At 45.3% G+C, this 69,481-nt stretch overlaps 2 protein-coding genes and 1 long non-coding RNA gene across 8 annotated transcripts in view; 1 reads left to right on the top strand and 2 right to left on the bottom strand.

The window, feature by feature from the left end:
* The window catches only part of CPN1 (carboxypeptidase N subunit 1), a 12,363-nt gene extending 2,292 nt beyond the window's left edge, over positions 1-10,071 (bottom strand). Inside the window, exons 1-8 of the mRNA XM_013955020.2 lie at positions 9,495-10,071; positions 6,195-6,391; positions 5,355-5,510; positions 4,847-5,029; positions 3,145-3,256; positions 2,229-2,368; positions 1,827-1,926; positions 52-170 (exon numbers count right to left, since the gene is read on the bottom strand). Coding sequence (XP_013810474.1) covers positions 52-170; positions 1,827-1,926; positions 2,229-2,368; positions 3,145-3,256; positions 4,847-5,029; positions 5,355-5,510; positions 6,195-6,391; positions 9,495-9,717 — 1,230 coding nt within the window. The 5' untranslated portion in view covers positions 9,718-10,071. The remainder of the gene's footprint in view (positions 1-51; positions 171-1,826; positions 1,927-2,228; positions 2,369-3,144; positions 3,257-4,846; positions 5,030-5,354; positions 5,511-6,194; positions 6,392-9,494) is intronic.
* Positions 10,072-16,594: 6,523 nt separating this feature from the next.
* Positions 16,595-49,245, bottom strand: ENTPD1 (ectonucleoside triphosphate diphosphohydrolase 1). Of its 6 annotated transcripts, XM_067300091.1 has the most exons (11): positions 38,239-38,264; positions 34,972-35,076; positions 24,948-25,081; positions 24,453-24,570; positions 23,369-23,519; positions 22,168-22,327; positions 21,252-21,488; positions 20,443-20,703; positions 19,604-19,723; positions 19,251-19,388; positions 16,595-19,095 (listed from the first exon to the last, which is right to left on the bottom strand). In XM_067300091.1, the coding sequence occupies exons 3-11, from the start codon at positions 25,059-25,061 to the stop codon at positions 18,889-18,891; spliced, it is 1,506 nt and encodes a 501-aa protein (XP_067156192.1). In that variant the 5' UTR covers positions 25,062-25,081; positions 34,972-35,076; positions 38,239-38,264; the 3' UTR covers positions 16,595-18,888. The 6 variants fall into 6 exon arrangements, with proteins under 6 accessions (XP_067156192.1, XP_013810467.2, XP_013810468.2 ...); XM_013955013.2 differs by lacking the exons at positions 34,972-35,076; positions 38,239-38,264 and adding an exon at positions 49,180-49,245; XM_013955014.2 differs by lacking the exon at positions 34,972-35,076 and having other exon boundaries at positions 38,239-38,585.
* Positions 43,552-50,967, top strand: LOC136992464 (uncharacterized). Its single transcript, XR_010884737.1, has 3 exons — positions 43,552-43,720; positions 47,209-47,300; positions 49,389-50,967. It is a non-coding gene; the product is annotated as an uncharacterized lncRNA (long non-coding RNA).
* The last annotated feature ends 18,514 nt before the right edge of the window (positions 50,968-69,481 follow it).

The following is a 69,481-nucleotide window of genomic DNA, read 5'->3' as shown; positions in this document are numbered from 1 at the left end:
CCAGGATGAAGACCTTTTGAGACACCCTCATGACTGCTCAGCTTGACTCACCAATGAAGGTGCAGCTGGACCCACTGTTGTTGTCACTGTTTGGGGCTGATAACCCTCTGCAGAGGCCGTGACAGTGTAAGTGCCGGGCAGCAGCAGCCGGAAATAGTCCCCCATATCACCTAAAACATAAGATGGGAAGAGAAAGCAGTCAGGATGCACAGGGAGCAGTGTAAAAGATATCTCACTGGCTCTTGCTGAGGATATTTCCTCTAGGATGCTTAGTCTCCAAAATCCAGGCAATTTTGGGCTTCTCTTTCAAATTTGCTGACTACTGTTAGGCTGGATGCACATTGGTGGCCTGGAAGTGAGAGCTCATTAGTGCTACCCAGTAGAAGTCTGCAAGTAAATGCCAAATGAAGTGGGATGGTACAGCAATGTTAGCTGTGCCTGTCCTTAGGAACACTGAAGTTGCAAATCTGAGCACCTGCCAGTCAGGAAATAGCAGACCTAAGCATTCACAGCTCCATGACTCCTTATGCATAATACAATCTTTAATTCCTGTTCTTAGAATTTTGCCATCTTTGGATATTCAGCAGGGTTTTAGTCTCTCATCAGCTAGATGATACCTGCTGGAACTGTCAAAAAATAGCTCAGCTGCTCTCCTGCCCAATTCTTCCATTCTAGATCTGCAAGACTCGGCTGGAGAGAGTGATGTCTGATCAGGTCTAGTGCTAGGGATAATCCCACTACAAGTGGAGGTCAGACAGGAGACCCTGGAGGGCCCTTCCAGCCAGCAAGTCTGTGATTCTGTGATCTCTTGCACAGTCCCCTCATGCCTATGCAGGTTGGCATAGTAACTGCCAAATATCAGAGTGCCACGGAGTCACAGACCAACAGCCAGAAGGAATTTTGATGATTTGATTGTCTGACCTCTGGAGAGCTGGAATACTGGCTATTTTGTGCAGTCAGTCCATACTGTTTGGTCAAATAGGAGAAGCGTGTTTATGAAAAGGAAGTTAAGAATCTGCCAGCAAAGGAGAAACCACCACAATTTGGCTAAACTGAAGTGGCCATTCATTGCTAAACTAAATTTGTCTGGCTTGGACTTTCAGCCTTTCTTCTTGTTCTGCTGTTGCATCCTTTGCTATCACATATTTGAGCTCTGTGTAGATACTTCTGTGCTTGAGTAAGTTGTTCCTTCAACCTTCTCTTTGGTATTATACAAGTGTATTTTCCTCTCTCAGATAAAATAGGAGCTTCTGAAGTCCCTCAGAATGAGGTTTGCTTTCCAAATCTCACCTCTTTCTTTCCTAAGCCCTCTCCATTTTTCTATTTTGTCCACATAGCACCCAGCACGGGTGCATGCTGCACCTCCCCCCCCCACACCTTTGTCTTGGCTCCTATGGACTATATCATTTCTTATACATTAGAGAATTGTCCCTACACTCTTAGCTACAGCTTTACCCTCTCTGTTCAAACAGGTATCTGACATGATCTGGGGCCACACAGTATGCCTGCACTTGAAAATAGACCATTTAGAGAAAAGGATGAAACCAGGAAAACAATTTCAGTTTTTCACCCTTCCCAAATGACAGTTGCATCCCCTGAGACCCAGTCCGGATGCGATGAACCCACCTTCTCCCTGGTCCAACACACAAGCAGCAGCATTAGTAAGATACTCTGTGCACTGCTAATTTCTCACAGCCAGTGCTTTTAAGATGCAAAACATGCTGGCCACACATATTATGGCCTCACCTGCTGACCCCTTCACATATAGCCCAGATAGCCTCAGAGAGGCTGTATCCAAATGGGATATAAGGGGATCAACAACACACCAGAGGTGACATCATGGCTGATCCCCTGGACAGAAATCACTGCTCCTGCAATGCCGTTGTTGTTCTCGTCTGACACCATCCCTTTGATGCCCTGGTGAATCTGCAGGGAGAGAGACAGATTCTTGCATTACGGCCCTTCTTTTGCTCAAGAGGCTATCGCTGGGCACTGGAGGAGAGCAGAGCTCTGGGGACATCTTTGCCCTTCTCCGCACCCTTGGCTCCTCGGCAGAGCCAGTCCAGGGCACAACAGCCTCTCCAAAGCCTGCCAACACCCCTTCCAGTGCACCCAGCAATCCCTGTGACTCTCCTCCCTCCCACCCAGCATCTGCTGGTCTCCTACCATTGGGACCAGGGCCTACCGATCTACAGGGAAGGGTGAGGGTCCCAGGATTGCCTCCGTACCTCTTCAATGAAAGCAACAAGAGCCTCCCGATTGGCCATCCACTGCCGCTCCAGGTCTTCCTCGGGGGGGAATTTATTGCAGCTCAGCTCCAGGGTGATTTCAAAGCAGTTGGTGTAGAGGTAATTGAAGTCCTGCATGCCTGAAAGGAGAGAAGAAGAGCCTATGGCCAGGCCCGCAGGGAACACAAGACCCCTTTCCCTCCCCATTTCCGTGTCCCAGGTTATTGGCCCGTATCTATCTTCTACCAGAACAGCTCCGCTCTCCTTCCTTCCTCTGCAGGTGCAGCCTTCCTCCTTCCAAGCAGTGGGACTAGCTCTTGCTCCCCCCCCTGTGCAGTCCCATCCTGTTATGGCTGTCTCACTCTTTCCTTCAGGCAGATCATTCATTTCTCTGCCTTTAGAAGCTCAGGGAGGTTTCACACCTCAGGGGCTATGCTTCCCTTTCCAGTTACTCTCCAATCTTTTTTTTTCCTAATTGCTGATTTTCAATTTCCTCATTTACAGGATTTTTCATGAGCCGGCAGCTATAAGAAATGTCTTTCTCGTATCCACAGTTTTGGGCCTTAATGGAGTTACCTCACAGCATTCTCGAATGCGCCGACAGATTAATGCTGCCTTATTCTGTCAGCACGTGGCAGGTCTCTTCAGACCTCAGATATTTTGTTTTGCTCTCTCTCAAGCCACTTCCAGTTTCCCTTGTCCCTTCTGAGGTGTAGACACCAAAAGGGTGTCTAGCAATGGTCACAGTACTGCCACAGCCCTTCCCTGCCCTCTCCCCAGCACTGTCCCTGAGCTCTTGTGTTGGGGTCCCCCCCAGCTCTCTACCCCTTCGGAGACTCCCCCCCACCCCGTCCCCAGCTTTCTCCTCTCCCCTCACTGCCTTTCTGCAGGCGCTGCTCTCCTATCCAGCCCTTACCTTTGCTGAGCGAGTACCAGGAAGCCCCATTTGTGATGCCGTCGGCAAAGTAGTCCCCGCAGTTCCAGCCTCGGTGCATCCAGCCGTGGGCGTACGAGTAGGTTTTGGCCAGCTGCAGAGAGAGCACCCGGCAGCCGGTCGTGGCTCCAGCAGCAGGCAGCTGGCAGCCGTGCTGGCTGACTGCTACCCAGCCGCCACGCCAGGTCTGGGGGCAACATCCCCGCTCACAGACAGTCTTAACTGGGACGTGTGCGAGGGAAGTCAGACAGCAGGCCAGCTCCTACTTTTTACTGCCATGAAATCCAACCCAAGGTGACCAGGACTTCTAAGAAATGTAGGCAGATGAAGGAGGAGGAGGAGGAGCAGAAATCGGGCAAGCTGGAGGCTTGCTGATACTGCAGAAGGCTTCTGCCTTGCTCCCACTGAGATGGGGGGAATGGAGGGTGCTAGGCCAGCGCAGAGGTGCTCAGCCCCAACCATGCAGGCCCCCAGGCAGCAAACCGCACTAGTGGGGGGAGCCAGTACCCAGACTGCTCTGTGCAAGGAAGACTAACCAGTGTCAATCCTGAGGCAAATATCATCTGTATCAGAGGAATTTGTACTAGGAAAGGGTTTGGGTAATGTCTGTTTCTGGCACCTGCTGTTTATTGCCCTTATCAAAGATTACTGATTATTCTTGGACATGAAGGCAGGTTCAAAACTGGGACAGTGGATCCAAAGCCTGTCCTCTGCATAAGACCAAGTTTAAGAGAGACCAGTGTCTGCATTTTCTAATGCAAACTCTACACCCTTGTATCGTAGTTCAGATGCTGGTGTAATCTCATCCTGTCAGCAGGAAAACAGTTACTTCACTACATTTCTGACTTCTGAGGCTATATGGGTATCATTAGCCGACACCCCTGACTGCAGCCTCTCTACATCTGGGTGTGAGTGCAGCCCTCATCACAGCATGTCCTGGCAAGCCCCTCCATCGCCTGTGCTTCCAGAAATGGTTGAACTCCAGCTCAAACTTATTTTTCTCATTAACTGTTCTAATACAAACTTGCTTATTCTTGTGCAGGATTCCTGTATTTCCTAATGGCAGCAGTGACCGAACACGCTGTTTTCTGGGACATTTTAACAATGGAGAAAAACCACAGGCCTCAGCTAGTACTAGCAGGATCAGCACCATGTACTGAGACTTTCCATGATTTCTGTGTATGTTCTTGGTGCTCTTTTCATTCTGTACCTTATTCCTCCCCATCCACAACTCCCTGTAGGACACTGACCTCCCTTATCCTGCTCTCACTGAACTTCCAGCCAAGTCCTGCTACCTCTCTAGGAAAAGCCTGCACACAGAGGTACATACTACGAAGCTTTAGTAAAGCAGGGAGCAAGCTCCAGCTCTGGCTAGTGGGGCTGATGGCGAGATTGAAGACACTGCTGGCATCAGAATTATGGGGAAATCAAGCATGGCATAGAAGAGGAAGGGACTCCTGAGGGTTGAGATTTGCCTACCTGGGTTGCGGGACCTGCCTGTGGCAGGACTGGCCTGTCTTGGCCCATAAGTCTGTGGCCATCAGAAATGCCATGTGTGCTAACAGCTATTGCCTACATGTTTCTTGGCTCAGCTCCTGCAACGAGTCAATGACCTAGAAAAATTCACATCTCCACCTTGCCGGGGCTGTGGAAACAGCCCTTGCCCATGAGGGCCCTTGCTCACCTTCTGGAACAGCTTGTCATCAGGGGTAGGTGTGTTAACTGTGCGCCGGTGGCTCCTGAACCGCTGGTCCTGAGACTTATCATAGGGGTAATTTGCCACCACAGCTCCACCATGCAGATTGGCTGAGAGCACAAAATTGTAGTTGCTGATCCACTGAATCACAGCCAGTGTCTCCGGCTCCACCTGCAAGGAGAAGAGGGCTCATGAGAGCAGAACTGCAGAGATGAAGCTGAGGACAGGGAGACAGGCTCAGCTGCCCCTGGGCTGAGCTGCTGCCCCACGACAGGCTGTGGCATGATCAGTCATGTCAGACCCCCCGGCAATTTGTCTGCTTCAGCCCTTGCACCTGATAGAGGTGCGAGCTGTGATACAGGGCAGGAGCAGGTTGTTTCTCTGCATGCAGGAGGCATGCCCAAGTTGTGTGCAAGGTAAAGGAGAGTGTATAACTTTTGGGTGCTGGGCCCCTATAGGAGGATGTTGTAGCACTCCCAGCATCCCAGACTGGTACCTGACTTTTCCAGTTGTCTGGCAGAGGGATGTGGTGGTTTGGCCCGCTGATTTCCCCATTGTAGTACATGAAGGTGTTGAGGTCGGGGAAGTTGCGGTTCAAGTCCACTCCATTGGCGTTGTTCCTCCCAGTCAAGTACCCGATGCTGTCCGGGCCCTGCAGGGCAAAGTTGTATCAGCCAGGTGAGTACAGTGCAGGCAGGCAGGCTGGGTGTCAGAGCTGCAGAGACCGGCCGTTGTAACGGCTCTCCGGTGGCTTTGAGTCACAACACGCGTGTTATTGCTGGCAGGAGAATAAAGAATATTGGTACTGACAGAGGACAGTCAATAACAATATCTCCATTTTCCAGGGTCACAAAGCAAGGCACATGCCAAATAAACAATATGCCTCAGATGAAAGAGCTTGAACAAGCTGTCCCCCCCAGGGCTGCTGACACGAAGGAATGGGCTGGGTTTGGAGGGGTGGGGGCTGGAGGCTTTCTGCCCCACGCAGCCCTCTTGCCCAATCTGCTCATGACAGTGGCATTCAGCTGTCTCCTCCCTACCACCTCCCCAGCCTGGGGCAGGGTCTTGTCCACTGCCAGGGTGCTTCGACCAGGTGCTGAGGACCTGGCATCCTGGGCCTGCATGTGGGAAGCTGAACTATAGCTTGCCAGGTCCACCCGGGGTAGGACATGGAAAGTGAGAAGCAGAGAGATGTCAGCTGAGGAGGCCAAATTCAGCAGGGAGAGGAGGAATGCGCCCTCCCCTGGCAGTGGATGAAAGGGAACCCACAAGAGCCCATGTTTTGAAGGGCTTTCCACCCCTACCCAGCTGGATGAGGCGATCGCTTGCCTGGTACCTGCTTGGCAGCCACTTCGTAGCCATCAGGGTTCATGGAGGGCATGATGTGGATGCGCGTGTCGTGGATGAGGTGTGTGACCCGCTCGTTGCCCCGGCGGTACTCCTCGCACAGGAACTCGGAGAGCTGCAGCAGCAGCTCGCGGCCCAGCACCTCGTTCCCGTGCATGTTCCCAACATATTTGAACTCCGGCTCCACTGGAGAAAGCAAGAGAGCAGCAGTACCGTCAGCAGGGGCCAGAACGAGGGAAGAGCCAGTTCCTGCCATAGAGAGCCCAAGGAACCCTCCAGCAAATGGTGTGAAATGTCCCTTTCCCTTGGAAAATGCAAATGCTAGTGAGCGAAAACAGCACAGTCCTCTTATGGGCTACGCTCCCTTTCATCACAGGATGCAGGAGCAGCCCAGGCTTGGCACTGAGTTGCTGCTTGCCTTTGGAATAAGCAGGAGGATGTATAATTTCTGGTGTTTCTGGTGTCCCTGGGCTGGGGAGAGGTAACTACTGTGCTGGGGAGCATTGGCCAGCCAGGTGTGCTGCTGCTCCAAGTCCAGCGCTGAGGAGGCCTCCGGGGTACGTGGTGGGCAGGAGAGGAGAGGACAGGCCATTTACTCCTGTCTCTGTGCTTGGCTCTTTGCACCTCTCACCAGCATGCTGCATTCCTGGCTCCACAAGCTTTAAGGAGCTTTAGGTTACTCTGCAGGATACGATCAATCCCTGGCTTTGGGCTAGTCCAGTCTTTCACTGCAAAACCACATTCTCCTCTGGCTGCTGCTTTTCAGCCCTCTGACTCTTGTGCCTGGTGCTGGAGGGGGGCAGCAGTAGTTTCTCTCCTTCAGGACACGCGCAAGAGCCTGAATAAGCCCTGAGCAGCTGAGGTGGTAAATACAGATCAGACTATCCCCTAGGAAGCTGCAGTACAATGAAAAAAAGTCTCTTGCCACTGACTTTTCTAAAATTAGGCCTTGAAATACAGATTTAGAGACCACAGGCAAACTACGAATGCACAGAGCAGCATTCACTGCTTTGCCGAAGGAGAGGCAGCATGTGAGGGCTGGGCTAAGCTTCCCCTGCCCCAGGCAGGCCAAGCTTTTGAGGCAGTCACTTGGGAGAGAAGAAAGGTCCCATTGCAAACTGGAATCAGCATTGGTAAGATGAGAGATACCAGGGGCATTCAGTTAAAAGGGAGCCCAAGTCTCAAATGAAAGGGTAAAGACAAAATAGGGCGTCAGTACAAATGCTGGGTTGATGCAGCTCAAGACTCACATTGCACCATCAGTTTTTCAGCCACCAGTAGCAATAAGGACGCCTGTGGTGGCAGCATCCAGCCCTGCTGCAATGTGTGGTGCCTGCATGGTCTGAGAATGGGTGACCTGTGAGGGTCCCCAGGGCAAAAGTCACCACAGCTCCACTAGCCAGATGCCTGCTGGATCCAGATCTCCTCATGACTTCACTGTGCAGGGAGCAGGCAATGTTTCCAGACATGTTAAAGCCAGATTCTAAAAAAATTCTAATTCAGCCAAAAGACTTTGCTTTTCCATGTCTTTTGCTTGTGACCTTCTGAGTGCTGTGGCTCAGCAAAGAACACTGCAGGCAGGCAACATGTGTTGACTTGGTTAGATTTCAGGAGAAATGAGAACTGATTTAATTAAGTAATCCAGTTATTAAATCTATAAAAATGCCCTGGCGATATGTGCAGCCTTTATTAAAAAAAAAAAAAAAATCTCTACAGGGACTCCTTCTTCTCTGCTTTGTTGGCAGGACTTGCCAGCCTTTTTCAGCTTGCAGACCCATAAACATTACCCACACGGACACACAAACCCTAATTATTGCATGCAAGTCCACTGACTCTAGGCTTGCTTTTCTTAGTTTCTTTCCATGGCCTTCAAAAGGCATCCACAGATTCCCATAGCCCTCATACTACAGGCTGAAAATGTCATGCTTTGAGGATGGCCCAAGATACAAGAAGCTGGGCAAGAAGTCCAGGCTTGGCCCACCATATCATGCCCCTGCTGCTACCCGGCTGCAGGGCTGCTGGCACGGAGCAGGTCAAGCTGAGCCTGCCTAGGGCTAGGGAAGAGCTAGGTCACCTCCTAAGCCCTTTCCATCTGATTTTCTGTGGTTCTGTAAGTATAAAATCCAAGGGAGTGCCTAGCGCCCCTTTTTCGCTCCTTGCCCCCAAAGAGCAGGGAAACACCCTCAGCACCTGCAGCTTTTGCTGCACTGCATGAGCGTCCGCGCTGGCGCGCTCGGTGGGGGCAGCATCCTGTCCCACCTGCCGGAGCCCCTGCGGGCGATGCCTGTGGCCGCCGGAGGGGAGCCACCAGCCCCATGCCCGGCTGCTCTCCCTTGCCTATCCCGGCCCCAGGGCAGCTGCTGCAGCGTGCAGGGGCAGCCGGCGCTGGCTGCGCGGCTCCGCTGGCGCGGGCACCGCAGGTGCGGGTCCCGCTTGCTCCTGCAGCGCTGCCAGCATTTTTCCGCATGACTCCTCAGCAGGTTGCGCTCTGCACTGCCCGGGCTTGTCAGACCCTGCTCGTAACTGTGCCAGCAAGCGAGCCAGACTTTGAAAGGGCAAAAAGCTCCTGTAAAAAGGAGGCAGAGCCAAGTCTGCATCTCTTCCAGCAGGCACAAGGAGGGATGCAAGAGAGCCCCGTGCAGTGCCCTGCCAGCTGGTACCCTCGATCCCGGGGCCGATCACTGATGTCTGAGCTGGGCACTGCAGCTGCTCCCCGTGCTGCGCGGCAGCAGCTCAAGGGGCCGGTGCTGCCAAGGGCTCGGCGGGGCCACGTGGCATCACTGACACCGGCCGCCTCAGGTGCCGCGTGGCCCGGCCATGCTGGCGGGGTGGCACGAGCCCAGTGCTGGCTCACGGCACGCTGTGCAGGTTGTCACCTTGCTGTGGGCTGGAGAGGGAGGGCCGCACTCTTCCCTTGCACCGCTATGCATCCTCCCGCCTGTGCCTCTCTCCCTCCCTGCGTGACCCTGTGTTTTGGGAGGGAGCGGGTGGTATGGGAGGTGCCAAGCGAGTGACGTGGCGATGCCGGGATGAACTCGCCTGGGTTTTCATGTGAGCCTGCTGCAACGCATGGCACCCGCATGGTCCGAGCCTGGGTCACCTGTCAGGATCCCCAGGGCAAAAGTTGCTGCAGCACCGAGTTTAAAAATCTGAGCTCTGTGCGAAATACCTGCCTGGGCCAAGCTGCAGCTCATGCACGTGCAGTCTGTGCATGCAGGTTTGTGTGCGTGTCCCCAAGCTGGCTGCAGGGTCCCTGCCCGAGCCACCGGCCCCGGCCCCCCGTACTCACAGGGCTCGTGGATCCCCGGGTAGTCGCTGAACTCCAGCACGTAGAGATGCCGCCCCTCGACGCTGCGGCCGACGCTGTAAATCCGGGTGATGTAGGGACACTCGTTCTGCACGCTGAACAGGGCCTGCACCATCTCCTCGTAGCGGTGGTGGAGAAAGTTCACGGCAGCCGCCACCTCCAGCAGCAGCAGGACTCTCACCAGGGGCCAGAGCAACCGAGCCATCCTCCTGCCGCGCTCTGCGCCGGGATCGAGGCGGATCGCAGGGCTCCCTTTCTGCCAGGAGCTAAAGTGCAAACTCGAACCAGCTCTTTCCAGTTTCCCAGCCAAGTGCCAGCCCACTGCACCTGCGGGGCGGGGGGCCCGCGGGTGGGAGCGCGGCGAGCGAGGGCTCTGCCGCGGGGCCCGGCGGCCCCGGCGCCGCGCAGGAATGCTCCGCGGCGGGAGCAGCCCTCGCCCACCCTCGCGCTGCGATCGCCTCCGAAACCCGTCTCCGTGTTTGGAAAGTTTCACTGATTCCAGTTCACTTATTAACCGGATAGTAAACAGGACCCCGAAGATACTGACTGTCACTGCAGAAGAAGCACAGGGCTGGAAAACTGGCTGCCGTGGACTTCGGGGCTGCCAAATACACAGGAACGAGAGAGCGGCGCAGCCTGGGAGCTGCCCTCCCGCCAGCGCTGCCGCAAAAAGGGAATAGACAGGGAGACCTCAGGCAGGAGGGGAAGGAGCCTGGCAGGAGTCGGGGCTCGGGGAAAAGCAGGGAGGGGAGCGCTTTGGGGGCGACTCCGCCACGCCAGGACGTGGCAATCGGTCTCATCTTGGCCCCCGGGGAACCGCACGGCATCACCAAGCCTGTTTCTTGGGGCAAGAGAGGGGCAAGGTGGGGATGGCGCTGAGCCTGGGGCTGGCACGCAGCCCTTGGTGCCGCTGTGCACCGGGGAAGGGATCGCTCCCGCCGAGCGGGTCCGGGGAGCATCTGTCTGTGCCCTGCTGCCAGGCTCTCCGCAGCCGTGCCTGGCCCCAGCCTTGCCCAGCTGCTGGCAGGGTTGGCAGCTCCCCCTTTCCCCCGCAAGCCCAGCCAGGCTGCTGCGTCAGCTCTGATCCGGAGGCTCTGATCCTCGCCTGCTCTCCTGCCCCATCTCCTGGGGAAGGGAAGGGAGACTTTGCTCCAGGAGGCAGCTGTCTTCCAGCCCGTCTCTCCCTTCCCGAGCCCTTGCTCCCTGAGGAGCAGTGCTAGGAGAAGCATGGGGCAACATGGGGTTTGATTTTGGAGTTAACTGCTGAGCAGGTCCCAGCAGGGAGAGCAGGGCTCGGAGGGGTAAAGTCACCCCTGCTGTGTGCAGGGAGCGGGTACGATAATTATCCTGGACAGGTATGGGGTGCCTGGCAGCAGAAGAGAGTTCAACAGCCTAAAGGCAGCTGAAAATGCCCTGCCGTCTATTGATAGATACAGCTGCAGGATGCTTCTAAACTTGGGGAACCTGGTTCCCCTCCACCTCTCTGCCACTTGCTCCCTTGCCCCAGAGGGCAGCGATTGCCCAAGAGCCCCTGGTGCTCTGCCCGCAGGTGGGCAAGCTCTGCGCGGCAGGCTGGCTTTGCAGCCTTGCCCAGCGGAGCTAGAAATCGAGCAACTCAGCCGCTCTGGCAGCAATCTTCATCATGCTCGCCCAAGAGTCCCATTGCTGCTGCAGCGAGCAGCAGACAGCCAAGATTTACCATTGCACCGGGACACGCCGGGAGGAAGGCTCCCTTGGCTAACACGGGTGCCGCAGGTGCTTTGGCCGGGCCGTGCTGGCTAGTGAGCACCTGGCAAGGAGCTCCTCCTGCCACCGTCCCCCACCGTGAGCAACAGGCTCCTTGGGGTGCTCAGGGCCATGCTCAACAGCTGCCTCCCTGCTGGCCTTCACGTAGCTCCACGCTGCCTCCTCCTCACCCTCGACAAGGGTTTCTTTAGCTGCCTCTTCCCCCACACAGCATCCCCTACCTACACCCGGGTAGGGGTGTAGGTGCCTCCCTACCTGCCCTCCACACCCGCCTGGGTCACAGTCTGCCATCCTGCCCCTGTTTCCTGGGAGGAGCAGAGGTAAAACCAGGGGGTCCCTGTTTGTAGCCTCTAAAGCAAACAGTGCAAGCTGGGGGTCAGAGCAGGGCAGAGGGCCTCCTGCCCCGGCATGGCAAGCGCCTGCGCTGGGGTGCCAGCTCCCATCCTCCTCTCGTTTACGTCCTCTTTCAACAAAAAAAAAAAAAGGATCTTAAAAGTCCTATTTTTGAAGAACTATTTTCTGCAGAGACAACCAGAAAAAAAAGAATATTACATGTGTATAAAGATAGTAATAGCCACATATTCTGTGTATAAAGATAGCAATACCCATGTTAACGCCTTCTCCCAGTTAAACTCCATCCCACGGCATCCCTGCTTGTCAGTCAGTCTTGGAGTAACAAGCTTTCAGAGGTAGGAACTGCATTGCACCCATCTTAGATCAGCTAACGAGAAATGGCACTGGAGGTGCCTGCTTCTCCAAGCACTTGTAGGAAAGCAAGGAAAAATAGTTAAGGCTGTGGAAGAGCATTGCAAGCAGGAGTATGGCAGAGCAGCTGCCTCCGGAAACTGAAGGGAGTAAAAAGAAGAAGTCAGTGTAGAGACAGGTTGCAGAGACAGCACATTTTGGGATGAAGGGACCCAAGGTGGGGAAGTCCGGTGTTTCGCTGGAGGAGATGGTGTTGCAGCTATTTAACAAGAGCTCGTTCACTCAGCGGTGGGCAGCTGGGCCGCTGGTGCAGCAGGAAGGCCACACACCTACATGAGAGACAGTGGTCCACCAGGGACGGCTCTTGGACGAGCTGAAGGCCAGGCCAGGTGGCCTTTTGCCTGCTGGAGCAGGGGCAACAGCATAAAGGAGAGATTAAAGCGAGCGAAGCACTGCACTGGGTTTGCCTTCAAAGCATCCGCGTCCAGCAGTGGCGGATACCCTGGCAGCTCGCTCAGTGATCCGGGGGTGAGCGTGGTAACGTTATCTGTAAGAAAAGCCGCGCCTGGCGGTATTTTGGAGCGGTGACATCCCACGCGGTGGTGGGAAACCCTTGCCTCGCTCACGTCACTGCACCGGGGTTGCTAAGTTCCCATGGAGCCGCTCTCCACGCAGCTCTCAGCAACCAAGGCGACGCAAAAGTGGTGGGCAGATTTCCAGTGCTAGCTGGTGTTACTTGGCAGCTGGAGAGCGCTAGATAGGACTATAGTAAAACAGCACAAGCCCCGCGCTTGGTCTCTCCCCTCCCCTATCTCCTCCCACGCTCTACTTTTAGTGGCCTGTGACAGCCACTGACAGAATTGGAGCTACAGTGCTGCCAAGGGACACGAGAAAACACACTTTCCCTATGGAAACAGGGCTACACTGATGTGAGAAAGGAACAAGAAAAAGAAATGGAGGAATGTTGTATCCTAATAAGGAGCCATGAACAACATTTGGGCTGGGTAGAGAGAGCATCTAAAGCATTACTAGGTTTGGAGAATTAGCCAGCATTACCTGTAAAATAAGGATGGAGGCATCTCGTTATCAGGTAGCAGGTTTAAAGCAAACAAAAGGAAATAGGTCTGCAAACAATGCACAATGAAATTACCTGTAAAGGCTGAAAGTTAAGGGGATAGGATGAATTCATAGAGAACTGGGCCATCTACAGCTGTTAATTATGCAGGTCCAGATGCAAACACTTGATCACGAATTTCCTAAGCTACTGATTGCTGTAAGAGAAGGATCATGCTCTTTCCCAGAGTACCCACCTAAATAATCACCTGCAGCCAGAGACAACTGCCAAAGCATGGGATATCTGATCTGACCTTGCATGGCTCTTACTACATTCTAGGAAAACAACATGCTAATGAAGTTTTAAGCCAATAGCAAATTAAGAAACATTAAAAAACACAGATGATGACAGAAACAAACAATATGAGACTTTAGCTCTTAGAAACAGTGCAGGAAGTAAACAAAGACTTAATTTGGAAAATGCAGCTAATACATCTGGGACAAATCATCCATCTCCCCCAAGATGTTCAAAGATGGAAAGACCTTGAGGCAGAAAGAGAAATGAGAGCAAGAGCGGGAATGCACAGTGCCACAGCAGTGGGAGCAAGAGGAATGTGAATGCAAGCCTGGGGCTCCCCCCCATCACGCTTGCTCGCTAAGGCAGCAGGTCACAGGCAGGAAGGAGATGATCCCTTCAGAGCCAACACTGGAAAGACTCCACCTGGTGCATTAGTTTTAATTCTGACCATATTGTTACAAGAGGAAGATTGGAAAATTTGAGGAACGTTCAAGTTAAGAGCCATAAAAATGAGCATATTAGGGAGTGTGCTTTAAAAACACACACACACACGAAATGTGTTTGCCTTGGCTAAGCTACAGCTGTGCACACACACAGAGCCACGTGGACATATGTCCCTGGGCCCAAGGGATAGAGGCCCCACATCCTTCTCCTGTTTTTGGTGGGGCTGCAGCCCTGGTGTCAAGCCAACGGTGCTGGCTGTGTGAGTAAGAGGGGGACAGAGTACCTCAGTCTCTCAGTGCATGGTGGTGGAGAACAGGGGTTCACAAGATGCCTCAGGAGACATTCCCAAGGAAGTCAGGATAAAACTCAATGAAGAACATGCGATTTGGACATTAGCAGCCTTCCTAGGAGTGAGACTGCCCCCAGGAGGTGCCCAGACCAAGGGGCACACAGTGCCTTTCCTTGCCAGGAGGGGATGCTGCCCATCCACCAGGAATTTAAAATCTGATGGAGAGGACAGCAGAAAAACGGCGAGAGAGGAAATCCTGCCTTGAAACTTTTCCATCCTTTATGCCAAAAGTTCCACTCCACTATTGGCAACTTCCCATCCTAAGGAAAATAGTGAGAAAACTTTGTTGGCACCAGTTCAGAAGTCTTTATTGTGATAAAGATACAGAGATTTGTGTGTACATCAAAACAAACAAAGATCTGTTCCATCAGGGCTGAGCCGCCGAGAGAAAGCACGCAGCCCAAGCGACAGGAGGCACGGACGGCTGTCCTCAGCGTGCTTTCCTTTGGCCCATGGCGCTGGCACCGCCGGCAGCCCCAGCATCCCAGAACGAGTTGTTCAGCCCTGGTACACGGCGAGCAGCCCTCAGAGTCAGTGTGTCCCCCTGCGCAGAGTGCTGGGGCGGATAAGAAGGAGCCCAGGACCAGCAAAAGGCTGGAGAGCCCTGGCCAGCACCCACGTCACCCAAAAAAGCATCTCACTGCAGTGATGATGGCCCCACGTCCACGCACTCTGCTCCCAACAGCAGACTCCAGCGATCCAGGTGGTTTTACTGTTCTTTGCAACAGGGCCAGAGAAATCAGAGAGGCTGGCTGGGTGGGGAGGAGGGTGCATAGATCCTCTTGTGGGCACTGGCCACTTTCTACAAAAGGTGCAGGAGAGCTTGGAGGCACCCAGGCTTTCTCTTCTTCCCCCCAAAAATCTCAGCCCCACTTATAGTTTTGCCTCAGCCCTCACCCCTGGGTGAAAGGGAGAAGGGAGCAAGCTTGTGGAAGTCACCAGGCCCAGCCTCAGGCTGCTCCTGCAAAGCTGTCAAGTCCCACCCGGGGAACATTCCCGAAAAGACATCTGAGCCAGAAGCCAGAGACATCAGGGCCTCACCCCTGCCAGGAAACTCCCAAGTCTCTGCAGGCTCTCGCAGGGCCTCCTGCTGTGAGACACACAGATGAGAGAGACCAGGGAAGTCCAAATGGTCTAGATTCTAGACAACCCAGAGGACTTGGTTGACATATAAATATTTGCAAGATGAGAACACATGGTGTTAAAGGACTTCTTAACCTAGAAGAACAGAACTGTACCAGAGCCAGTGGCTGGAAATTAAAGCCAGAAGCTATTAAATCAGAAATAAGGCACAAATAGTTATCAGTGAGGCAGATCAACTGCATTAACAAGAGAAGTGATGCAATCTTACTGTTTTCTGACATATCTGGAAAAATCCATTCCCTATCTTTTAGGGTCTTCATGTACAGAGCAAGTGGCTCTGAGTCAACATCTGAGTCAAATGCAGCACAGCAGCAGAGAAGTGACTTTATTAAACTGGACACTTGGACTTTTTGACCCAAGATCTGGGGTAACCTCCCTAGATACAGCACGTCCTGCAATTGCAGAGAAAATTGCAGGGAAGAAAAATCTTACCCTTTGCTGGGAGGGTTCAAGTACAACCAGTGATACAAAGAGGTCTCACTATAGCAGGATGCCTTCAGTCAGCCAGTCCCGGAGCCTTAACCATTTCAAATGAGTTTTAAAAAACACCTCTGGTATCTCCTTCAGAAAGATTGTTTCAAATTTGGCCTGAAAGGATAAGGTTTAAGAAAAATAGGAATTTATATTCTTTGCATTTATCTCAGTTTGAGGCCTTTGGGCTGTATTTAAGTCACATTTACAAGGTGCAGGTTCTGGGATTTTTTTTTTTTGTTTTGAAACTGGACAGAGAGAGAAGGTGGGAGGGAAAAAGTGAAGGTAACAGCTGATCACCTGACTCTGGAGTCTAGGGATAACAATGCCAGTAAAAATACAAAACGCTGGCAAAGCTGTTCTCTCAGATTCTCTATTTGACCTTTTTTCCTTTGGCATAAGCCCTTCCTGGGGACCAGGAGAGCAGACAGGCATAGGCTTTCTCTCCACAACAATTTCCCCATGGAGTTCCTGCATCAGTTTCAGAAATTTCCCGAGGGATCTGCCAGTTCCAGCACCACAGACAAAACTAACTAGCACTGGCAGCTGCCGGCTCCGAGGTGAGGTCTCAGGAGAAGAATTACTACTCTGCAGTTTTCTCATATTGTTCAGGCAGCGAGAAGGACCTGTCCGCTGGCAAGACAAATTTTTCCAGAGTACCTGCTCTGCTTATGGAGGCTTCTTAAACAAGGAAGGTGGCACAGGACATATAATGGGTTGCAAGGAGGGCTGGAGCTCAGTGTCTCAGAAGGGCAAAGCAGCTCTGATCACACTCGCTTCCTACATTCCTTCCAGCCATAGCCAAAAAATACCATTAATCTCTCATCTATATATCTTTGCTGAAAACAACAGAAGGAAGACTCCAGTTCTAGATGAATCCCAAGGTCTCAGTATATTTGCAGATAAAACAAAAACTGGTAAATGGATAAACAGTATGGAGAAAGATCAGTTGCAGGTTGATCTAGATCACTTGCTTAGGGCAATATTCCTTGAATAGCATGCATTTCAGTACAGCCATGTGGAAGGCAAAATATCTCAGGTTAAAAGATAATAATGCTTACTGCGAGACAGTGATTGTTCTGGAATGCTATGGCAGGGGAAAAAGGCCTGGTTACAATAGTTAAATTGAACAAAATAGCCCCATATGAAACATTCTCTTAAGAGAACAGATCTGACCCTGAGCTATATGAAGAGGGGACAGACCCTTAACAAATGGTATTATCTTTATATACACTATTAGAGAGTCTACTGCCACTCGCTGCAAACTTTGGTATCCAAACTTCAAAAAGATATCAAAAATTTCAAAAAAGTTGAATCAAGAGCTACAATTGAGGTCAGGACAAAGCACTTTGCAGACTGAAGGTCAATCTATTTAATATGATTTGATGATGACTTGCAAGCATCAACAAGAAAAAAAAGGGGGGGGATTTTGATAGCAAAGAGTTACTTAATCTTTTTGAAACAGACAGAACAAGATCCAACAGCAGCTGAAGCCAACCAACTCAGAGCAGAAATAAGACACAGATTTTTGGAAGAACAGTGAACTGCCCATACATCTTACATAAGACAGGGTAGATTTTTCCCTTGCTTTCAAGTCCTTCAATAAGTTAAAGCTTCTGCTTCTAGGCATGAAGCTGAAGTGGCTGGGGGACTTGCTCTGGCCTGCACTGCACAGAGGAACAACCTGGGTGAGCATGAAAGCCTTGAGCTCTGACGGGGCTTGCTGAAAGGAGAAAGGTTTATCTTGACTGCATGTTCTCCCCCGACCCTTCTGCAGCTTTGCTTGGGGAAACAGGTGAAGGTCTTTCTTTGCCATCTTTTTTCCCCACAACACCTGCTTTCTTTGGGGCTCTAGCACATACAGATTATTAGGAGGAGAGAAGATTTCTTGGCAGGTAAACAGGCACCAGTGGTTTCTGAGCATTATAAAAACAGATTTCCAACTTACCTCTTCTCTTTTTGTTGGACCAGAGAATGGAAAAATGGAAGTGGTGCATAAACCCAATCAGTGGCATCCCCCTACTTGAGTGCTAGAAGATGGGCTGCAGTATGTGGACTTATAGGCCCTAGGTCTTATGAGATGTTAAATCTACACTAAGAAGTAAGGAAAGGGGAATTTTCACTCATTTTGCTGATGCAAAGAGTTAATCTGTGAGTTTTTGTGCTGGTTAACTGCTGCCAGATGTCTTTTTTTTAAAGGAACATGACCTTATAAATATATTCCCTGGATCAGAGGCTGATGTATGATCAGCACAGTAAGACAGGATTGCTTTTGCGGGTAGGTACCTGTAGGCATGCGGATGGGACCGGAGTCCCTGTAGCATGTGCTAGCTACTGGTCCAGGATCCTTGGCCAGTATGAACGGTTCCTACAAAAATCAGAAATGCCTGGCTGGGAACCCATGTCTTGATGTATACAATTGTCCTAGGGACATGGGAATGGCTCAGTATAACAGCGAGCCTGCTTTGGTCCAGCAACAGCATCAGGAAGACGTGGGAAAGAGGCTTTTTGCCATCTGCGAAAGGAGCAGACACCTGCCCGAGCCCAGCTGAGGACTGGTGACCACCAGCACACTCTGTTTCTCCATCCTTCTTGTGCCAGAGCAGCACTGAGGAGCACGGCCAGCCTCTGGGGCGGTCAGCTGGGTATTGTACCCAGCTGGTGGAGCTGCAACGGATAAGGGCACAGGGAGGCGAGTTGGAGGCGTGCTGGCGCTGTTTCTGACCTGGAAGGGCTCTAGGGAACTGCCTCAGTGGAGGAGGAGCTGGATCACCTGACGTGTGATCACTTCCAAGAGCTCAGTGGCACGTGTGACCCTGAGATTACACTTGCAGGAGCACTGGCTCCCAAAGATTGCTGCCACTCTTATCTTTAACTGCAGTGAGCAAGGCAAAAAACAACAAGCAGCAAAGTTTCAGTGAATGAAAGTACAACCCATTCAAGAAGGGGATGCCAGCTTGTTTGCCCTTGGTAGAGCATGGTGGCGAGCCTGGTGTCCCAACCTCTGTCAGTGCAAGTGCGAGTCAGAAGTCGTCAATGCCCTTGTACGCAGTCAGTAGCTTCAGTGAGAGGCAAGAGGGGCTCTGCAGTAGAAGGCCAGCTCTGCAGGGGAGCTTCTAGCCCTGCCCAGCCAGACTGCCACAGCCCCTCTCCCCCCACGGCGCTTCCTACACAATCCCCTTCTGCAGGCACTTGGGCTTGTGGAAGAGCAGCCAGGCAAGTAGGACCACGGACACCAGCACTAGGGAACAGAGCACCATCAGGCCCACGTAGCTGCCGTGGGAAAGAGGGGGCATGGCGGGCTCCTCTGCAGGGATCATGTTGGTCAGGTTCAGCATATAGCCCAGGGTCCAGCCCGCATCACTGCTGCCAATCTGAAACGAGAGAGGAGCAGGATCAGCACCAGAGGAGCAAGGGCCGCCCACGGCATTGCCAGGGCAGCAGCACCCCCTGCAGAAGAAGGGTCAGGATGTACAGCAGAGGCTGCAAAGAGTTACCTGGGCAGAGCCCCCCCCCCCCAGAAACACACCTTCTCAAGGAAGTGGATTCTTTGCCAGTTCTCTTCAGTGAATTCATAGCCATTTTGCAGGAGAGAAAGGATGTAGGTCCCAGAGAAGCAATATTCACTCAGATACTTTTCTTTTATTTGACGATATGCTGGCTTCACCTAGGGAGAGAGAAGTCAGTTAAGCTCTGTTTTTCCACAGCTCTGGCTTGCATCTGAGTATTCACTGGAGGTGCTGCGGGGATCTTCCTACTCATGCCTAGGAAATTACCGCCAACCCTTTAGTCCTACAGGAAGATATCAGCAGCACTTGCCACATGGGTGCTCTACCCTGTCACAGAGAGGCAGCCCAAGCCACTGCTGCAAGAGTTACTCACCTCCTGCCAAGGCCGGGCACAGAAGCTCTGAACAGCGCTGGCCACTTTGTCCAGAGCAACAGGGCTTTTTTCACTTGTCAGGTTCAAAAAGTTCATCACAAAGTAGAAAGCAGAAAAAGCCTGAAGGAGAAAGAACATTTTCACCCGACTGGGCCGCAGCACCAGCAGGACAATGGAAAGTCCACAGCAGAAAGCAGCTTTTTTTGAAGAGATGCAGAAATACAAGAAATACACACAGACACAAAAGAAGGTATATTTTCAAGAGCAATGTCATTTCCAGATACACTGCTCAGAGCTGATGACAGTTAAGGACCCCCAAAAGGTGGGGTGCAGGGAGGAACTTCACTAACCACAGCATCCTGAAGCACTTCAGTAAATCCCCTCTCCTCCATGCATTGGTGCCATGTGGCATCCAGTGAATGCTACTTGCCATCGCAACTGCAATCCCATTTTGACAGCTGCTGAGATCAGTGTGCAGCCAATATCGCTACAAACAGGAGAGGTGACATTCTGAAAGGACTGTCTCCCTTGGTGCTGGCCATTAGGAAGGACGCTTTGAAAAACAAATCAGTGAATGGAGCATGCCAAGGAGATGCCTAGAGAAGATTGCTTAAAATGAGAATGCTGCAGTACTGCTAGGCTGATATTGCTACTCGGGTAGCCCTTATAAGCTCTGTCCTCACAGTAAGTGCAGTGCTACTTTTGTAGTTACATGTCCAAAAAGACATCTTGTAAATGACTTCCTGCCCCAGACATGGAGAATACACTCTAGCATTACTCTGAGTTTCTGCTCTTCCGATATTCTGGGTTACAGAGAGTTGAAGAATGCACAGACTCACCCCAAAATCCCCCTGTAATGGAGGTAGGTATATACCATTGAAGGAGCAACTGGAGTAAGGACAGTCGGTTTTGTTAAAGAGATTCTGGATGCTTCTTCGGCACTTTTGATAATCTCCCTCTCCCTGTATGTACAGCTGGCTGAAAGGAAGTTGCTTTTTCTCAGCTGATGTACAAGGGTTTCTGAAGAGGTCACTTATATTTATAGTCCTCTGATACCCCCGGTGAAAGCATGGATCGAGGAGGCTGCCGTTCTCAGAGGTCTGAAATTAAGATAAACCCAAGCAATTACCTTCCACCCTAGAGTAACACCCTGGGAAACAGCCCTTGGATGGGTCGCCACAAGGTCCTTGTCACCATGCATCACACCAAGATACACGTCAGGTCAAAGTGGTGAGGATGATTTTAAGGCATTAACTGCAATTTGGGAAATGTGGGTACTGTTTCTTATTTTAGCGCAGCCTCCCTATAGGACCTTGGGCAAATTACTTTCAACCATACTTTCTGAAGTTGCTGTGCATTTGGGATTCTCAGAGATGGTGAAAAACTATCTCTCCTGCATACTTCAGTTAAGCACAGTTTTCCTGTTATCCCATGCCCAAGAATCACAGCACCTCAAATCAGTAGTACTTTTGAAAATCTTGGCTATTATCTCCTGAGCTTTTTCTCCAGTCTTTACGGAGGTTGATGACTTTTCCTAAATGCAGTCTAGAGGATGAGACATTTAGCTGGGATACAGCAACTTGTGCAACAGCAGTATGTCAAAGCTGGGGGATCCAGGATCTCCACCTGCAACCACAGAGGTACTTGCCTGTAGGTCCCTGGCCAGTTTCCGCTTCAGAGCTTGGTCTTTCCCATAGCAGAGAAAGCTGTGTGTGTACACTTTGTAGTCCTTGCCATAGAGACGGAAATGCAGCCAGCTCTCTGGGGACTCGTAAGGAATTTCATCTGGTACAAAGGTAATTTGAGTTGAAGCTCCTCCAAGGTCCAGTGCTCCTGATGTCTCACTTACAGATTTCAGGGTATGCAGAAATTTTGTCCACCCAGACTTAAAAAAAGAAAACAACAAATAAGATAGATACATCAGGCCTGGAGAGGATATATTTTAGAGAAAGAAAGAGAATCAGGGATAAGGCAAAAGATCTAGGAGGAGAGAAGCAGCAGCACAGAACACAGGAAAGAAAGGCCACAGCAGGGGGGTAGGATGTGAGGTGGAGCAAGACAGAAGAACAAGTTGCAGGCTCAGAAAAACAGATGAATTATGTCTGAGTGTTCACAGGAGGATTAAGAACATGTTATCTAATACAACTGTTATGTGAAAAAACAGTCAGCTTACTATTTTAGCTCCCCCAAAATTTATAAGCTCTATAGTAGAGAGTCATTGTCAAATACCAAGTAGTTTTTAGTGGAACTTTGCAGATATTTACCCAGGCACAGAAATATTTTAGAACAGGAAGTGAGGAGGATGCTGTATCCATGGGAAAGATGTTGGTGTTTTATTTCAGTGCTTTAAGCCTGACTACACTTGTACATCCTGACACCAGTTAGTAAGGCTGAGTGGATGGATTGTATTTCACGATAACCACTGAGGCAAGATGTGCAAACTCCTGATCTCTGCTAAATGGCTTAAAAAGGAAGCTAATGCTTACAACACTGTCTTGCAAGGCATAGTGTACAAATTGTTGTAAGCCAATGATTCAAATACGGACTTGCCATTGATACAGTACCTGCTTGAAACTGCCCAGCAGGTAGTTAATGGTGATCCATCCATAGGCTCCTTCTTCCTGACCGCTGATGATTCTGGCACCCTGGAAGTTGAAGGGAGCTGAGCGTAGTGTCTTCTCTACTGAGGACAAGACTTTGTCAGCTGCACTTTTGTCCTCCAAGCTGGATGAACGGAAGAAAGGACTGAGTGACTCTGGCTGACAGCTCTCTGCAACCCAGGGGCTTTACTCTGAGCAGGCTGACTGCAAATCCCCACCAAAAGTTAATTATAATAGAACAGTAGTTCATAGGGATACATCCAGCTATAATTGATTTCATTCCTCTCTGGGTCACACCCCGACAGCACAGCCATCACCAGCCCTGGTGCTTACAGACCCTGAAGCTGAGAGCAGGAACTGGAGCAGAGACCAGAGCTCCCCAGCTCTCCCAGAGCACACGCTGAAGAGGGGATCACACCACAGATGTTCCTCCTGATATTCACCATCACCCTTACAGAGGAAAACCATGCCACTTGGTACCTCAGGGGAGTTTCCGCTGGCAATACACACATTAGATTAGCTCTCTGCCCCAGTCAGGAAATAGGTCTGGGGCACTTCATGAAAATCACATATCTTAATTAAAGAAGGACATGCATACGGTTATAAAGTTAACTTAGCTCTGACGTGAGCCAAGGTATGTGGGGAGTTGCAAGATCTCTTACTGGACCAACTGCTACAGTTGCAGAAAGCAGATACGTTCTTGGGCACAAAAATCCTGGATCAGGCCTAATACTAGACTGTGGGCGATGTCTGAGCATCCCCTCAATACGCCAGCTTGGAGATGACTACCCTCCTGGCATCTCTGCATAGCATGTGGGTGCTGGCGAAAGGGGAAGGCGGGAGCAGACAGAAAGGGATCTGCTGGGCAAGCAGGGGAAGGCACAGGAAGACTCTAGCAAGACAGGACAGGCTGGGCCTGGAGAGGGCAGGGGGAGCAGAGGGTATTTGGGCAAAACGCAAACTTGCAGCATTTCAAAGGTCTTCAGCCAGCTACAAGGCTCTGTTTCACAAGGGCTCAGACAGGGCTGTGCCTTTTTTGAGGACTGAACGGGTCCCTGCCAGGGCCAGGGCGGCCCCAGCAGTCTGCCAAAAGGCACCTGCAGAGCATCCGTGGGGCCCCCACGCTCGGCACTGCGGAGGGTCGTGGCCACAAGCCCTGCAGTACCTGAGAAGCCGCATGCCAGCGGTTGCACCGAGGTAGACGGGTGTCTCTGGGTGCTGGTTTGGGGGAATCACCTCCTCAGCTCTCCGTAAGCACTGCATCAGAGAGGGGCCTGCCTTCTCTGTGGCCTGGGAGTAACCTGAGATCCCAGAGCCTGGAAGGGGGGGAGGGGGGAGGAGAAAAAAGGAAAAAAAAAAAAATCAGGACACTTCATTTCACAGTCTCCAAGCATAACCTCAGAGTCCTGGCGCAAGCCCTGTACGTTAAACCTCATCACTATCAGAGGCAGCAACATCAGGTTCAACCATCACATTTTTCTAGCCTTAGCCAAAGATTTACCCCATAAACCTCTCACACAATAAATTCACTAAACAGGAAAATCCTGTCCACGTCATTTCTTTCCCCTCCTAAGGTCTTTTACAAATGCTACAGCATCAACCCTTTCTCTAACCAGACGCGTGACTGGCAGCAGTTCCCATTCTGCTGTGCCAGCCAGGGCCTCGCTGCCTGGGTGCCTGCAATGGCAGGCAAGAGCTGCAAGGAAGCCCCACACACGTGGGGATGGCTGCAGCACTTGGGATCTGTACCCAGTCTGTGCAGAGCAGGCAAGAAATTAGTGATGAGGGCTTCAATGAGACACGTTTTATACCTTCTTTTATGCCTTCCTAAACAATACAATATCCACGTAGCAATTAAGTATAATAAAAAAACAATAAACCATTTCCTATGCAAAAGCAAGTTGAGCAACCATGGCCATCAAGCACAATGCCTGGCTTGCACAGAGGCCTTAACAGAGGGCAAACCTGGCCTAGAGGAGGGAAAGTGCATTCTTTAGAGTAGTTCTTTCCAAAAACCACTTACTTCCTTGCATCCCAAAAGAAGGGAAAAATGGAACCAACTTTCCTCTCAGGAAGGGCAGGCACATATAGCTCCCAGTGGGAAGCAATGGGAGATACATTAGCTCACAGATGTAACACTGTTTTCACTATTGGCCTCTTCCTCCAAGTTTCTACTCCCCCAGCCTTTTAGGCTGCCGTATCTGTTCTTCCTCCCATGCCCCTTCCACAGTTCCCTCTTCTCCTCTTACCTTCGACTTTACACACCTCCACCTGCTGCACCACCCCAGTGTTGTTCTCCTTCTCTGCTGGCCAGTCATACACATACAGGTTAGTGTGAGATGACCCCGCATCCAGCACAATCCCATACTGTGGACAAAACAGATCCACCATCATATCTGAGCCATTGAACTGGACACATGCACATGGTGGTCTCACACACAGGGGTGGGAACAGAAATAAACTGCATATCTGGTGGCTGTAGGAACATGCTGTCTCAGTTTTTCTCAGTAGCACTTCAGTTCAAAGTTTCCATCAAAAGGATGCGAGAGCACACAAGTAGCAACACTGGGACTGAGAACTTAAAAGATGATCCCCTGGGAAGCTGCATCTGTTTTTGCTAGGTGCATGGAGTCAGAAAGAGAGATTAGCCAGACCCAGCAAGGACAGCGAGGTGCCTTGGAGCACATGGGCCCCTATCTCTTCCACTTCACTTGTTTTCCTATAAGCACCCCACCCCATAATACCTTAATATTCTTCCGAAGTGGCTTGTTTTGGGTCACTGCTACAGCAATTAAAGCAATTGCAGCCAAAGTAGAGAGAAATCCCAGGATGAGCAGAATCTTTCTTGTCCAGGACATCTTTGGTTTGGTACCTGTGACTACAACAACAACAAAAAAAAGGAGACTGTTAGTATCCCAGTACCCATCTTACTTCACCCCAAAGGACTTCAGGCATGCTCCCACAGTCCCTTTCTGTTCTGCAGCACCTGTGCCCATGCTGAGTGCTACTGCTCTGCATCCGTGCTGAGTCTGAATAGTGGTAGCAGCACTGACTTGCAAGCTGGGTCCCCATCCACCTTTGCCAGCCCCTGCACTGGTCTCCTGCTCCATTCTGTCATGTGGGATTTCATGGAGGCAGAGCTCAGCCCTGCTGTCCCATGGATCTACTCTCTTGGGCCGCGCTGCATCTCCACGGGTTGCCCTGTGCTCAGTGGTGATGAAGGAGAACTTGAAGATGGAGCTTGTGGTTAACCGGTCCTTGAAATAACTGCATGCGACTGAGCAATGGTAGAGCAAAAGCATCGGTATGGGGCAAGCACCAGCTTCTGCTACGGCTCTGCCCTTGGTTCATTAATCACTAAGATGCTAAAAGAACATTACATACTGCTGACACATAAACAGCATAGTCGTTTGGAGCCAAAAGCTTTAACTCCTGTGACAATTCATCATAGCATACTTTGTGCTTCAGGATTTTACAGCGTTTGTAAGAACTTACATCATCCTCATCACTGATAACATGCTTAGGAGATCTAACATTTCAGTCACAGTTTAAGCAATGCTGGTTTGCAGTTTGGCAATGATGTATTGAAAATATGATTTGCACTCCATAGCCTTTTTAAGAAACCTACAGAGATTTTTGATACCACATCTCACAAGACCAGATTATGTATTAACCTGTATTAATCTTAATTAAATTCATTAATTGTTAATTTGTATTTTAAGCATTACATGCTTTAAAATCACTCTAATTGCAAAATATTTAAACTCATAACAATCTCATCCCTTAACTGTTACTAATTCATTTGGTATGACCTATGTAGCAAATCCACTTTTTATGTCTGAGAACACATGCTTAGCAGTAGAATTCTCTAACAAAGCCATTTATGGCTGGTGGAAATAATTCAGAACCAACATGGCATTTGAGCTTTCAGAACCAGCATATATATTATCGATATATATATCCACATTTGTTAGCAGCTGGCATAATACTCTCTTTTATATTTTTGCACCTTTGTGTCACTCATATATCCCATGAAGGAATTCTCACTTCATAGCTCAGGCTCAGCCCATCGGGTATATTTAATAAAATACCATCTACAACACACAGCTCCAGAGAGGGTATCAGCAAAAGTATTTTCCACATTTATAATCCAGCTGTAAATTCACCAACTACAACTGAACAAATAGCTTCAGCAATCTAGGGGACATGCCCGCTCCCGCTATGGCTTGAAATTCATTTTTTCCAGCACTGGTGTTCCATATTCAAAAGCACTGATAGTCCAACTGCTCACACAGGTGCTAGTTCCTCTTTTTACACACAAACACTCAGGTTTAGGAGACATTTAGAGCATGCTATGGGTCACCATACCTCTGTGAAAGTAAACACCTTAACTTGGGCAACTTATTCCATGTTCAAGCTCCAGGTGAGGTAACTGAACTTGATTTGCGTCCACATGCCAAAACTTGAGTTCCAGAGCTCATTCTCCAGCCCTCAGGCCATATTGCGTCAATGCTCCAAATCCAACCTGGCACTCCACAGCATGCCATATAAATATGAAAAGCTGTCAAGTCCCGAACAGGAATGGCGTCTGGGTTCACATGAGAGTTAGTTCCAGACACCAGAACTATAGACAAAATGTTACCCAACCTTAGAAATGATCCAAAATCTGAGGGTTACTTTCAGAAGTTGGCCTGCATGAAAAAAGCAACGGAGCTCTGGAAATCTCTAACTTTACATTCACAGACAGGTATTTTCTTCCCACCTACCTAAAAAGAATGGGACCTAAAAGTGCCGGCTGAACTTGTTTTGAAATCCTCCCCCCCACCCACCACCACCACCAGGCAGGTCCATAAGAAACCTAACACTGACCTGGAGCTTTGGGCTCTTTCTCATCATGCTCATGTGTAAATCCGCCGAGGCTAACTGTGAAATTTGGAAGCGGTGTTACTTTCGGGAGTGCCTGCTAGAGGCACAGCATGCTTGCCAATAGCTCCAAAAATGCAGCTTAAAAAAATAGCCTAGTGCACATCCCAGACAGGAGGGAAGAAAGCATTTTATACAGCTTTATTCAAAAAAGCCTCAGAACTCGTGGCTTGAAGTGGTTAGAGATGCCGGAGTAAAACTGCTGGGAGATTTTTCTTCTTGATGAAGATAGAGGCTGGCTCAGCTTATGATAGCACTGAATACGTCCATTGAAGACACAATTATTTTAACACCAGGAAATTGAATACAAACAGATGATTTAGTGCATAGTAAGCTGCACGATACGGATGTGAAGCCAGCACGCCTGAAAACTGAACTACCACTGACAGTTGCATAGCCAATCCACGTAAACATTGCCACCCATACTCTGAGATCTTGCCGCGAGGCAGCCACTAATGTTGGGTGTTTAGTGCTGTAGGATTGAAGGATGGGTGCCTTTGCATCAGCTCCGAGACTTTCAAGCTCACTTGTTGTGATTGGGATTGTTTTTCTGCTGTTCTTTTTCAGCAACAACACTTTGAAAGTAGCAGCATTAGCACCAAATCAGAAATGATTTTCCTACTAAAATGGACTATTCGAATAAAGATGCGTAGAAATCCCTTGTCTGTAGGCAGAGACATAATGGTAATTATGTTTCCTACCTTCAACCTGAGATTAGTCTTTTTTTTTCCAAGGCACATTATTGCCTTAACCCTGAACATGAATTCTGCCTGCTGAATTTTAATTCAATATCATAAACCCTTGCCAGGACTCTTGGGGTTGTAATTACATGAGTTCATTGTTGTATCCCTTACCAGAGCATTGATCTGCATGAACTCTAATGCTACCAAACAGTACTTTGTTGAAACATTTCACACACAAAAAGGTGTCATGCAAGTGATACACATAGCCCAAAAGGTAACTTAGCAAAATAACCTCCAAAAAAAAAGGGGTTTTTTAAGTATACAGACATGATTTTTTTTTGAGAAACACTGCAAATCCAGATACAGAATTTAATGCAATTAAAAAAAAAAAAAAAACTCACCTGCCATTTGCTCAGAAAGCAGAGGTATTGGAACAAGTTCCCCTTCCTATAGGCTTGGTTAGCTCCCTCATGTCTAGGCATAACAGCAGGAGCTGCAATGACTAGGGAATTAACTTATTTCCCGTAATCCTCCAGCTCCCTATGTTAACATTGCTGAATACACTGCTCAATCTCCACCGAGTTGGGCAGTACCACCACTACCAACCTCTGCGACTCGCCAGCCCTAGGACTTTCCAGCAGCAGTTTTCCTCAGCTAAAGATTAAGAAGGCACAAACTTCCACCTCTGGAAGCCCAAACCCAAAGAGACAAATCTCCGCGCTTTCTCCCATAGTGACCACTGTAAACGAAGATAAGAAAAATCATGTAAGGCTGTGAGTAGGCATAGCAAGTTACCCTGCTTTTCTTCTTCTCCACCCCAGAGCTTAGAGCTGCCTGGTGCTGGAGTCCTGCCCAGCTGCAGAGGCATCGAGCACTCTCCAGATGTTGGAGCACAGCCCAGCTGCTCAGGCATCTCTGCCTGTTTCTAATTTTGGTCTCTTTGTTTTTTTCGCAGGGTTACCACTAGCTCCATCCAGTGACTGGTGCAGGGCCCAGAACATAAACAGATCTAATAACTTTTCTGGCTCTGAGTTAGCCATCGACTGAGAGTGACATTGGCAACCACTTCAGCTGACAGCAGTTTTGCTGCAGAAACCCTTTTGCTCTCAGTGAATAACCCAGGAAAGACGGCACAAGCGTGGGAGGCAGCTCTGTGTGAAGGCAAGCAAGCAGGATTGTCCCTGTTGTCCTGTAGAGCTTCAAGACAAATAGGAAACTGTTCCTCCAGCTGAAATCACTTTAAGTCATTGGCATGTCTGTGAGCCAGGAGATGTCACCCGCAGCCAAGGCTGCCCACCTCCTGACTCCCTTCTTACCCAACAAGAATTAACAACAAATCTTAAAAGAAATCAGGCAACTATTTGCTTCCAGAGCTGCAATAACAGAGGCTGACATAAGGACTGAAGTTAGGACTGTCAAACAGAAAAGGAGAGATGCTGTGTACAGTGCAAGGCCATGGGCCAAAGGTCTGCGTGCTCAGTTCAGATAGCCTCACTGCGACCCATCACCTCTAATGAACACAAATACAGCTCTAAGCTCTGGCTTAGTATAACAGGTAAAGATAATGATTCCTCTTTTCTTCAGAAATTCACAGCCAGCCTGTTACAGAAGGGATCACAGGAGGTCCCCCTGCAAGAGCATCCTCTTTCTATAAACTGCTCAGCTGCCACATCAAGAGACAATTCCTCACTGTCACCTTCATGCTCGTTTGATTACATTTAATCAAATTGGCCAGACTGCAAGCTATGAGGAAGAGAGGGTCCAAGAGACATGGGCTGTTGCCCATGAGTTTTGGGGTGACAATAGAGAATAAGACAGTGTTTTATTAATCCTGCCCATCAGCTGGCAATTAGCTCTGCTGCTGATCACCCATGGAGCTGCTGCAGTCTGTTGGGAGCCTCTCCAATGACTGGTTTCCTAAGCACACTTCCCTTCTTTGGGAGAGAACTGCTGGCTGCTCATGCAATCACACAGCCCAGCAAATGCAAATATATTCTGTGGAGTTCCTCAACCTGAGAGCCCACTGAAACAGGTGTACTTGAAGACTGGAAAATTGGGAACAGTACAGAAATGAATCAGTTGCCACTGTGTTTTTAAAGCAAGGAGCAACAATTTGCCTGCCTGACTGCCAGCTGCAGCCAGAAGCATCCGAATGAGCACAGGCGCCCATGGCCGAAGGGTGCCCGAATCCCTCAGCAAGGCTGCAGGGCAGGTGCTTGCAAATGAACCTCACCCAGGTCAGCAGAGAGCCCTGTAGAGAGCAACTTCACAACATGGTCTGTGCATATTTAGTAACTGCAAGAGCTCGTGTCTGAAGTTCTGCCTGCAGTGATGGCAGTGAAAGAGGATGCAAATGGCTAGTGCTGCCGTTCTACCAAGGGTGTATATGGGGTACCCGCATTATCTTCCCACTGAGGGAAAGTGAGCTTTTCTAATTATGAAATTTGTCTGGGAAACTGTATGCTCAGCGAGGATGCTGAACTTGCATCAGCTTCTGAGGCACCGGCCTGAAAGGCATTCCTTTCTTCAGACTCACTGGGATCAAAATTTGTGTTCATAAGCACTTGGAAAAGCCAAGCTACTTCATTTATCAATATTCTCCTGAAATTTTCTCCACACAAGTTTTAATTCTGTAACCTATTGCTCAGTTCTGTCCCCATCTGACTTCCTGTCTTCATCTGCCTCTTTTTTCATCCACACATGCTCCTCAAACATTTCCATGGACCTGGTCACATTACATGGGAAGATTTTGCTGCAAAATAACATAAACCACCTGTTTCAGGCCAAAACATATTGCAAAAGTGGAGCACTTCAGATTCCTCAAAACTCTTTTCTTAGGCTGCTAGAGGCTTGTGAAAACATTATCATGTTTTTTGCTCAGAAATCATCTCTCAGAGACACTTGACTGACATCACACAGCCCTGCCTACAAGTCTCAAAAGACTGCAGACTCGTGCATCTAGGCTAGACAGACAGAGTGCTTTAACTAGTCCTTGCCATGTACCCACATGCTTTTGTAAACAAGCTGGGGGATGGAATAAAGAACGTGCCCTTACATTTGTGATAATACCAAGCTGGGAGCAAAAGCATGCTTAGGATTAGAATTCCAAATAAATTTGACAAATGGAGGAGAGAGCCTGGGGAAAACATCCAACTCTGTTTAGTACAGACAAGAGCAAATATAACACTCAGAAATTATCAATTGCACAAAGAAAGTGGTAAACAACTAGTTAAGCAGCAGTTCCAGAGAAAACATTCTTGTAGCTATAGTAGCTTATGAAGTAATCCTTCCTCCATTTAACACTGGTAAAGCCTTATACGAACTTCTATGCCCAATTTTGGACACTGCATTTCAAGAAAGATGTAGACCACTTGGAGAAACTCCAGAAGAGGACAAGAGCAGCAGAGGCCTAAAAACTTGACCTATGAGGAAAGATCAAAGGAACTGGATTGTTTAGTTTAGAAAGAGAAGAGCAAGGGAGACACGTGAACAGCCTTCAGACAAATGAAAAGCAGCGGGGAAAAAAAAAGGAACATATGCTACTCTTCATGTCTACTGGAGGTAAAATCTAAAGTGTTGGGCCTGAACTTCAGTGAAGTTCAAGCTAGACTTCAGGAAAATAATTCTGGCAGTAAGGATGGGTAAGCCATAAGAAAAATGGCTGGGGGTTGCTGGGTCCCCTCTCTCGGCACCATTCCAGCTGATCCTGCCTTGGGCTGGGGGGTGACTCCTTTTCTTTTCTCCCAGCTCTATTTCCTAGGGTTCAGAAAGCAGGGAAGTAGCAAAAGGAGGGTGATGCACTCATAAGTATTCCAAGAGCAAGGAGCAATGCAAAGGGTATGCACTCCTCTCACGGGATAGAGCTGCAGTTGCTTGAACAAGTCTGTTCTCCCCCGCTCCCAGGAAAGCTCCAGGCTGCACCCAAACCTAACGCTGTCCTCCTTCCTCTCATACTTCTGCTGCCCCTGCAACCACCCTGCTGTCCATACCTACAGCATTGCTCGGGGTGGGAGCACCCCATCCTTTTGGTCCTTTTACAGTTGTGCCTGGGATAGGGCCCTGGGAAACTGTGCAGGACCTCTTGGACGAGCCCTCACTACTTTCCTGGCAAAGAGCGCAGGGCGATCCTTGCGAGCTGGAGGGTGCTAGAGGCAGCAAAAGCTGAGCAGCAGCAAGATCCTGAAACAAAGGAGCCGGCAGCACACAGGCCCCTTCTCTGCCTTCCCGCAGCCGACCGCCTGGCCGGAAGGCGACACAGAGGGGCTTTGTGCTCAGCGCCGAGCCCCACGTCCCTCGCTCCCACTGGCGCTGCGGCACGGGTTTGCTGCCGCAGGAGCGATGGCAGGGGGGCTGCGGGCAGGAGCCGCCGCGACCCGGGCAGCGCCGCCGCCAAGCCCCCGGGCAGCGCGGCGCGCAAAGCGCATTCCTGCCGCCGGGAGTCGTTCCCACGGCGCCCCGGCAGCCTCGGAGGCGCTTCTCCGCCTCCCCGAGCCGTTCACCAGGCAGAGAGAGGAGCCGAGATCGCGGCCCCCCCCCCCCCCCAGCCTCCCATCCCCGCGCGATGTCTTCCTCCCTGTTATTACACGGCTGGCATTCGCCTTCCCCACCAAAACCTTCCTGACGCCGATGCTGTTCGTTATATAGTCTCGCAGTAGGAAGATATTCTTCTCTTTTACATCCCGGCCGTCAGACTGAGACACTCAAATACAACCAACAAGTAGCAGGATATTTCTGACACAGTGGCCACTAAATAGTTAATTATCACGTTTAAACGATGTTTACTAAGCTAAGTCCATACCCTATTTAGGATTCACAGATAAAAGAGGTTTTCAGATCAGAAGGAACAACTGTTATCATTTACCTCAATCTTCCGTTACTGATTTTCTGCTCCTAGCCTACCAAAACTATGTTTTAACTGAAGTAGATTTATTACTATTATCCACAAAACCTGAAATTTCATCACAAAATATCTAGAAAATTCAATACATTCCCCCCACTCGCAAAGTTTATCACCCAAGTTATTTCTTTAATATATTTGGTTATCAGATGATGCAAACACATCTGTCTTTTGCAAAAAAAAGAAGCATCAAGAATGGCCACCTTTTCAGCTTTATTATTATTGATAGCTCTAATATGTCAGCTTCCAACAGACCTATACTGCTGCCAGGTTTCCTTTTGTGCTCAATATGCTCTAAATTCTTCTTTATCATTCATAACTCCACTGGCTGCAAATTTATCCTAATACTTCCTTTGACCATATTCTACACTTCCTAACTTTAAATTTACATTAATTGCAATCAGCTTCCCTTGTTTTCTTAAATTTGCCTCTTTTTTTTTTTTACAGATATTTTTATTTTTTAAATTAGCATAACTTTCAACTGTTGGATTAAGGCTTTTGGGGAATAGAGGAAGAAGTTAATAGACAGCTTCTGATTAGCATTCGTATTCAGCTATTTTAAATTCTCACTCCGCTGACTCAGCTCAAATATTTTTAAATTTGGGAGATCACTTCTTTAAAGAGCTACTAGACATTATTTGTTAATATACAAACAATGTGCATTACTTAATGCTTGCCTATAAGTAATAATTCTTAGTTTATTAAGATCTCTTTCTCTACCAAGATCAGTGCCTATATAAAATTCCCTTGTTCTGAAAGTGAAATTACAAGTTATGAGATTGTCATCCTTGATTTTGAGGAATTACACTGTCATTCACTGAAATCTACCATCATATCATAGTTTTTCTCCTAATTGTATTAACAGTCTTGCTATTCACTAACTCTGGCTTCACGACTGGTAACAGGCACTAACTACTGCCTTCACCTGCTGTGGCTTTGGTTGTTCGTTCCCAGGCTCATCCCTGCACACATATCACGTTCAACTATTTAATTGTAGCTCCCGCTGTTTAAGATAAGGCCATTGCTTTAAGAAGGTCAGGCAGTGTGAGAATCATTCCTGTGCACCCCTTCACCCTGTCACCCTCCCAGAGCAGTCCCCATTCCCTGTGCCCCCTCAGCCTCCTGCACCAGGAGGAAGCCAAAGTTGCCATGACAAAAGAAGGGAAATAGCCTCGAGGACAACTGTTTAATTTTTTATCCTTCACTACCCACAATGGGTCAGAAAGTTCAGAAACTTCCTGGAAAACACAAAATCTTGAGCACTGTAAATATTGCTGACCCCCAACAGGAGGTTCTGGCAGGGGGACCGACCGCAGAGAGAAAACACCCAAACCCATTGTCACCCACAGTGCCTTTAGCACCCACAGCACTTCCCAGTGTCAAAGTACACCCTCCCAGCAGCCACCAGTTTCCCTGCACTTCCTCCCCACGAACAGCTGCCCTTTCCTGCGGCAAAGCCATGAGATGTTTGCACATCTCAAGGACGCCTTCCTGAGAACTGCCGATTCCTGGATTCGCCCTCTGCTCTTCGCAACACTACCGCTTTTCAGGGGCTTACTTCCCCAGCAGTATTTTGCCTCCAAAAAACAACGCGCCTATCCAAAGTGCCACATGCAACGAAACAGAGACCAGCCTGCCCGTGCTGCTGCAGCGCGCCGAGACCAAGAGCTTCCTAAGCGTTTCTGCAGAGCACAGCAACCACTTTACCTCCCAAAGTTTCACTTCCCACTTGGGACTGGAAAGTGCTGGAGACCAAACTGCACAACCAGAGTGTTTCAGGCTGGTCCAGCACAAGCAGAGCAGAGTCATCGGCAAATCCACTTTACAGCAAGGCCACAATAGCTGGACCCCACACAGAGGGGCAGGCAAAACGCGCTCCTTGGCCAGCCCAGCGCATGAGTGCATACGCTGGGGACTGTTGTGACACTCATCTGAGGATGGGAATCTGCCTACACCTGGATTTGCCACACTTGCTGCAAGTGCAATTTCCAGGACAGCTTGTTCTTTTCGAGGAGCATGTCTCTTGCCTACTAGATGCCCAGGGAGTTTACTAGTCACCTGGGGGGGGGGGGCAAGGGGGGATGGAAGTAGGGACCTCCAATTTGCAATTAGTTCTAGCAGATGAAGTGAAGAGCCACTTGCTATCAAGGTAGGGCAGCAACCTTGCTCTCTCTCCCTTCCACAAGCCAAGGCAAAGGTTAAGAGTGTGTGCATAAGATAGATTGCTCTCTAGTTAATTAAACATTTCCAGATTTGCCCACTTACCTCCAGCTGTCAGCACTGGTATCTACTTTCCTTACAGCAGGATGTGATACAGGGAACAGCTGGGGATAGTTTGTCTCCTGCTGAGGAGTGCTTCTACTGTCTAGGCTTTATGGAAAAATAGAATGATTTCTCAGAGGTCAGCTTTAATAACTGGGATTCCCACAAACCATGGGGAGAATTCAGCTCATGATATTTGGCATGAATATCATGCTCTGTTCCTCAAGCTGCTACTATTTCCATTTCAAATAGCAGGAAACAAATTATCCCGTGGTATTTTTAGGGACAACCAGTGGGAAGAACAGGGGACCAAAGTCTGTTGCAGGGCAAGGGCCTCAAAATAGTGTCTGAATGTGAGAGAAGAAGTATTTCTTAGAGGTTGCAAAGGCAATAAAAAGCAGATTGGGAAAATAGTAAAAGTTAAATATGAACCTAAATGCTTATGGTTAGAAGAGAATGTTGCAAAGGCTGGAGTCTCATCCAGACTTGGAACAAAACAGCAAAGGAGTTTTGCTGGATGAATTGTCTGGCACAGGATCTCATTAATCTAGAAAGTTCAGATTACTTATTGGAAGAAGAGACACAGTGAATCCCAGGGAGAATTAGGCTCAGGAAAGGAAATCCATTTATAAATCACACCATAGTTTCGCCTTCAATTTCTATTTCTTCATTCTTTATTTTTACAAGGTCCTTGACTCAAACAGTTCAAAATATAAGTGACGTGTTTTAGATAAGACAGCATGGGCACACAGCGGTAACAAGGACAAGGGACTGTCATAACAACCCATCCTTCCAACAAGCCCCTGAGCTGCCCTGCCTGCATGCATTATAGAAGGGGCTGCTCCGGAGGCGTTAGACCCTGCCCAACACCGGGTGACTGAGCAGCCTCCCGGGGAAGCCTCCCAAACATCTGCAGAGACCAAGCCCAGGACTGGAACCAGCAAACAGACATTACAGCTTCTCGCCAAGCACGAGCTGCTCTCCATTCCCTGCAAGAAACTGTAAGCAGAAAAGTCCCTGACCTACCCCTATGCTCTTCCACAGCATTTGCTTCCAGGTTTCTGCTCTGGGCCATGTGTCTACAGAAGACGCATAGCAGGGTAGAGAAATTGGAGTTCTCTCCTGTCAAAAGCCAATAAAATGGAGGTTACTTCAGCTGAAAAGCTGGCAAGCTTGTAACACAATCACTCCAGCGAAAGGAGAGATTTCCAATAGGGAAAAGAGCTACCAACTCTTATTGAGATGGTCACAGCCTTTCAGCAACAGGAATGGCCAAACTTGGGCCCCCAAGAAAGGCAGCTACAAGGTCCGCTTCTTCCCTGCTGCTGCGCTGCACTTCTTGGCCTCTTTGAGCCCATCTAGCCTAGCAGTTCTTCTGGCTCCAGGAGGTCCCAAGCTCAAAGCACAGAGCCCTCCCTTCAGTCCCAGGACCCCCAGGCTAGCAGCAGCACTTACAGCAAGTTAGCATAACAAAAGTCTGAGCACAGACTTTTCCTCACGTCTCTTGCAGGACAAGGGGGATTTAAAAGGCTATTTATTAACAGCTCTGGGACAAAGGAGAAAGAGAAAAAACAAATTCATTTATAAATCAGCAAACTTGTGACTTTAATGGTCTCCTTTGTAATTCCTTAAATGTGGCCTGGAGCTGCCTTGGCATCACTTCTTGCGATTCTAAATCAGCAGGACAGCCCTACTTGGGAAGTAAACTCCCAGATAAGAACAGAATAGCCCTGAAGAAGGAAGCTCTAACTTATGCTGTAACCAGGCTTTTCTTGGCTGCTGCTAGGATTTGAGAAGACTGATAGTGGTCAACTTTCTCACCACTAAACATCAAGCAGTGACTCATCTTTGCGTTTACCTCTACAATCCAGGACATTTGCTTTCCTCTGGGGCAAGGTAGAAACAGGATGAAGAGAGGAAACTCATGAGAGAGCCATCTCAATATTATTCAGTATTGGTTAAGCTTTCAGATAGGAATCAAACTGATCCTGAATACTTTGCCAGATTTTTTTCTTCCATAAAATTTCTCCTACCACAAGCAGGGAAGAACAAAGAGAACTAAAACACTGTTCTGTATCAAGTTACCCATAGCAGAGAAGAGCTGAGCTGAAGTTTCCAGCAATTATTGGTACAAAATTCTAACACAGATATGCAATGTCACCATTTTTTAAGTCAGAAACTGGCTGGAACAGAAGTTTTATCGTGTGGATTGAGAGCCATATAAAAGCACAAGGCAACATATCAAGATGACAGGACATTAGAAAAGCAGCATCAAAGCAATCAGTTTATCACTGATATGGATGAAGGACCAAAGACCTCAAATGAAAATGGTAAATTGCACTGTAACTCATTGGGAGGAACTGCACATCCAGAGAGGATAGATAAATAACCCAAGGTATCTATGGAAACCACCATCCTACACAGGAAACGATATGAGATACAACTTGGAAAAATAAGACAAACATGAAAAATTAACTCAAACTTCAGTTATTCATATGGACAATAACACATGTGGAAAACAGGATTTGGTCCCCAAAAGAGATGCACTTGCTCAAGGAGATGTGAAATGTGGAACTAAGGAGTAACAAGCTGAAGGAGAAATAGAAGTTGTAAGGTAATTGTATCCTACAAAGAGAAATCTGTGTGGCTGTCTCCTCAGAGCAGGTGTGGGAGCCCTAGTTTTGAAAACATTTATAAACTGGCTGGCTAGGATCCCACGCCACTTGTATTCAGATGGTTCTCAGCAGTAGGTCTCCTCCTGGGCCATGACCTGCTCACCCTTTGTACAGATACACTGGAAATCACCACACTTCTTGTGGGAACTGGCCTTTGCAAAGGCAAAAGCCTGCTGAGTAGTTGCGGCTTTGCACTTTCCATCACTGAACATGTCTGATACCTTTCCTTGCACTTTTTTGTCCGATATTTTTGCCCCCAAATTTTCAATATTCAGAGAGTCTCTCACAGCCCTGTTTGGGCACAATAACATTTTTGTATCACTGATCATTTTGAAATAGAAAGTTCTTAAGCTCTGTTTAATTTGTCTGAAGCAGCACTATAAACCAGTTATTAGCAAATAAAGGTTCCATATCTCTTCCTCATTTAAGAATAGAGTACAGTTTTTAAACTGTAGTTTTAAAGGAGATTAATGTAACAAATCTCAGGGCAGGACCTTATGGAATAGGAAGGTGATATATATTTTGAAAAATTATTTCAGTCACACTCATTCCTCAGATTTCTCTCATTCGCACTCGCTCACATCCTCATACTCACAAGCTCCAAGCTGCATGCGTCCAGGCAGTCTGGCCACGATCACTTGTGTGCAACATGGGACAAAGGGTGCCAGGTACCAAGTCCTCACTGCATCTCTTGGATTCCTCTTCAGTGGCGACTATAAGATTTTGAATAGGTCTGTTGTCATCTTTAGGAGCTAGGAGTTATTACTGTGAGATTCTTTTGCATCAGTATCTTGCTTACTTCATCCCCAGAGAACCCTGGGCAAAGTCACTGTCCAGTGCCTTTGTTCCCTCATTTCAGCTACTTCTGTGTCTCTGGTCTGTCCTCCTGCTAGCATAGGAGGAGGAAAGGCACTTGGGATGTGCAGCAACCTTGCTGTCATCCTGCTTTTATCAGAGCACGGGCATTCTGCTGATGAGCCATCTGCACAGGGGCCTTATCAGAGCGCAGGCGGTGTGGGCTTGTTGCAAACACCATATTTGCCTGTGTTTACCCAGTTTTACTGCTGTCGGTCACATCCTTGGTTATCATTGTAGACCATTCTTTTAACGCTCACTGTCTTGTTTCTTCCAGTTCATGCACACACATTTCCATTCATGTTTCATCCAGACCAATCTTGATATTTCTGCTACAAATCTACAATGATGGCACTTAGCTATTACTAGTGAAGCACTCTGTTTTGCCTCAAGTCCTTACATACCCCTCTCCCTCATTGTGGCTTGTTAAAAGCCCTGCAAGTCTGCAGCAGAGCAGAAAAGCTTTGCTCAACACCCACACTGTAGGTTAGCACCATGTAACCTCAAGCCAGATGTGAGAAAGGCTGCTTTATGGGTGCTCAGCTTACAACTACTTGAGAAGTCTGCAGAGAGATTTTACCAATGGCACTATACATATGGGGAGGGGGAACTGGGCAGGGGGGATGGCAACTTCTACTTGCAGTTACAACTGGTCAGCTCCATTTTTTTTGCAGGCTGGCTGCACAGGAACCTTTCCCTCACCCAGAAGAGGGCTGCAATGACCATTGAAATGTCATCAGCTTCACACCTGCCTTCTGCCACTGCAGGCATTATGTGGCTGGAGCTTTGTTTTCTTCCATGCCTTCATCATGGCTGTGAAAAGGCATTTCCTCAGCTTGGTTAGGTTATGGGGGACCCTAATAACAGTCTAACAGCAAGGAAGCAGATTTTTAGGGCAACTAGCCTGGGCTGTGGTCCTGCAAGATGCTCCGCTGCTTGAATGTGGCCAGGTCTTCTGCATGGAGCTCCCAGCAGATCATGCATGAACCCAGTGAGGCTGGAGTAGCTCAAGTAACTAGAGGGCCAATCTGTTGAAATTAGACACCACTTAAATCTGACAGAAGAACAGTGCAGCCTGTCCCTGGGTGTCACTACCAGACTTAGCACAAAGGATTTTAAAACAGTTTACGCCCAGGGTCTTACAGTGCCAATGGTGAGCTGGAGCTGTTTGTAGCCTGTCACATGGTGAGCAGCTCCCTGTGACAGTACAAGCTGAAACCATCGTCACTAATGTAGTCCAGATTTGCTTGTGCTCCCATAACCAAAATCACACAGCAGTGCTAGCATTAGTATCAGCTTCCCCATAAAACTTCTGGTGAGACAGGATAGCTGCAATTATTCTTCAGCAGAACCGCAAGTCTCACAAAGAGGCTTTTTTGTCCACAGAAAATTTTCTCACGCTTATGTCACAACCTTATGATTCCAGCCTTCTCTTAACAGATACACAGTGAGCAAGGCTAGGATTATCTCACATCATTCCCACTACTCCCAGGGTCCCCCTGCCTTTGTGGCTTTCACAACTGGCACCATCTTTTAGCAGTGCTGCCTGCCCAGAACATAAGGGGAGCTAATACCAAATAGGTAACGCCAATCATCATACTTGACTTTGTGTGTTGAATCTCAGCCTTTCCCTGATAATATATCATAGCACTTAAATTCGTCCCAGTGCTTTCCATCCATATATTGCCAAGTAGTTTATCAGTAGTTTAGTCAGCATCATTATCCCCATTGAACAGATCGCAAAAACATGCAAAAGCATGTTTGGAAAGACAGTAACCCAGCCCACTGCCCTGTCCACCAGGCCATCTCATCCACTTGCCTGTGAAGCTCTCACAAACCGAGTCTCGCAGCATGTTCCCTCCCACACACACACGGCTCCCAGGGTCTAGGGGAAGGAGCAGCATGCTTCAAGTACACCTACTCTTAAATTTATCTTCTGCTGTTTTGATTTATTCTCTCTAGTGTTATGCTAGACTAATAGCAGTTTAGAGACTATTGGTCTAATAAAGTACACATATGACTCATGCTAGATTTATGAAGTTCTGTTACAACTTTAAAAACATGGGAAAAATGAAAAATGTCATTTAGGTTTGAGGAAAAGCGCTGATAATCAGAGACAGCAGAGCCCCATAGTGGGAAGGAATGCATTCACTGCGTTTCCTTTTCAAAGTCTAACTTCAAGGATGGAGGGAGGAAAGAACAGTAGAGTAAAGGCAGCTACTACTTTATAAAAGAGCTATGGGCTATCTAACAACAGGCCTGCTGTGTTATATGTAATCACTATGAAATGCTAGTAAACCTAAAGACTAACTGCTACACCACAACAAAAATTCCTGGGACATGGTTTGCAATATATTATCATGCAAGTTTATGGTTACAGCTTCCTGAGAAGTAAACAGGTAGGAAAGGCTCTCCAAGATCCCTATTTACAGAAGTGTATCTATTCCCAGCAAGGCTTATGGGATCCACTTCACATTCTCATGGTTCCCAAGAGGTCACAACACAAAGTCATCCTTAAATTAGCAGAGAAATTACTAGTCTCTTAAGCCGAGACATGCTTTGTAACTTAAAAAGCAACTGTAAAATTACTGCCTTTGATAAGGAGTTCATAGCATGTGCCAGGTTTTGATGTAAAACTTTGTATTTTTAAGAGGAAGTGCAAAGGCTCAGTTTCACAATTGGCTTAAACTCATTTGTTCACCTTGCTATGAAAACATGCTACCCTACCTCTCTCTTTCTTTAGCCATGGTTCTACCTTGCACTTGTACAAATGCAGATGCTTCTTTTCTTTAATGCGTTTTTCTCCCCCACCTCCCCGAGCTACTCTTCAGACAGGTCAGATCTGATGAGGCTGACACAAAGTCACATGAGTGCTAATGAAGTCAGGAGAGCACATGCGTGGGAAAGGAGTGGTGGTGGTGTGTGGGTGGGGGAGGTTGGACTGCTCTGTTCAATAGGCTGGGTAGACAGCTTAACCCAACTGTGTGTTAAACCACTGAAATCATCTTTAAACTTGTGACTGATTAATTTCAGAACAAAGTCTTAATTCTCTCTGGCTAATGAAAGAATAAGTCCTACAAAATATTATTGGATTTTTTTTTTCTTTATGGCTTCCATGCTTTTCTTTCATAACAGTGTTTTCAAGTTCTGTAAACAAGAACCTGACTGCTTGCTTTACTAGAATAAAGTTCTTTTCAGCTTAAGCTGGTTTAATGTTTACTGCAGTCTCAGAGCTGACAAACAGTTTGCTTCCTATATTATTTCAGCAAAGCACCACTAAATAAATAGAAGCTGCAGATCAGCCTATCAGGCACATGCACTCAAGGCAAAATTGCCCATTTCCAGCGTTTCCCACGAAGCTGCTAGAGCCAGCAGCTGAGGGCTGATCTTGGCCAAAGCCGATATCCTCCCTGGCAAGGGCTGCCCAGCACTGCTCTCGCAAAGAGCAGCTGGAGAGGGGGCACTTTCTAGGTGAGGAACGAATCCCATTTGGTTGCCCCTTCCCACTGCCCATGCCGTGCTCTGCGTACTGCTCTGCCTTCCCTCCTGTTTTGTTCTGACTCCCTGAGCTCTGCCACAGGGCACAGATACTGCTATTGCATCAGCTGCGCTGCAGAGGCCCCCAAATCCACTTCATTCCTCACTTTGGGAGGCTCCGTCCCCTCCTTGCCAAGGCCAGGGAGGATTGCGCACAGAGGCTGCTCCCTCCCCTTCCCCCTCGGCAGTGTCACTATTAGTTAACATTTAGAAACCACAACAGCCTTAACGGCAGTTCCCGCTCAGGAGCCCTCCAAGCAGAGCGCGAAAACATTGCAAACCAACACAAAGGGGTAAAAGTGGTTTCTACATCTTGGGCTGCTGATTCACCTTCTCCAGGCAGCATGCAAAGCTCAAAGGCCAGTTACGGTTTGAGCTTTTGCTGAGAAGCTGCAGATAGTTAATGAAAAAACAAGCTACTTCTCGTTCCTCTGTAAAAATAGGTCAATTTTCTTTTCATTCTCTTCCCCAAGAAAGACCCTATACGATCAGGACAGAGATTCTCAAGAGGAACAAAAAACAAAGGGGACAATATAAGTTCAGCTAGGATCCTTTAACAACTTCTTCTGTGAAGCAAAAAATGCTTGATCAAAGGTGCAAGTTTCAGTCCATAAACTGTCCAACCATTGTGCAAGGGTTACTTTTGGGCAGAAGAGGCACAGTCCACAGCTAGATGAAGGTCACAAGGGACAACAGGACAGCATGGATCAGATTGATGGGCATGAATCTTCACATACTGGAAGCTTAACTGCTGCCTACAAAACATGTTGGCATTACAAGGGGGATTTCAAAGGTAGTTTGAAGGCAGACAGTGAGGCAGCTCTGCAGATTCTCATCGGAAGTTCCTCCTGGGCTCCTCCATGGGAGGACCCAGGGAGCAAGAGCCCCAAAGGACTCATTTAAGAGCTATAACAGGTAGAGGGCAGAGGCTGGTAGCATTGCAGACACTGGCTGAGTACTGACGGAGGACTGACAGCAGTGACCAGGCTGCTGCACACTGTCTGTGCAGGCCTTGAGCATGAAGAGGAGAAGCGGCATGAAGCCAATGCCATAAAGCAGGAGACAGAGGGGTGCAGAGCAGAAAGGGAGATGGGGCCAGAAGAACAAGCTGGAAAACTGATCTTTTCGGCAGCGTTTGGGAGGAGTGAGTGTGTGAGAGGACCCGAGCAGATGAATTTGTTCAGTGTACACTTAGCCGACTGTGTTCCCTTCCATCTGGTCACTCATGCTTTTTCCTTTAACTCATTTCTGAATTTGTACTGCTAATGCAGCACTGTTACAGAGCACAGCGCTGTTTTTGTGTCACTCCTTGTCTTACAACGAAGTTCCGAGCAACTTTCAACCCTTGCCTCCTCCTGTTCTCTCGCTTCAACTGGTGTTGGCATTCAAGCAGCTGCAATGAACCAGATAAGCAGAAAATTATTCCAGGAAAAAAAGAAAAAAGGCTGGGGACAAGGTCAAGCTTCCTCTCTCCCCTTTTTTAACAGCATAGACTGATGTCAAGTTAAACCAACTGTGGAAGAAGAGCCTTTGGCTCTGCTGCTCCACACGAATGCACATTGGCAACAGCTCTGTGGATAAGAAACTCCACGATGCAGCACCTGCCATAAACCTTCAACTATACTCAGGGAAGTTTCCACAGAGTGGAGAGATGAAGCTAGTTCTCACATCTAGCTGATAAAAAGGTAAGCAAATATAGTGTAAGAAATGGTCCCATCTAACATCTTCCAGAGAAGCAGCCTATGTGTTTCTCTTGGGAATATACTGCAGAATTTTATGGTTCAGTTTCATTGGTCTCAAGCAATAGTAATCCCTTATGGGCTGGCTCCTCCCCAGAGTCACCTCAGAACGATGATTCTAGTTTGACCTAAAGCTCAGCCTAAACATTTCTGTCCTTAAACACATCCACTGCTCTTCATCATTCCAACAGCCTTAAACAAATCAGTTCCAAGCTGAGAACCTGACTTGTATCTCAACTCCAGTCAAATCGGATGCAACTCCATGGTACACAGTCAGTGTGCACAACAAGAGAATTAGGACTAGCAAGACGGTACAAAATACCTAGTGTGTGTGCACGCACACACGTGTGTGTTGTGGGGGGTAACTCCAAAGATGGGTTTGCTCATTGCTTTCAAGCCCACCGGTGCTCCAGGTGCAAAGGTGTCTTGGGAAAAGAAGGAATGTGACCAAGCCTGATATTTTCACGCCATGCTAAGCCAGCTATGCAATTTAGGAAAGGCCACAAGAGCTATCAATTTTTAGTGTTTGTAACCTTTCCCTTTTCAGGTGTCCAGCCTCTTAAATTTATTCCTTTTCTTCTAGGAAATGCTTGAATGTTTTCTAAGTTTTTCTGGTAATTACCAGCCAGAAAGCAAACACAGGTTGCAGTGGTCACAACACAGCTGACCAGAGAATAGCTTTCCCCCTCTGCCATGCATCCATTGTATATACCATTTAAGATAGCCATAACTCATAGCTTTTTTTGCTATCAATACATACGCATATTTTTTCCAGACAACATTGTCCAGAAACCTTTTTCCCTCTCTATTCAGTATTCGAATGTCCAGCTTTCTTCCCCAAAGTTGCATTAGCCATGCTTTCGCAAGCTGGCTTGAAGCCTATTATTTGCTCTTTACGTTTCCAACCACTCTTGGCTTCCCTAGACTTTTTCCTCTGACTTAATTGGTATTTGCACTGGTTCTTGCAGTGCTGATAAACTCCATCTGTAAATCAGCAGTCATTTTATATTTTCTGGATCATTACTGAAAATGGTTAATACCATCAGGCCTCTTGCATAACACCTCTGAAAACAGCTGTTGAATGACAATTTCCTTTTGACAACTGTTTATGAGGCCAGTCTGTTATCCAGGTCTTAATTCATTTAGTTCATTCTTTAGCGGAGAGTCACAGGGAGACTTTTGTAGTCAGAATAAAATCAGAAATGCATCTATTGCTTTGGAGAGGCTTAAACATGAGAGGTATTAATATCTACTCTTCTCAACGACATTCATTATCTCTGAAAAATAAAACAAGCAGATATGAAGTCAGAAGATAGGCCAGGTAATGGACTGTCTGCACCAGCCTTCCCTGTTGTAGGCTCGTAATTCATCCTGGGTATCAAACGCCAGCCAGGGAGATGTCTTGTTCCGTTTCCCCTTCTGTGAGGAGGCTGCTAGTCATTAGAGAAGTCAGGGTCTAGAAGTCTTTTAGCTTACAGCCTCAATTTATTCGTGGGCAGTTGATATTCCCTTGATATTTTTTTTTTAATGAAATTTTTTTTTCTAAAACTCCAGTGAGCCTCCAGCCTTCTTCAGAGAAATAGATCAAGCAGCAGATGTTAAAGGTGATAACATACATAAGACAAAACACAGCCTGGTTTTAGCAAAGAAGAGTCATGCTAGGCTTATTTGATATCTATTTTTTAAGTCAGCTGACTTCATAAAGAGGAGGAATATAGACTTCAAGAAAGCAAGGACAAACAAAAATGTCTGGAAGTACTTGGAATTCTTTCCCCCTTTTAAATACATACAATATTTGCTATTCTCTAGCCATTGAGTACCCAAACCAAAGGGAACATATTCCTTAAAGTACATGTTGCCAACAGACTCTTATAGACTCAATCATTATCCCCATGTGGAGATAAATATGCTCACTTGAGGGGATCACATTACATCACAGGTCTGCTTCCATGTTGGACGAATAATTTCCTTTCCTATACATTCATTCCTATTATCCATTTTGCCAGTTCTACCCATTTCCACAATAGCATTATTCTGAAAACTGCTTTGACAAGTGTCTAAACAAAAGAAAATAAAAAAGCCCCAGCTGTTAAGACTTGATCAGTGGGGAAACTTGCCTAACAATTTAGGCAGAACTGATGTCAAACTAATTTGGCAGTAGTTCTCTGGGCTACCCATAATCACACTGCTGGAGCATTGGATCAACACTAGCATCCTTCCAGCTGTCTGATTTTCCTGGTGTTCTACTCCAGTCTATTGAAAACTATCGTCACTGAGCATAGATATCCTCAGTAAGTATTTGGTGCATTTAATCTCAAATAGTTATAAAACTTTTATTCCTAAGAAATGTTAATCAAGAAAACTGGCTACTTAGTCACAATACTACCATAAAATATTCCTTCGTATCTGAATTCATCTTATATTTTTTCCAAATTTGGAAAAAATATTTAGCAAGCATTTCTGTGTTTTTTCCAGTCGTCATTAAAATCTTACCCTCTCCACTTCCATAACGATTATGCAATTGCTAGATATGTTTTGTTCCTAACACACATAGAACGTCTCCTTTGAATTGTGCTTGGTCCTGCTAACTTTAGATTTTCCCCTAACATCTTTATTTTCTCTAAATAATCTTCCACAATTCACAGCTTGTATTTTGTATCAGATTTCCTGTTTTTCCACTTTTTTCATTTCCTCTTTTTCCACTTCCTTCGCATTTGCTTATTTTAACTTCTATTTGTTGCTTTCACTGCTCCAATGAACTAGCCAAAGTCATTCTCGTTCTTGTTTCTGGAGCACTAGTCAGCATGTGTTCTTTAAATTCTCAGTCTTCATTCATGTTTCTTCACCTACATTTCTTCCCTCAGATTTTGCTTTATTACTGGAACTAGCATTGCCTATCCATACGGGAACAATCACTGGTCCATAAAGAGCAGCCATCTGACAGACTAGCTATTAATTCATCATCACCTATATAAAGCTCCAAAATGGAGTTCTCTCTTGTTCAATTTTACATAAAATAACCTTTTATGTTAAAAAAAATTGTATGTTTTTAAAAGGTATACTACTCTTTACTGCTGTCTGCATAAAACCAGTATCATGTTTCCCCCAGACTGAAGTTCCCCACATTTACACATAGTTTTTAAACTGTGTCACACTTTCTACCCAAGAAACTCTTCATACTGGTCACTGACATAAGCCGTTCCTACAGAGGAACGGCTCCAAGCAGAATTTCTTCCTTGGCTGTGTTACCATACTAATCCAGATTACCATCAGTTCTACCTAGAATCAGTATCAAAAAATACTGGCTTTCTAAAGTTGAAGAGTAGCATTTCAAAACTGCGTGTTACAATCACCGCGGACAAAATTCTCAGGGGGACAACAGGCCTGTTTGTCCTTCACTGTAACTCTCCTGAATAATTCCTTTTCGTTGACAGGACATGCCCTCAGCGTGCACTTCTGACTCATTTCAAGGTGAAAACTTTCCTACTGGCTGGTAGATACCATCTGTCCTGGGCTCCCCTGTGTCGTAAGTATTGACTGCTGCCCCTGAAAGACATACCGTGCTTTTTTTTTTTTTTTTTTTTTAAAAAGAAACTGCCTCATGTTTTCTTCTCCCACACGCTAAAAATGCATCTTTTTGCCATTTGTTGCACCAGTTTTAATTAGGTCCTTGCAAGACAACTTGCATTTTCTGCAATTCAGCCCAATCTGCCACCATCACCACTTCTTCCAGAATTAGCTTGGTATTAACTGGTAGTTCCCTTCCGGCTTTTTGTTCAAAATTCCAGTTTCTAAGTGAAGGCTTATTTGGTCCTCTTTGCTAAATCACAGTTCTCATCCTCTAAGTTTTTTTTCTGTGATTCCTCACCTCACTAGCAAAGGCTTCTCCTTTCATGCATTACATTTCCTTTTTGGAATGAAATTTTTTAAAGACCAGTTTCAAAGCTATTCTTATCTCCCTCCTCAGAAGAGGCAAATTATTCCTAAATATTTCCAGCTTCACTCATGACCTCACAAATTAATGAGCTAGCCTCCCACTTCTGCCAGTCTTTGCTTTAAGTTTTGATGCAGGTCAGACTGAGAAAACACTTCAAGCACCATTCATTACATTGCATGAAGTCGAAAACTTGAGGGACGAACGGAAGGAGAGGTGTAGTTTGCCATTTTATTTTGCTTATTCTGAGAAAAAAACCAAACACCTTTTGATACCCTGTTGTATTAACAATGATAAGTGAGAGTTACTTGCTCCTAATACTGAACAAGAAACTACCAAAATACTGAAAAGTTAACCAACCATTAAATTGAGAGAGAAGCTTAGGGATAAGTTTGTGCCCAGACCCTTTTCCAGTTTACTACTACTTGCCTGAGTTCCTGCTTTGTATTTAAGAGCCACACAAAGAGCCTCCCGTTGCTGGTAGCACAGAAGGGATGCACGTATTGCAGAAGTTGCTGTAAGCAGGGTGTAAGACACCCAGAAAGCCAACAGCAGATTCTAAACTAGGAAACGTTTCTGCCAAGTGCTAAGCGTGACAAGTGCTCTTACGTTTCGTGCTATGTGCACCATGCCAGCTGATTATAAAAGGCAAGCTCTGGCACAAGATGCATATCTTGTAGGAAAAGACTACCACGCAGCAAGTATCTTTAGCTGATGCGAGTGCCCCAGGATCCCCAGGGCTGCAGCTCGCAGGGTGCCCGGGGGCATCCTCCTCCCCCCTCGGGAGAGCGCTTGCCCTCCTCATCCCTTGCAGCTCCGACCCCAAGCATCGAGAGCCCCCGCACAGCGAGTCCTCAAGGCTATCACCTTCCAGCTGGGTTTCCTAACAGCCCGTACTCCCACGGAGAGTTTGGGTTTTTTTTTTTCCCCCTTCTCTTTTACCGAAGGGCTTTTCTCTGTGCCCTGGGGCTCGGCTCAGCCCTCCTGGCACCGCTGCCGCAGCCCCGCTGAGCAGCCGCCAGCCGCGCCGGCTCCTCGCTCCGCGCCGGGGAATCCCGCGGACTGACGCGGCCAAACTTCCGCGGGACGCCCCGGCCCGCGGAGCCGCCGCGCACAGGAAGCGCCCTCCGCCCGGCTCCGCGGCCCCCCGCGCCCCCGCCGCACGCTCGGGGTCCGCCGACCCCAAAGGGCGCGGGCAGCCGGGCCCCCAGGGCGCTTTACTGAAGCGGGTTTTTGCGCGGGGCGGGACTGCGGCAGGCTGCAGCGGCGCGGAGCGCGGCGAGACCCCCGCGCCGCCTCCGCGGAGCGCGGCTGCGCCGCCAGCGCAGCGCAGCGCCGGGCGCCGCGGGCGCCCCCGGAGCTCGGCGCGCAGGGATGCTGGCTCCGGGCGGCCCCGAGAGATCCCCACCTCCGCCCTCCTCGCCCAAGGTCAAGGCTGGTGTTTAAAGCAGTGATTCGCTGCTGTCCTCACCCTTTGGCTCGTCCATCGGTGCCAGCGCTCGCTCCCTCCTCTCTCCCCCTCCTCCTTGCTCAGCTTCTGCCGGCTCCGAGCTGCCTCAGCGAGAGGTGCACATGAAACTGGGCGCTTTAATGGTCCATGGCTGTGGGAGGGGTTAGTTTAACTCTACATGGCTTGGAACTGATCCAGCTTGAACTGACCTACGGCTCTCCTTCAAGCAGAAATTACCTCGGAGCAGCATTATCGGTGCCCGGGGCTCCTCAGCGTCTGTCCAGATGGTCCTGCAGCAGCGGGGTTAGCAGCTCGTGTGCCCCGGGTAACCTGGCTAACACCGGAATAGCCTCCGTTTGCTCCTTCGGGGCTGTAATCTGAAGCAGGATTGCATCCCTGTCTCAGAGGGAAATGGCATTTTGGCTGCAGAAAGCAATTTGTCAGTCTTCAAAGTCACACAACACTGAGCAGATTGCCTTAGCTCCAGTGGGGTACATGGAAAGAAGAACCAGCCTCAGAAGAGATAACCCTCTTCATTTCCAGATAGGAGGTCCAGCTCACAGGAGGGGGAAAAAAAAAGATAAGTTTGCAATAATTGCTGACAAGTCACCTCCCTGTGTCTACCTGCCCCACAGAATGAGTTCTCCCCCCTTGCTGCAGCTCATGAGAAGCACCACAAAAGACAGCTTCTTTTAGCTACTTGCCAGGAAAGTCCAGAGGCAGCCACCTACACCTTGCAGTGATCCCCCCCTTGTCCCCAGTGCCTGCAATCTCCCCTGATCAGTTCTGCACCATCCTGGGCAGACCCCCCCATGAATGAGACATATGAGACAGCCCTGGATGAGCAACTTTCTCTATAGCTTCTTGCGTCCAAGCTTCTTCCTGGCACCATCTGTCCCCCTTCACCCCAGCTTTGGACTGGTTAGCCTCCCACTCCAAAGGGAGCCACCCACCACCGTGCTCCTTCACCTCCTTTTTCAAGCAGTGGCCTTCAGCTTCCCAGCCCTTAGGGCTCTTCCACTCACCCCAAGACTTCCCCAATGCTTGCCCAGAGAAGAAGATGCTGGAGCACAGTCCACCACCAGTAGCCAGCTGCCAATGCCCTGCCTGTGGCAGAGCCAGCTGCCCTGTTACATGGACTTGGCTTCGCTTTTACTGACTCATCTTCTTGCTCCTGGAGACTCCTGTTTGCACCTTACCTTGCCCACTGGCATGCCACCACAGCCTACCGCCTGCCAGCTCCATGTCAACCAGCTGCTTCCCGAGAGATTGCCACAAGGAGAAGCCCCATGGCGAAGAGTTTTCTTTCTCTCGGTGGAGAGAGACAGGCAGATCACAGTCCCTGCAGGCCAAGACCAGGACATGAATAGCACATCCAGGATCAGGGCTAGTATCTGGATGAGGCCTTCATGAAGATGACGATCTGACACTGTAGTTCCCTCTGATGGTGAAGTCTTTCACAACTGTTTTTCTGCTTGCTGCAATATCTCTAGATACTCCTTCAATTCTCTTCAAATTCCTTTAATAAACTCCCATCTGCTGCCTTCATTACAAAAGGAACTGCTCTTTCTTATTTACAAACATAAAATTGACCAAGTTTGCATTACTGTAATCTGATAAGATGATGCTCGGGGTTATAATCTTCCCAGGAAAAGGGAAATAGGAATCTACATCAAAATAAAGGTCTACATAAAAATGGAGGCATTTTTGAGTTTTGGGATTTTTTTTTGAAGTATTGACAGCCACCCAGTCAAAAGCTTAAGAAGCGGTATTTCAGCAGACAAAACTGAAGCTGGGCTGTAGATGGTATTTGTCACCTTCTTATTCAGAAAGATTGGCCCTCAGCAGCTCAAGAGAGAACCGACATTGCTCCAGTGAAAACATGGCAACATTTTTAAAGGGTTTAACATGGCAGAAGTAATTATGTCAGTCACCCTGACATCAGTCATAAAAGTAAGGGTGCAACTGATACAAGGCTGAATTAATACATACAATTTAAACTCTCCAAGATAATTAATACCAATAGATTTGTAGAAAATATCACAAATTTAGAGAAAAATATTTATCTCTCCATATCTTTTCAGATTGAGAAAACATACCAATCATACACTTCTTCAAAGATACTTGCTAGAACAGTGTCATCACAACAAATAAAGCAGAACTATATAAAATCAATATACCATATGTTAAATGAATTAAACCTAGCTGAATGGTAATTTTTAAAATACAGTTAGACTCTGGGACTGATTCAGACAGCTGTGTTTAGACTTACTGGCTCTGTACCTGGACACTCATGAAGCTCAGTCAATTCAGCTTACAGAAGCACTTACCAAATAGCTGGGGAACATAAGTTTACCAAGTGAGAGTGCTTCAGTGGAAGATGAGTACAGGTTCCCCACCCAGAGACCAACAGATAACTCCACACCACATGTAACATCATTGGTGGATATTCAGATTGACCTATAGTCAATTAAAGGTGTGTACAGAACCAACAAACCTACAATAAGCCTTCTTTACTATAAAAGCTTGAGTTTGCTGGTCAGTGCTAGTTTTCTATCTGAGGAAGTTCAGCATCACACTCAGATGAAACCTTTATGGGGAAGGAAGGTACATCATGGGTCAGGGATCATTAGACAAGCAATGACATTTTCACACAAGAGGAAGTTATCACCCGGAGCATAAAGGCCCAACGGAGGAGGCTTGTGGAGAACTATGACATAACAGTTACAGTTTGCTACAGCTAAAGAGATCCTAGGCCCTTCATAGAGGTGCAATGAACATAGGTCTCTGAGCCAAAGATGATCTGCTTTAAGTGATGGACTAATAAATACATAATGTTTCCAAGACACTAGGAGCAAAGGATTATATCGCACTTCTTTGCAGTTGCTCTGTTTAGGTATAACAGGCAATGGTGAAACGAACTTTTCCCCTTACTCTCTCTTTTTCCATTACAGAGAAGGGGGAGGGTGGACTTTGTAGCCTCACGTGACACAAAGTTCAGACTTCCTCTTCAACAGCAGGACAGATCCAAATTTTGCAGAGCATTTCTGTTCTGCCTTCTGATCCTCCTGCCTTCAGGCAAACTTCTGACTGCAATCTGCAAACCAGTAACAAGCAACAGCTGATCCTGTGTCACAGTCATTTCCATTAAGAAAACAAGAAGGAAAAAAAAAACCTCAACAACCCAAGAGACAGGCAAGAATTTGTACAAAGATAAGTGTCCAGACAGTGTGAGGAGGAAGCTTGAAAACACAGAAATAAAAAAAGAGGAAACCAAAGAGGTCAGGATGCAATTTCCACACATCTTGAGCAGGGGCAGGGGTAAGAATAGCAAAGCAACAAGTGAGTGCCAGTCTTCTACCCCCTAGGACATAAAAAGGGCATCCTGTGCTCTCAAAGCACACAATACATCTTAAATATCCAGCTGCTATTTAGCTGGATCGCCTATCCAGTAAGATACTAGTCTCAATCACCTTGATCCTCTAAGTTTCACAAGTTGCATATGAGCATGTGTGTGTACATACATATACATATATAATGTGTGTAAATATATATGTATAAAAAAAACAAACTTATGTCTAGAATTTGGTGTTTCAAAGATATTAAGATATGCTGACTTTGGGATGCAGAACAGGAGCAAGAGTGAGCTCTAAGACACGTAGCTGGATTTTCAGCAAGCAGAAGACAAGAAGGAACAGAGGCAACAGCACTGGAACCCAGAGCCAAGCTGTCCCTTCTTTCTGATGGAGAAAAAAAACAGGAAGTCTGGAAACAAATCTACAGAAGTTAGAAGTAGTTCATTTCTACAGAAAGAATTAGTATAAAAACTTCTGAAAGAGTCTTTAAACAGAAAAGAGGACATATTTCATCACCAACCTCAAGAGAAATACTGAAGTCATCTGCAACTATGTTTGGTTAGGGGTATGGCCAGGAGATATGTATTTAGAAGCTGACGTATCACTCTGAATGCTTAAGAGAGGAGTGGCAGCTTTGAAAAGTTCTTTACATGTAAACATTAGCTTAACAGAGATAGGAAGGTCTGAGGAATTTTCAGCCTAGATATCAAGTCATGGTGTGCTGGTTCACCTTAAACCACCAACCAAGCAGTCAAATCAGCAGCCACAGGAAGGAGGGCAGCAGGTCACAGACATCTACAACACATGGATCCTAAGCAGCAAAGGTTTCTAGAAACACGATGAACACATTGAATTCCTGGATGAGAGCGTGAAGAACACCACACAGAGACTGATTCCAGGGACTGGGACAGCTTCCTTTTGGGAAGGAGGGCAGAGAAGACAAGACAGGCATTACAAAAAGAAACAAAGAAAAAACCCATCACAAGTAACCAATGAACTAACGATGCCAAGTTTCTTGCAGCCTTGGCCCAAGCATCCCACATTGCAGTCACCCCTGGTACAGTGTCCACAACACATTAGGCCAAGTCCTGTCCACATCTGCAGATTCCTCTGCGATACCTGATGTTCAAATGCTTGATGTTTAAAAACCTTCCTTTGTGCAAACCAAATTTCTCAGACTACTTCTGAAGAAGCAGGCAAACAAGCAACAAGCTATACAGTATTTGCCTTTGTGTGGTGAAAATTATGTTTATTTTTAAAGAATGCAGTTATCCAAAAAAAGGAAACATTACTTCTGTTATTTAAGTAAAAGCATAAGATTACTTTCAGCTTCACTTGTTGCAAACAAGCGTCATTGCTTCCTATGCTCCTCAGTTTTAAACTTATGAAATGCATTATCTATAGAGAGGACTTAAGTTCTTTTCCTTCATCTTAGTTCCCTGCCTTAGGTTAATATTTGTAATCCTTTTCGCAGGGGACACCACTGAGCTACCTTTGTACCAATACTGATCACGTCATCCAAAACCTATCACCTCCAAGAGAACACCAGTTCTGCTGCATTTCTTCTCCACCAATTTTATCACCATTAAACACAATACCTCCTCTCTATCACTCAGCCCCAATACCTCAAAGTCCCTTTCATTTCCTTGCTGCTTCTTGCACCAACCCATATCTATTGCTGGTTCCTCTTCCACTCTAATGTAATTTCCTTAGAGATCCTGATGCTATTTTTTTTTTTTTGAAGGGCAACAGATAAAATGCTCTAATGTCTATTGCTCAACCACTACCCTGTCACCATCTCTACTGGCTGTTTTCTTCTCCCTTCATATTAAAGTTTCAAAGCCTTTGCCCATCTGTTTATCATTTTTATGACACAGGGATCACAGTGCTCAGCATGAGGAACCTGCAGAGCAATCTGTTAGTGTCATCTACATGACGTTTTGTGCAATCTCTACAAGCTTGTAATACAAAGGCAATGAGGTTCATAGAAACTGGTCAAAAAATATATTGTCCCTGTGATTCTTTGTAAAAGTGAGTCAGTTTTCTAGTTAATTTCTTAGGTTTGTTCCTCTAAGCAGTCAAAGATATTGAAGACAAATTGTATTTGTACAAAACAAAAAAGACAAGTCAACACTTTCACTGTCAAAAATCCACAAAACTTCAAAGCACATCAGCAATTTTTCATGCTCAGTTTCAGAATAACGGAAGCAATATGAATGATGGGCACTGAAATATTATTTTAAGGAACAGTTCCAAAGAACCATTCTCAAACCTCTTAAGCTGCCACGCTGCTTTATATATTAGCAAATTATATATTGCCTGAAACTCCACAATAGGCATACAGTACCATATTCAATAGGTTTCAATGATATTATCTCATAATATCATTCAGTATTCTATTGCTGCCTTTAACTCCACAAATATACATTAACATAGTAAAAGGAAAAACATTTGCCTTCATAAACTTCATTACTTAACATAAAAATACTTTAAATCTAATTAACACGTCATACGGTTCATTATTAACAAAAACACAGTTGCTTTTTATGTCCAGGTTATTTGAAGTGCTTGATGTTTTACTAGTATCAGCTGTAAGTATTCTAAACCAAATTTCAGAGTACCTTTCAATTTGCTTGCTAATTTTAATAAAACCATCACAGTTTTGAACACAGTCAACACTCTCCCTATATATATTGCTTGTCAGATCACTAGACATCACTGTTATACAACACACCAGTGCTCTCCTGCTTGCAAAGCTCATCTTTCTTTCCAAGCAACTGTGAATAGATCTAGGCATAACTATTATCACTGATTTTGAGCAAGTATTTGTTAACGTTGGTGGTATCCGAGTCCTTTGATCTTTTATCCTTATGGTTTTGCATCTTCTAGTATCTTGCTGTTGTTTTATGTATGAAAAGTAGCAGAGAGAATCCCTAGCAATGCCCTACCAAAGCAAAAGTTTCCAACTTTCTGGTGTTCCCACAGAGAGGGGAACCTTCCCTGGCTACACATGATGTAGTTCTCCAAAGCAACTAATATCAACCTTAATCTCTCAAGTGTCACTTCTCATATAAGGGGCCCACCAATACTTAGAAAATAAAGGAATTCTGCAAAGTGAGGTGAGGCTTATCAAAAAGGGCATAGTAGAAGTAAGGAAAAAAAAAAGGAGGAAAAAAAATAGTGAGGAAAAAAGCATCTTCTAAACCCCAAGAAACTATAACAAGGATAAAACAGGGGAGAGAGGAAGTATCAGAAGAATTAGCAGTAAATATATCATGAATTGATATGGGAAGAAAGTGTGTTCCAGTTACCCTAATACAAACAGAACTTTAAAATGCTTTAAAGTGCCTCCAAAACTTAAACTGCACAAAGAAGAAAAAAGTGATCAATATGCATATAGGCCTTAGATAGCAACTATTTTAAGACTGAAAAAAGGAGAGCTTTATTACCATATCCTCCTTATGGCCTTATGACCAAAGTTAATTATTGTCCTGTTAAATCTTAATTTATTACAAGGCACACTGGCAACCAAGACAAGAGTAAATAAATATACAAATACCCCCTCCCCAAAGCATCCATTTTGAAAAAATTCATATATATTTACATCCAATTAAGTCATTCAGTTAATTTTAATATTTCTCCAAACAGATGAAAGTAGACAATGTAGATAATGTGCGTAAAATGGAAGAGAATAACTTTAAAAGTAATTTTTTCATGCCTGTGAATTTAGCCTGACTACCCACTCACCCTCTGTTAAGTGATTCTTTAATAAGCGAGCACCCTCAGTGGAAAACCAGTTGCAACACAGAAGCATTACAGTCCATCAGATGTCACTCGGTCAATAGCAGTAGAGAAGTTGAGTGTATCCATCCAAAGGGACTATCTGAACTATGTGGCAAAAAAGCAAATATCTTTAAAATCCTGAACATCTTCCACTTGCATATGTTTTGTTAACCACAGCCATAAATATATCCATGATAAACCAACCCACCCGCTTTGCTATGCTCTGGAAGTGTTCTACACAGAGCTAGAGAATCTAGGCTTTGTCTTGGAAGAAGCCTAGAAGCTGGTGGTTGAATCAACCACCACCCTTTGCTAAAAGGGTAGTAAGCCTGCAGCCTTCTTTACACCTCACTTAATTTCAGTACGTCTGTGCTGAGTTTACACATGGCACCATGGAGAACTGTCTTCTACGGAGTGCCGAACTGTTAGACGTTCAGAGTTGCTTTCAGATTCTCACTGTGAAATTTTGCTTTGCATGAATTTATGTATTCCTTACATGCCTTTATTTAGGTACAAGCATTTCATCACGGCTGTCTTGTATGAAGGCTTTTTGTTTGTTTTCTTCCAGTTTTGTACTTCAGATTCTACAGATGACAATAAAGATGGGAAGAAGAAAAGAGACTTCAAAGAGAAGTCTTGAAGTTTAAAAAAAAATTGGTATAGCTCAGTTTACCAGTGATTGGCATCTATTACCTCCACAGGTACCGAGTACATTTGCTTGCTGTCACATCTTAACCTTTTCACCCATTTCAGTTTTCTTTGAACTAGCAGAAAGAATTTAAAGTAACTGCTTACATTTAAGGCAAACCAATTATTTTTTGTGTGTTCAGGCCTTTTCCCAGATTTGTAAGTCAGTTTAAGCTTTATGTTTTCCTGTTGTGCAGAATTTCACACACAATCCTACTTGAGAGGCTAATTCATAATTTAATAAAATACAGATTGGTACATATATTGACAAAGAGAATCAGTTTGGGACCCAGAGATTCACATGCATCAGTAACCTATATAAATCTGCCCTCTTACTAAATATGCCTATAACTTTTCAAATCCCATTTAGCATTTTTTTTTTTTTTTTTTTGCTTGAGCTCTATTTTACATACTTAAGCATATGCTTTAAGCATTCAGTAGAAAGGCTGTCACTCACTCTTTCCAGAAACACACACCTCCAACTTGGCATCCAGTTTAAGTTGCCATTCATATTGTCAATATTTTCCTGTATAACCTTGACAGTCTCTTCACCTACCTGAAGGTAGAAGTATACTGTTGAGATAGAAGTGTATTCTTATCTAACAGTCTTGCCTTCAGGAATTGCCTGTGTCCCTGCTTCATCAAATCCTCAATTTGCAACAGAAAGTATTTTTCCCTCCTAAAGTTAAATATCTCAGTTTCTTTCCCTCTGCCATTAAATTATTAACTCTAAACCTTCAGCTTGACTATTTAAGACCACCAATAAAGTAAAAAGATTATTAAATCAATTAACTATTTTTTACAATAGTTATTTCAGATATTTTTCCTCCTAAGCATCTTATGTAAAAGAAAGTTAAAATGGGGATGAAATTCTGTGATTAGATATTAATAAGGACAAGATTTAGTTCTGAGAAACATTCCCAACTGAAGACTCTCAAAGGATTGGATAAATATGCTTGAGCATTTTACTCTTTTTTTAATGGTTCCTGCATCAGAGTTTCGCCCCCACCCCCCCAAGAGAACTATCACTTTAAAAAGCTCTTAAGCAATCTATTTTTGGGTGCAGGGTTTTTACCTCACAAATAACTATATTAACTAGCTTTGTTGCAAATTAGTAGTCTCTGAAATCAGTTCTCCTCACTTGCAGGCAAGGGCCCATTTGTAAGGTGCTATTCTTCCTCCCCAATTATGCTTTCCGTGCCAGGATAAATTAACAATCTCCCTGTACAAATCCTGCTGGGGATATTTCCTGACCTGAGGAGGGTCGCAGGGCTGGGGCAGGCTGGGCAGGAAAGGGCGCGATGCAAAAGGCAGGGAGAGCATCAGCTGCCATCTCCTGGCTCATTTCTCCATGGTGCTGCAGCCGGAGGCCTCCGGCTGCACCACCAACCCCGCGTAACCCAGCAAGGCTCTGGGAGCGACAACTGCTGTGAAAAGCCGCTGTTTGCGAGCAAGTATAGATTAAAAATTCTCCAGAACAAATATCCCTCAGGCACTGTGATTTGTTGTATTTGTAGATAGTTTATCTGTATCATAGGCTTTCATCAGGACATCATATGTTATCCAGCTCCTATGGAATTAAGTGATTTTAAGTGTTAAAATACCATGTGCAAAAAATAATGTTTTCAGCATTCTGTGAAGCCACATGAGTGCCTGTTATTTTATGGGATTTAGCCTACTTCTAAGATACTGTTTTTGACACTTTGACATTTTCCAGCTCTAAAAAAATCAGTGAATAATTTTAGTTTCAAACCCATTAGGGAATATCAGATTTCAAGCTTTTTGATTCAAATTTCAGATTTCTTGTTTAAAGTCCAGACAAAGCTTCTTTCTCTAAGCTGATGGACAGTCTTTCAAGATCTGTAGGTCTTTAAGCAGTGGTTTAACAACCACCGAAAGCTACAAATGAGAACTAGCGTCCATAAAAGTCACTGGATTTCACTTTTGTCAACTCTTAGAGCAAACTTCCTCTGAATTCAGCTACGTATGTTGAAATAACATCTCACTAAAAATCTAACATGCTAAGAATATATGCTGTAGGTATTATCTTAGTTATGCCTAGGTGATAAAATTCAGTAACCTTGGAAGTATAAAACATAGTATAGAAATGATTATTTTTAGCATCAATGAACTGTTCCAAGCAACAATACCACACAGTAAAATATACCAGGTCAGGAGCCTTTGGAGATTTCAGATGTTTCATCATTTTATAGGCTAATTAAACTATATTACTATAAAAGTTAAAATTTATGACTCTGGAACAAGTTTTATGCAGATTTACAACCCTTATGACCAAATGCAGAAATTATACAAACATGCAAAAATGTAAGGAAACATGTAACCAGACCACTTTTTTTGAACTGAATATATTTAACTGAACAAAAATAGAGTTTTTCATTTGGTCTTTTAAAAGAATCATCCATTACTTTTATATCAAATTTGCAATATCGAGAGCAGAAATTTCTAGTGACAGTCTGAGCCCAAATCAAAAAAGAAGTTTAAGGAGTCCCATATTTCTGTTGGTACATTGCTAGTAAATTAAAGTCAACAGCTCTAGTCACAGGTATAAGGACACTCGCAGTGAGAGTGTTATTTGATCAGAAAACCACATTTGGTCCAGCCGACTCATATTCATGTACTGACAGTCCTGCCGCACTCGTCTTAGTTTCTTCTTGCATTAGGAATATGCCAAACTGGTCTGTAGGAGCAAACATGAGAGCAGGCCTGCTCTTTCTATCTCCTCATATAGATGCTTATTGTGACCAAGTGAAGAAATAACTATTCACTCAGTACTTTAAATTATCTGCTAGCAATAACAGGTTGATTTTATTAACAGCTGAATTTCTACTAAGTGGAAATTCTTCTAATAGATATGGGTCAAGATCCATCTCCCTCCCTGACATGACCCCCCATCAGGAACATACACTACACAGTGATACTTGCCTAACTTTTGTTCACTATTAAAACCAGACCATGCACACATGGAAGTTTCCTAACCCAGGAGAAATGAAATCAAGAGCTTGAGCACTTAGTGTCACAGGCTGTATAAAGGTAAATACACTGAAGATTCATTAATATTAAGATATACCAAAGGACATCCATGGATATCAGCCATTAACAACCAACATTTTTCCAAAATGCTGAGATTTCTCAATGGCTTGTTTCCGTCCTGTAACACTGGCACTTACATGCCAAATGCACAGAAGGATTTTGACACTGCCAAGGGCAGGCTGTACTCTCCTCCCATCGAGATCAACGGAAGTGGACTGAGAAAAAGTGAACAACCCTGGAAAACGCAGAGGTCAGCTCCTTGCTGGAGCTGTGCCAGCATACACCACTGCAGGAGCTGGCACATGCTTTACCATACTAAGAAAACAGTTTAAGATGGCTTGGTTTAAAGGCAGACAAAATTAAGTATTTAATATAGGAACAATAAGGTTCTTTATTAATAGAAAAATGTTTTTTTTTCCCCCCCTCTGAGTGTTGGCAGATTAGTCCCAGTCTATTCTGCTTCTTTGTGTGCCTTTTTTTCCCCTTAAATACTGTTTCAAAGGACTGGAATTTAGGGAAAAACATTATCTACCACTGTGATGCAGGCCTGTCTGGCATCATGAAATAGAAAAACGCATTTTCTCAAAGCAACCTCTTTCACTTAAACTTAGAGCAGCAGGAATACCTGACAGGGAGCTACAATAACATATACAAATGCTGCCAACCTCAAGTTGTTCTTTTCTTATGTGTTCCCCTTTGCCATACTCCAGCTTCTGCTTCAGCATTCATTTTTTTCTTTCGTGTTTCACTTCTACTCCCTTCCCCCATTTCTTGCTTGCCCTTTCTCTTAATTATTCCCTTCTGACTTCCTAATATTCCTTCTTTTCTTTTCTCAATTTTTAAACATACTTGTACATTAGTCTTTTTCATCTAGTTCTCTTTGGAGAGAGTTTAGGGACTCTCACATTTGGAGTGCTTTTATGTCCAAGAAATTCTGAATAAAATGCTGCTAAACTAAGTTGAAAGCATGAAGATGTGTTTTATTTCAAAAAAACAACAACTGTTTTAAATTGTTCCCAGATGTATCATCTAAAGAGTGAAGGCTATAAAGACAACAGCAGTTGCAAGTACTGCATAATTTATATGGTAGTTCATCATCTGTACTCTGATTGTCAATAACTGTAATTGAGTCCTGGTAATCATTCTGCATACATTCATCTTGCAAAACATGATAGCAGCAATGGACAGCTCTGATAAGCTGAAAACTCTGCTGCAGAACACACTCATATGAAAAGTGTTGTTTGTGTCCATTTCTGATGTAGCAAGATTTATATACAAACATATTTAAAAGCTACTTTGTTGATGAAATGATGTAACCTGTCACCTCCAGAAAGCTAGTATGTACAGTCTTGATTTATTTCTTAGAGTATTTGCTAGCACTGATAACTGCACACTTTGTAACTTCTCTGGTTTCACTAGTGATATTAATTCTTTATTTAGAGGAGACAGAATGGCAGCTGTAGATTTTTCCTCCTTCCTCCTCTTCCCCCCAAGTTATGAATCCTGAAGTCCTGCAGATAAACCTTGTTTCCAGATAACTATCCTGGGCACAGAAATAACCAAAGGCAGAGAAAACAGTAAGATAAAAATGCAGTACTTATTCTAAGGGGTTTTTGTTTGTTTTTTTCTTTTTAACACATCTGTAGAAGTCTCAAGCAAATGAATGCAGTTTGAATTCTTCCTGATAATTTTCATCACCTCTTCTGTTCCAGTGCAATCAGGTATTTATCATTATCCATTAGCTTTGACTTAATAAAGACAACCTGACCCCTACCATTAATTTCCAGCTGGAAAGGACAGGTCCCCCCCAGAGTTTTGGGGATGAGTATCACCTCTTCAGACTCACCCAGTGCTGCTCACAAGCCTTTTTACCTTCCCACTCTCATTTCAGTATCTCTGCCCATGTGGTCCATCTCTAGCATCCTCAGGAACCCTGACTGCCAGACAGCTCTTGACCAGACAATTGAGTCCTTCCTTCAAACACCCTTCTAATAGCTGTATCTATAAGCCTACTTTACCCTCCAAGGCACTGTTAACATGACTATAAATAGGAAAAGGGAGAAGACAAGGAGTAACAAAAGAAATCCTGCAAAATCCTCTAACATTGACCTACCAAACACCATCCCTGAGGCATTTCTCACTGAATCCTGACCTTATTCCCTCAGCTACAGTTCAAAAGATCTGAGCTCAAGAGCTATTTGGGACCTCTGCCAAAAAACAACACAAGAGTAAAAGAATGCCAGGTCTTTTAGGCTAGAGAGTTGGAGACTCCAAAACAAATGGTGGCCAAGTCACCTCCTTGTGTGCCACCGCTAGGACGCTAACTGCATTAACTATACTACTGCATGGCCATTCAGGACCAAGCAGACCATGACCAGCTGAATCCATTCAAAAGACTATCTCTTTATAGATAAGCAGATAAGTCTATGAAATTCAGAAAAGTTCAGAGAGTCTACATAAAAATATTCCTATTATACTACTGTAGAGATTCTTAGCAAAACCCCTAAAACTAGGATTACACTGTGCTTTGATTGCATATTTCTTTAATCTCCCAGTTCAGGTGATCTACAGGCCTTTATTTTCCCTGCTGAAGAGGTGAAGAACAGAGCATTTCTCAGATGGTGCAGTGAAATACTGTGATTTGTTGCTATGCGACTGCATGCCTGTATGAGGCCTATAGTTTTCTTCTGAGGAAGGGGTGGCATTGAACATAAGCACAGTGTTTTACAGGATTGCATGTACCTCCCTCAGTTGCCCACAACCCAGCCTCAGCATCTGTATGACACCTTACCATTTCTAAAGCGTTCTTTACATTTTTATCAGAGTGGCATTTAGGCAATTTCTTGAAAACAGAAGAACAAATGTCATTCTTCCAAATTTAAATCAATATTCAGGGAAGCAGAGACAGGAGCTTGCCCAAGGCTATGCAAGTGTCCACACTAAAAAGCTTCAAATGCAACTAAGCAATGCATCTATATTAGCTTTACTGATGAGGGCATGCAAGTGTTGAGCTTGACTGCACTGTCATATCCCTTAACTGCATATATACCTAGCACTCCTCACCTGAACAGAACAGGGCAAACCAATACACGATAAATTTCCTTAAGCTTCTCTGATTTTCTTAGGTACAGTGTGCTGTGTGAATTACATGGAATTCACTTAACCCCATAAAATCTTTTTTGCCATACAATTTCCCATTACCATCACATTCCAGGGTAAATTTTGTAGTTCCTAAAAGGCTTATTGCTGTTATGTCACACACTGGGAATTAATTTGTCATACTATCCCCAAGCACCTTGTAAAAATGTAGTTACTTAACTCAAACTTCACTGTGATTTGAAAGGATACTAGGTGGGAGATTAATTTTTCTGTAACAAGTGAATGGAAAATAATTGAAGGAAAAAAGATTGCTACAGATGCCAAGATAACAGAAATATTAAGATTTTTACTGCAAATATGATAATTCCTTTAAATTGATGATGGCAAAAAAAATACAGAACTGTCAGATGAAACTGCTTCCTGATCTACCCAAGTTTAATCTGTTCTGGTGTCCTAAGGTTGAGAAAGATGCTAACTGCTTGCTGTAGAACAGGTTTGTCTTCTTAACTACATGTAGTGTATTACTAATTTCACAGGTGAAAACAACTTGGCCAGCATAAACTGCATTGACCATAGCAACGCTTTGCTGACACAATGTACAAATACTGCTAAATACAAAAGCCAACCTGGCTTAAAGCTAACTTAATATAAACAAACATTAAATAAACAAAAGTATATTAATTTTTGATGCTGGTATTATTCCAAGTTAGGTCCTTTCAGCCTGCAAACATTTTTGCTACATGACTTATAGGTGTTTATGTCAATATGCTGTGTTTAACCTCACATACAATAGTAACGTGCTGGTTGAATTCAATTCACATTTAGAAAATCTTTACCACAATCAGTGACAATCCAGACCAATTTGGCAAAATTCTTGAAAATCTACGCAACTTGAACTTAAATGACATTAAAGTTTAACATTATTTTAAACTCAATACTTAATTGACTGTATTTAAACAAATAGTTTCCCTGACTTTAATAACTGTTTTCCCTGCAAAAATTTGCTTTTTTAAGAGTATTTCCAAACTGCAGTTCTGCTAGTTTAAGTTCTCATGTAAATAAAAATCACTGAAGCAAATGACAATGCTCAATGCATCGTTTTGTCTATTAAACTATATTATATTCATTTCCCAATTTCTAGTACTCAAGTTCCCTCCTAAACAAACAAGTTCAAATAAACTTTTTGATTCAGTATGAATTAATGCACAGATATTAAGATGACCTGATTTTATGCATCAGAGAGATGCTTTCATAGAAATGCCCCTCTAATAAAATGAGTTTTGTGATAGAGCTTCTGTAATTAGTAGTTTTGTTTCAAGTGATCTGCAGTAAATTCTAAACTGTGGAATTAATTTTCCCTATAGCTTAAGCAGACTTTTCATTACTCCAAGGGGAAAGGTTAATTTCAATTATTTCATTCTAAGCTAAAGAAAGTTTTAATGACATTTGTTGACTGCTTTTACTGTATAAGAAAACCAGATGTTCCCATAGTGTTTACAAACAGAAATCCCATACTCTGAACTTCCAGAACATCAACATTCATAGGCTTATTCATCTATAATATAGGAGAAGCTGATTAGATATGGAGATATGCAAATACTACAAGAGAACACACTTACAGATATATGAAGCTACTGACTGAAATAAGCTGTTGCATCTGCTGACTATGAACAGAACTCAATGTTGTAGACAAAGATTCAAACTTGCCCCACATATTTTCAGAATCAGCACAGAGTTATTGAACAAATTTGTATCAGCATCCTGACTGTCTTCCTGCTGCAGGTATGTAAATCACTTTAAAAAAGGCATGACAGCATTTTATATAAGGCATTTACATTACACAGAGTATTTGCACACATTAGCAGGCTGTGCTCAGACTTAACGGCTAGCTACTCAGAGAAACCCGTACGTCAATCAGCTCCTTGCAAAGCATGCTTTCCTCAAAAGCTAAAATATGATAATGCACACACCTTGTCTTGACCGATCTTTACAACTTCACTTTTATTTACAGATGCTGCTCTGTATGCACCTCACCTGAGGTTAGGCCTTATCATCTTAGTCTAACCAGTGTAAGGCAATGTCCTGGCCAGGATGATTGCAGACCAAGGGCAAGCGTTTACCCTGCAAAATGAGGAAAGCTGCTTAAGCAGAACAGGGCTTCCCTAGTGCTGGATGGTACCACACTGCCACCCTCAGCAGGAACAGCAGATCATCAGCTCAAACATTTTCCTAGCTTCAAAAAAGAACACACAAAAGTCAAGATTGTTTGATTCTTTGTAATAAGGTCGTCTCCCTCTGCTCAGCTTCTTACTGTCACAAGCAGGGTTTCTCTTTTAGGAAGTGAAGAGGAAGTACCTGCACCACCGAGATGTGTTGCATTCTGCTTCTGCTCCTGCTCCTCTTGAATAGAGCAAGAGAGAAGGGAAAGTTGGGCTAATGTGGGAGTGATGGTAAACATCCCATCCAAATTACTAAGGAACAGGTTGTGACTCTCTCATAGAAGTTTTACATGCAGCTGTCATTCTTTTGCCTAGATCAGCTTTTGCCATCTGCCCCTCTGCTCTTTGCGCATCCTTGTTTGCGCTTTCAATAAAAGCAAAGTACAGTGATTGAAAATAGGTACTATCTACTCAGCAATTTGTACTTTATCACATGTAAATATACAGACATACACATCTAGGAAAACCAATGTTGTATTGTATATACTTAATTAGAAAATTACTATCTAGTGCAGGCTTTTTAAAGTATATCTTAAGTACATGTCAGCAAACTATCTCCTGTACTTTAAAATACTATATAACCTTACTTTTAGAATAATTCTTGAATCAGTTCAGAGCGCAGCATGTTTTACTTGAAGTATTCATCTTGAAATGAATTGTGATTTCTCATTTGCTTAAATGCATGCAGTGAAATGCACGTGCTTGCTAAAATGGCACATCTGTAAAGAAATACAAAACCTGCAATTTCAGAAACATTCAGGAGTAGCTTTTACTTATCTGAGGCCCAGATCCTTTTTCCTATAGTCTGCATGTTCTGCATACTTCTCTGTATATTATAAACAAGTGTTCAATTTCAGGGCACAAAATAGTATCTGTATGGATACTGTTTCCTGTCCGTGCTTATGTCTGCTTTTGCTCTTTAATGAGCATTATAACTCTTCAGTAAGACTTAGTCATACACACGCAATCATAGCTATGCAATAGCGTCAGAGAGAAGACATATGAATAAGAATATAACAAAATCCTTGTTCAAACCTCATGTTCAATTTCTTATAATTAATCTGTCTTATAAAAAGTCAGATCACAGGAAAAAAGTAGCCTATAAGAAAATGGCCCAAGTAAGATTATATAACTAGGCAGAACTGAGTAACCTAGAACTTTAGTCCAGGCCAAACCCCTCAAGTTTATTTGTATTAAACAGTAAATCTAAAATATCTTTATATATTGCAAATTGGTTTCTTTAAAGATTATTTTTACGTGATGGCACTAGAGGAACTCTTAAATCATTTTTATCCACAGGAAGTAGAGAATATTCCATTTCATTTCCAAGAGGCAAAATTTCTAGTTTCTCAATTCACAGCTACCCAAAATATTTTCCATCTAACAAACATTTCAGGATCACGAAAGCTAACATATAAAAGAATATCTAGCACAAAACTGATTAACAACCACTTTTTACAAAGCTATCCTTATTTTAAGTTATTACAGCTGTACAAAGTATAACTGTCTACCTTGTCTTCACATTTAATAAAATTCCTGAAAGTTTTTTTTACTTCAGAGATAAATCCGGTGCTTCTTCAAAAATGTCAGCACGTTAATTATTAAAAGTATCACATTTAATTCTACATTATCAAGAGACTAGGCATTGTGTAATCATATAGTCATTACACAGCTGACAAAGCCTTAACTGTTTTATTTCACTGTAAAAAAATTTTTTTAAACTATCACTAATTCTGCAATTGAGTTTTTTCAGTCTAGTTTCCTAAAGAAATATAACTTTTATTGTTATGGTCTATGCATATACACTGATAAAATAGCCTGCAAGTTCCCAACTAATAGCTCATTAATTTGTTTCAGGTTTGAAAGATAATTAATCTCAAACATATTGAATCAGCAGAAACCCCATGCAGGTAAACACAGAAGGAGGAAAGATCAGAGCTTTCAGTGGCCTCCTACCTTCCTCCAGGGAAGAAGGCTTGAAACCCAAACTTCTCCAGCCGCAGCAAAAGCACCAGCACGGACACCGCCTTCGACACCAGAGCTTCCCACGACAGACCCACATACAGGAATTGGGCTTTGATAATCTTGCTCCTCATAACTGTTAAATACCACAGGCAGCTCCTGCTTTTGGTGTTAATAGTCAGCCCAGGCACAAGGGTAGGGCATTTGGCCCAAGTATGTTGGTTTTCTAGGCTCCCTCTTCAGTGCAGAGCTATTTATTCCTACGGCCTGGGACTTCACTTGTAAAGTGAACTGTGCACATATTTGTTACGTGCTTTATAGTAGAGTAACGTAAGTTAGACCAGGAGGTTAATAACTGCATAACTTGTGAGGAAATAAAGGGTATCTTTTAATCTAAGCAGCAAGCCTTTATCACAACACACTTAAAGAGCAGAAGAGAAGGAAAGTGCAGGATGGAAACATTGCTACAGAACCACAGCACAAGCTAAACAGAATTTTTGGAATAAGTACTCTCACAATAACAATACACATACTTTCAAAAAGCCAATGCTATTTTGGGGCTCTGAACAGCTATACTACTTTTTTAGATAACATTCAGTCTTTTGCCAGTTATACGTACTTTCAACTGCATGTATACCATGTAACTCAAAAGCACTAGTGATGTGCAATGCAAGCACTTCACCTCAAGCATTGTTCGTTTAGCAGGCTCAAATTCTTTGAGTTCATTAAAACAGATGTTGACAATATTCATTCTAAATCCATCAATTACTGCATGTATGATTTTAATTTAATCAGATTCTTCTGGTATAATAAATCAGATCAATATTTTCCTTCAAATTAAAACAACTCCATGCATACTCTTGAGGAAAATGAAAAGTGCTTTCAGCATAACAGCACATTTCTCACACGTTCCTTTGGCAATTTAGAACTTGAGCCTTAAGAATAATGTACATATGTTTTTTCCTGCAAAAATCAGGGCCCGGTGCTACCTGGATTAAAGTCAGTGGGAATTTTGCCCCAACTTAAGTAGGAACAGGAGCCAGTCCTCCTAGGTTAAACTATGACAACAGTCTGTCAGCCTCTTATAAACTTGTTAGATCATGGGTATTTTGGCTTAGGATTGAAAATCTAGTCCTCTAAAGGACTACTGAGGCAGCCGGTGAAAACAGCACATCCTGGGCAGTCTTCCTTCAAGTGTTGCCAGAACAATTTAGCTGGACTGCAGCACTGAAGTGTACTCTTGGCAGGGAAAATACTCTAGCAAGAAGATGGTGCCAGACTCTCATAAAGCCAAGCTAAGTTATGGATTTATTTCTCCACTCTTCCAGTTTTCCTTAACAAATCTCCTGGAAAGGGTCAATTAATTCTGAGAAATCAGTTACTCAAAATTCTCATTTCTGGGAATTTTACTCTAAATCTGACAGCCTTCTAAAGAACTCCCAACCAACAAATAATGTTGTCATCACTTGCTTAAATAAAGTGAACTCAAAGTTTAACTTCAGCAGCTACTGGCATATACACTCTTATGGGTTAATATTTCTACATAATGGTGTGCACACAGCATACAAGGCAGAGAAGTGAATATTAAAATTTTAGATTTATTAAAATTATGATCTCATAAAATTTAAGTGACATTTAAGAGGCTATGTCTTGCAATTATTCTCCTTGTATATTTTACAGTAAGTGAAAGCCTGACAGATGCCCGTTAGGCACACATTCCTCATGTTCTAAGTAAACACAAAAAACATTTTGTTGAATCCTTTTCATGTTTATACATAGCTAATAAGCCTGAATAACAAACAGTACATTAAAGTTTACATTTACCAGCACAAACAGGAATTAGATTGTAGGACAGTGCACAGCCAAATATAGCAACAATTCCCTCAACATGCTTTTCAAATAAAGACAAACTAGCAAGAGTATATTAATAATTGGAATTCCATATGTACTGAAAATAAAAGGAAGAAGCAAAATAGTCTCCTTTTACAAGCAAAAGCAGCCTTGCAGGGTGTCCCTAAACTTGCTCTAACATCACATCATTCTTACACCTCCCTAAACCCTACCGTTTTTGATGCTTGCACCAACATTAACAATACCGCAATAAGATGTTTCCCAGCTATGGGAGATGGGATATAGCACTGATAGTGTAGTGGCATAAACTAAGCT

This window comes from Apteryx mantelli, chromosome 7 (genome assembly GCF_036417845.1).
Source record: "Apteryx mantelli isolate bAptMan1 chromosome 7, bAptMan1.hap1, whole genome shotgun sequence".
Lineage (NCBI taxonomy): Eukaryota > Metazoa > Chordata > Aves > Apterygiformes > Apterygidae > Apteryx > Apteryx mantelli.
Note: the sequence above shows the minus strand (reverse complement) of the source record. Positions and strands in the feature narration are given on the sequence as shown.

Coding starts and splice junctions, on each gene's coding strand:
- ENTPD1 (XM_013955013.2), bottom strand. Junction 21,489..22,167: donor TGCTGGGCAGTTTCAAGCAG/GTACTGTATCAA, acceptor TCTTTTTTTAAG/TCTGGGTGGACAAAATTTCT. Junction 20,704..21,251: donor AACTGGCCAGGGACCTACAG/GCAAGTACCTCT, acceptor TCTTAATTTCAG/ACCTCTGAGAACGGCAGCCT.